The 60,948-nt window shown below is 44.3% G+C and overlaps 1 protein-coding gene across 1 annotated transcript; it reads left to right on the top strand.

Moving 5' to 3' along the window:
- The first annotated feature begins 10,614 nt into the window (after positions 1–10,614).
- On the top strand, positions 10,615–40,664 carry PIWIL3 (piwi like RNA-mediated gene silencing 3). The gene is made up of 21 exons (XM_064577695.1): positions 10,615–10,664; positions 11,728–11,836; positions 12,246–12,267; positions 15,934–16,062; positions 23,014–23,228; positions 24,061–24,179; positions 24,825–24,905; positions 25,223–25,423; positions 27,340–27,451; positions 30,858–30,984; positions 31,193–31,310; positions 31,683–31,797; positions 32,337–32,524; positions 33,074–33,146; positions 35,245–35,445; positions 35,595–35,698; positions 37,549–37,619; positions 37,985–38,123; positions 38,814–38,939; positions 40,231–40,378; positions 40,528–40,664. The coding sequence occupies exons 1-21, from the start codon at positions 10,615–10,617 to the stop codon at positions 40,642–40,644; spliced, it is 2,565 nt and encodes an 854-aa protein (XP_064433765.1). The 3' UTR covers positions 40,645–40,664.
- Positions 40,665–60,948: the final 20,284 nt, after the last annotated feature.

The following is a 60,948-nucleotide window of genomic DNA, read 5'->3' as shown; positions in this document are numbered from 1 at the left end:
ATCATGACCTGGGGCAAAGGCCGATGCTTAACCAACTGAGCCACCCAGGTGTCCCCAGATTAAGTCTTCAATGAGATTTATTAAGGAAAAAAGAAATCACAAAAAATTATATTAAGAATTAAAAAGAAGACGTAACTATAGATAGAGCAGAGATAGAAAAGATAACAAATGGATCTTATGAACAAATTTATGTAATACATTTGAAAAATGTGTACCAAATGTATAAAATCCTAGAAAAACATAACTTTCCAAGACTGATTTGTGGAGAAATGTAAACTCTAGTTTTATAGCCATTGAATAAATTTAATCATAGTTTAAAAGCTTCCCTCTGTCTCTGTCCATCCGTCCATCCATCTGTCTGTCTGTCTGTCTGTCTCTCTCTCTCTCTCTCTCACACACACACACACACACATACAACAGGTCCTATTGGTATTACTGGCTAAATACCAAAATTTCAATGGAGATATCATTCCAATCTTATTGAAGTATTTCCATGAAATAGTAAAAGGGGCTACTTTCCAATCCATTCTATGAGAACTCTGTGATCTTAATACCAAAATCAGATAAAGACTAAGTAGAAGAAAGGAGAACTATAGGCCAGTCTTACTGTGGATTGCTGATATAAAAAATCAAAAGGAGAAGGCATTGACCTTGTCTTCAAGTCAAAGAACCCAACCCACCCAAACCAAATCAGTTAGTGTGCAGTTCAAGACAACATGTCCTGAAGTGCTAAATGTTGTGCATGGCGTTTAAAATATTAGAGAAACAAAGACTAAGGTGGGAGGTGGCTGCTGGAGAAATTGTCATGAAGGAAGTGAGCTAGGAAATAAATGTTTTAGAAATAAATCTTTTTTTTAAAGATTTTTATTTATTTATTTGAGAGAGAGATAGTGTGAGAGAGAACACAAAGGGAGAGTGAGAAGGAGAAGCAGACTCCCCACTAAGCAGAGAGCCCGATGTAGGGCTCGATCCCAGGACCCTGAGATCATGACCTGAGCCAAAGGCAGATGCTTAACCCAACTGAGCCACCCAGGGACTGCAGAAATAAGTCTTTAAAAGCAATCTTTTTTTCTGTCCACAAGGAGGTAGAAATAGGGTACAGTATATGTGGGGAGCTTGGTATATGTGGGTAAAAGTGAAGGAATCTGCCTACTGGGAACAGAAGATATATTTGGGGAAAATAGAAATAAGATAGGGGGAGAAGGTAGGATTGCTTAATCACAATCAATCCAGACTGACTTGTTGAACACAGTCGTGGCTAGGGAAGGGACATCTGGAACTCTCACCTCAGCAGCTGACACACAGATCCATGGATGGTTGATGGATGGACAGACAAATAGACACACAGATGAAAGGATGGATTTCACATGTAACAACTCATCCAGGCTGTTGGGAAGGTAAAATTTTAAAGTTTCAGTTAGGGGCACCTGGGTGGCTCAGTCGGTTAAGCGGCTGCCTTCAGCTCAGGTCATGATCCCAGAGTCCCTGGATTGAGTTCCACATCGGGCTCCCTGCTCGGCAGGGAGTCTGCTTCTCCCTCTGACGCCCTCCCCCACCTTTGTGCTCTCTCACACTCTCTTTCTCAAATAAATGAATAAAATCTTTAAAAAAAAAAATAAAGTTTCAGCCATAAATCTAACAGATTTGTCAGAAGCTAGATTTAGTGACATTAAAAGACATAAACCCACACCAGGCACACAGAATCCCTACATGAAGACCAAATGGGAACCAAATATTCTTTCCTTCAAGGCCATCATCAGCTTCTTCCTGTATTTTCCCTTACATTTCTAAATTGATTTGTTCCTCTGAACTGTCCTAAAGAGCCCACCCAGCACAGGCAATACAGTTACCCAGAGACCACACTCAAGTCCATGGATAATGGGCAAATTTTCACCTTTCTACCACGTAACCTTTTAAAAGTCAATCTGAAATTTCCCAATGAGTGTCAGTGAGGTAATATGCGTGATAAAAACCCTGCCATTCCCTTCCCCCCCAAAAGAACATATCCTGGCCTGCAACAATCTTTTCTTCTTACCCCACCCTCCTCCTTATAAAAACTTGCCATTTTGTACAACTCCTTGGAGCATTTCTCTACTTGCTAGGTAGGATGCTGCCCGATTTGTGGACCACTTAATATGGCCACTTAGATCTTCCAATTCACTCGACTGAAATTTGTTTTATTATTTTTTAAAATTGAAGTATAGTCAACATACAATGTTGCATTAGTTTCACATATACAACATAGTAATTCAACACTTCCATACATTACACAATGTTCACCATGAATTTTGTCTTTGGATATCACCAATCAAGTTACCTAAAGAGCCAGGGTCTGTGGTCACATGACCTCACGGGAAGGAGGCTCTCAGGTTCTTATGGTGTTCATGCAGAGTGCAGCTGATTGGAGATGAAGGACACCCCTCAGGAGACATGTTTTCTCCCAGCATGAGACAGAATTGGATTCTGAGACTGTGGGAAGTCAATGCCATGAGGCGGGGTGGCCTAGACAAATACATTGCAATTTGGTTCTGTTCCATGAGCCATGGTGTAACTTCTGTAGCCACATCATGAAAGCCTGAATTCAAATGGGAAGAATAGAATGCTAACAAAGAGTCACAAAACTGGAAGAAGAGAAGGTAATTATGACTCATAATTCTATCTTTCATTCAATCAACAGATGTTACTGGGTATCTAGAACATTGTTGGTACAGGGAATGCCCAAATGAGTGAGTCCCAAACATGAGAAATGCATAATGTCATTTTTTGAAGAATGTCATAAATCCTTTGGGATCAAATTTATCTGATTCCCACTGGCCTGAAACTGGTGCCTGGGTCCTTCCCTTTGGGGTAAGCACTCCTATCTTCAGGCTTTTACTTCAAAGAGTAGAAGTCCAGTGGTCATGGACCCTAAGTTGTGAGAATCACCACGAGATGCTTTTAGGTTGGCTCACTGCTTGTCAAAGCCTCTGACCCAGCCCCACCCACAGCCCTGCTTGTGGAGCCAAAGGAGATATACAAACAGCCAATAGCGTATGAAAAGATGCTTAACATCTCCATTAGGGAAAATTGCAAATCAAATCCACATTGAAATACCAACTCAGAACCATTAGGATGGGCACATTGTATGTATACACTACATTGTTTTATCCATTCATCTGTTGATAGACATGCACTTTGCTTCCATCTTTTGACTGTTGGAATAATAATGCTGCAATGAACATGGTGTGCAGATACCTCTTCTTTGAGATCCTGGTTTCGATTCTTTCTGGATATATACCCAGAAGTAGGATTGCTAGATCCTATGGTAGTTCTATTTTCAAATTCTTGAACAACCTCCGTACTGTTTTCCACAGCTGGTGTACCACTTCACATCCCCATCAAGAGTGCACAAGGGTTCTGATTTCTCCACATCCTGAGCCAATACTTATGGTCCCAAGGGTAGACTCCTTCCTCCTTAGAGGTCTTAGGACTTGGATCACACTCTGCCCATTCATCTCACTCAAGTGGCCACCTCCAGGGGCTGAGCAAAGGCACACACTTTGGCATCCCAGCCTTAGGCAGGTAGATTATTCTGGCGGGCAATTTCGTGGCCCACATTCATTGTGTTTCAGAAGCCTCATGGGGTTTTCAAATGGAATTCCCAACATTATACCAGCGTGTTTATCATGAGCTTGTTTGACCATATGGTATGGTCATTATTTATGCCTGAGGAATCTTTCAATACTCAAATGCTACTCTTTGGAGGAGAACCATGCTCTTCCTGTACTACCATATGTCTTGTTCTTCACCTATCCCATTGCAAACACTTATCTTTATGTTCATCAACTAGTCTCACCATCCACAGAACAAATAGCAGTGAGCTTTGATATGAAGTCTTGCCATATGACAACTCCCTCAGAGAGCTAAGCATCTTTAATTCCGTGGGGGAAAGATCCAGAACATTTGGCTCTACAATGGAGGTAGGTCCTCAGGTTGTTTTACTACCAGTCCTAGAGGCAGAGACTTGATCTGCTTGCATGCTCCCAGAAATACCCCCACTCTTAGCATATGTCATTTTATAGAGTAATTTTGTTGCACACATCTTTCTAGAGTGACTTTTCAATACCACTCAAGACCTAATAGTTTCTTTATGCTTACATATAATCTGAGGTCCTTCATGCCAATAGCATGCATGCCTAAGAGGTCACATCCAGCCCTGGAGTCAGGAAGTATTCTAATCTAAAATCCAGCTGTGGTCTTAGGAAGCTGCACAGAATTCTCTCAGAACCTCCAGCCTGGGTGTGTTTTAGTTGCCAACACATCCATAGCATTTGAATCAGAGCTTGGGTTTTCCGCCATCCTCTTGGAATACAGAACTCTTTAATATTTACTACACAGGTGGGTTCCGGCAATCCAAAGAACTCCCACTTATCATGGGCAAGCTCAACTGCACAGAGGATGGGCTTGACAGTATTCAGCTATGAGCTGGTGGTAACAAGTTCTCCATTTACGAATCATGGGCATTTTATTTACACTTTTAGGTACAGGTGATCCACCAATTCATATCCCTCCTTCTTACTTTCCTCCTCGGAGTTTTACTGGGACCTTGGTGCTTTTAACATAACATTGACCTAAGCCCAAGGTTCACTTCTGGGCTCTTAATATTACCTTCTTCGATATATGACATTGTAAAAGGTGAAATGAAATAGTCACTTATGTCAAGGGGTTTTAAAATGGAGCCAGAGGCCAGTAAGGAGATGGGCCTTATGCACATCTTCATCTGTAGGAGAACCGTGAATGTCTGAGTTGGGCCAAACTGCAAATATTCCAGGCACCCAGCCCAAACACCTGGAACTTTCTATAGTAAGAGACTTTGCTTAGGGATAGCCTTCAAAACCAGTTATGTTCAGCCGAGATCAGTTTTCTGCTACCAACACCAATCCTTGTAATCTGAATTCTTTGTAAATAACGTATACAAGCTTTCCCTTTTGTCTTTAAAAAACCTTTTACTTTTGGGGTGCCTGGGTGGCTCAATCGATTAAGAGTGTCTTCAGTTCAGGTCATGATCCCAGGGTCCTGGGATGGCGAGCCCCACGTGAGGCTCTTTGCTCAGCAGGGAGTCTGCTTCTCCCTCTCCCTTTGCCCTTCCCCCTAATTATCCTCTCCCTCTCAAATAAATAAATAAAATCTTAAAAACAAAACAAAAACCTTTTACTTTTGTTCCTGGGTGGGGGGGGGGGACACTGATGTAAATGATGTGATTTGAAGTTTTGGGTTCGTGAGTTCACGAAAGAATTCTTGAGACATTTTTGTGCAAAAGGGTGATTTAATTATAGCACAGGGACAGGACCTGTTGGTAGAAAGAGCTGTAGCTACAGGTGTGGGGGGTGGCTGATATTTTAAGTTTTGTGGAGGGAGGGATGGTAGAGATAACATAGGTTTCTAAGGAATTTCTGTATGCGGAAAGCAGGCTCTTACAGGACCTTGAAGATTTAGCTATTGTCAAGACAAGGTTACTTTTAGTCTCTAATGAAATATAAACAGGAAGGCATTGAGGTGGTCATGAACTCCTTGAGGAATGTCACGTTCTGCCTATTTCAGGTATCTATCAGTGGACTGCCAGCTGTAAGGAGATTTAATTTAAACTACATTTTTCTTGCCTTTTGTTGTCCTCATCAACATTTTTTGGGCTGCTGCCCAAATCTGTGCTTCGGGAGCTGCAATTCTGAGACCCCAAATAAATACTTCTGTTTTTATTCGATGCAATATATATATATCTATATATAGATATAGATATAGATATAAGCTTTACTCACCACCTCTAAGCCCTTTAAACATTTTAAGTAACTTAATTTTGATACAATCTGAAACTTGCAGGGAAAATTCAAGCACAGCAAAAGTATCCTGTTACATTCTTCACTGAAATGCATTAACTTTATATTCTCTTTCTCTCTCTCCCTTTTTACAACAAATTGCACACATTTACTGTATACATCTTGATGAATTTGGTCATATGCATACACACCTGTGATACCATCACATTAACCAAGGTATTAAATGTATCCATCACCTCCAGAAATGATCTTGTGTTCTTTTGTGGTTATTTACTTACTGGCTGGGGTAGGAATATCTAGCATGAGATCTACCCTCCTGGAAGCAGAGACCTGGGGGCAAGTTGGGGGAGGGGAACATGAAGCCAGGAGAGAGAGAGAGTGATCAAGGTGAATTTACTCAGGGTGGTGTAGAATACCATTCCTTTTACCCAGGTTTCTCTATTAATTTGCAGAGGCATGCTAATTATTCTCTTATCATCCCTTCTCCCTCTCTGCGATCACTTCTTCATTCTCTTTTCAAAGGTTCTCAGTGCTTTCTTTTTGTCTTAATTAGGGTGCATAGTGGTTTGGCTACTCTCTTGGTTTCTTAAAGAACCACCTCTTTATTTATTCTATGTATATTTTTCACCTCCCGATTCATCCTCCTCTTCCATTGGCTGGTTTTCGTTAGGTTTATTTTGGTGTATGATTGTGTTTTCTCCATGCAGGTGTAAATACATACATACATAAATGTATGTGTAGATCCAAGATACTTACAAAGTATTTTTCCAAATTGCATTTAGTTATCTATCGCTTTTTTGCCTGTGTATCCCCGATTTTCCAGCTTAAATACCACCTTCTCTCCCACTGCCCTCCCCTCTCTTTTTAAAAAAAGATTTATTTACTTATTTTAAAGAGAGAGCCAGCAAGCAGAGGGAGGGGCAGAGGGAGAGGGAATCTCAAGCAGACTCCATGCTGAGCACAGAGCTTGACCCTGGGCTCGGTCCGGTCCCACGATCCCGAGATCAGGACCTCAGCGGAAACCAAGAGTTGGATGCTTAACTGACTGAGCCACCCAGGCACCCCTCCCCTCCTTTTTTTGCCCAGAAAGAACACTGGCAGATTCCTGCAAGTCATCAAGAACCTAATGATAATCACATCAACTCTCTGGCACTTGGGGTTGTTTCTAAGAGTTATAAATCAGTCAGATTTCCTATTGGATTCATCATTAAATTGAATCATTCATACATCCATCTATTCTCTTTTGACATGTGAATTGAACACATAGTCTTGGCCAGGCACTATTATATCTACTGGAGAAGGAGCAGGGAAAGAAAAGACCAAGTCCCTTCCCTCGAGGCCCTTACATTCTGCTGGTGAAAGACCAACCATGAGTGATGATGTAGACTCCGTGGCACTCAGGAACAAATCCAGTGCATGACCTGTAGCACAAGTGGGCAGAAAGTGGTACAATGTCTTTGAAAGGCATGAAAGAAGACCTACTGGAAAGAGTCCCATGTGCCACGAAGAGGTAGGTACTTACTGAAAGATGCATTTCAGGTGTGCTTCATGCAGGTTCAGGAAATATTTACTAAGAGTCTGCTATATCTGAGGACTGGGCTGGACTCAGGGCAGGGCACACACTGAGTCCACAAGTGATGTCTGGAAGTGTCTCATCCGATTCAATGTTCCAGAATTTTCTCCTCTGATTCCCTTCTCTTCTCCCTATACCCTCTCACCCGGGTTGCTCTCCTCCAGACAAACCAGACTCTTTTTTTTTTTTTTTAGATTTTATTTATTTATTTGACACAGAGAGAGACAGCGAGAGAGGGAACATAGCAGGGGGAGTGGGAGAGGGAGAAGCAGGCTCCCTGCGGAGCAGGGAGCCCGATGCGGGGCTCGATCCCAGGACCCTGGGACCATGGCCTGAGCCGAAGGCAGACGCTTAACGACTGAGCCACCCAGGCGCCCCAAACCAGACTCTTAAATAAACCAGAACACGCACTAGGCATGGCCACTCTCTAGAAGGCACCTGGGCCAGTTTCTATGGTGCCATCTACACAGCAGCCTGGACACCCACAGACGTCTTCCTTGGTATCATTTATGAACATAAGGATTTTCCGGGAAAATCTCAGTGAGGGCTCTGCAACTCAGAAGTAAATCAATGTCTAAATTCAATCCAACCTCAAATTAACAGGACATTGGAATCTATTATGTTCTGGAACTTAATGCAATGACTATAATTCATTTGAAAAATAGCTAGGGATTTTCAAGTGTTTCGCCAATTTAGGCTTTTCTAGTCTTTAGAATATTTTCAAGATATTGCAAACAAGACACTGGATAACTGGCACACCAGACAGTGCAGAATTGAGTTTGGAACGAGAGCTAAGGGAACACATAGGTTTCTACAAAATTATGGTGGGACTTCAAAGCAGTGGGTAAGGTTAGGATTATTCAAGAAAAAGTGTCAAGAAAAAGTCTTTTAATTAAAATAGGTATCCAGTACTACTGGGTATTTACCCCCAAGATACAAAAGTAGGGATCCGAAGGAGTATGTGCACCCCGATGTTTATAGCAGCAATACCCACAATAGCCAAACTGTGGAAAGAGCCCAGATGTCCATCGACAGATGAATGGATAAAGAAGATGTGGTATATATATACAATGGAATATTATGCAGCCATCAAAAGGAATGAGATCTTGCCATTTGCAACGACGTGGATGGAACTGGAGGGTATTATGCTGAGCGAAATAAGTCAAACAGAGAAAGACATGTATCATATGACCTCACTGATATGAGGAATTCTTAATCGCAGGAAACAAACTGAGGGTTGCTGGAGTGGGGGGTGGGGTGGGAGGGATGGGGTGACTGGGTGATGGACACTGGGGAGGGTATGTGCTCTGGTAAGCGCTGTGAATTGTGCAAGACTGTTGAATCTCAGATCTGTACCTCTGAAACAAATAATGCAATATATGTTAAGGAAAAAAAAAAAGAAGAAGAAGAAGGTAGCGGGAGGGGAAGAATAAAGCGGGGGGAAATCGGAGGGGTAGACGAACCATGAGAGACGATGGACTCTGAAAAACAAACTGAGGGTTCTAGAGGGGAGGGGGGTGGGAGGATGGGTTAGCCTGGTGGTGGGTATTGAGGAGGGCACGTTCTGCATGGAGCACTGGGTGTTATACAAAAAAAAAAAATAGGTGTCCAGTGGAAACTAATATAACACTGTATGCTATTTATTTTAATGAAAATTAAAAAATTAAAAATAAAATGGGTACACAGTGTGTGCATCAAGGATTTAATGCAAAACAATGCAATTATAAAAATTAAAGAATTGCTGATTAAAAATTTTTTTAAAGATCTTATTTATTTATTTGACAGAGAGAGAGAGCACAAGCAGGGGGAGTGGCAGAGAGAGAGGGAGAAGCAGTCTGTCCGCTGGAGCAGGGAGCCCAATGAGGGGCTCAATCCCAGGACCCCGGGATTAAAACCTGAGCCGAAGGCAGACCCTCAATCAAATGAATGACCCAGGCACCCCTAAAAATGTTTCAAGTAGCAAAATCACAGAATGCCAGAAACATGGAGACAATCAACAAAAAAACCCTGACACAACAAACACCATTTTAAAAAAATGACTCCCCATACTTAGAAACTGACACATCACTGCAAATCCGCTTGTAGGGATCTAGGCCAAGGAGACGATGATGGAGGAGCCTAGGTTTGGGTCCAAGGATAGTCACAGTGATTGCAATTTAGTTGTATTGGCAACAGCAGGGAGTTGGTTAAAATATTAAGTGGTAAGGGCCTAAGTTTCTGGAACTCCCAAGTGCACATGTTTCCTAAAGTCACCTGGCAGGTTAATCCAGGGATGGTTGATGGGTGAGGTAAGGTGGGCAAGAGAGCAGGCAGAATCGCCCACTTCCATCCCACTGAAATTCAGACCACCTGTAAACCTGCCAGGTGAACATCAAGGTTGGCCTCATTTGGGGCAGGATGGAGGTGGTGCCGGAAGGGGTTGGGCCAGCAGGGTTGAAATTGAAATGAGGGTGGGTACTGGGCAGGCATCAGTCTTGCTGATTGCAGGAGCATCCTGCAAGGCAGCTAAGCTAGTCCTACATCCACTTGGTGACCACAGCAGGGTACAGAGCCAGTCCTGGAAAAGGCTAACGCTTTCGGAGAGAAAAGGCTTTAGCCCCTCTGACCCCACGATTTCAGTACTCAGACGCTGTGGGGCTGGAGGAGAGGAACCCCCGGCCACAGGGAGTGGGTACATCACCCACAGAGGAGCCTAATTCTTGAGGAGGAAGGTGAGTTGTGTCAGCAGAGTCCGGAAGACCCGTTCGGGTTGCAGTAGCTCCAGGGTGTGTGTGCCTGTGTGTGTGTGGTGGGGCGAGTGTCCAGGGGACACCTGGGCTCCTCACTGTGCCATGGGGATACATCGTAGGTGAGAATTCTGTGCACACCTGAATTCTACAAGCAAGCACCATAACCCATGGTGTCCTGTCACTTTGTGTGGGGAAAAGAATCCTAGTCAACAGTTTTTCTTAAGTTTTTAAGAATATTTTACCAGGTTCCTGTCTTTTACTCCAGGACACTTCTCTGACAACTTCAGAGTTATCAGTCTTGTTGGTGTGAGCGGAAAACCTGCGTATTTAGTACCTGACGCTTTCTTTAAAGCCCTCGTTTGTAGAAAGTTACCAGGCAACTAGTTACACAAAGATGTCTAACAGAACCGTGCTCTTCCAGGGCTTGTCCCCTTCAGGGTCCTCACCTTCAGGACAGCAATGTCAGGCCGAGCCAGGACCCGAGCCCGAGGCAGAGCCCATGGATGGGCGCCCTGCCAGCCCGTGCCACCTGGAGTCGCCGCGCCACCGGTGAGCTCAGTCCTGTTCAGTCTCCTTTATGCCGGATGCTTTGTTTTCCTCTACTGCTTGCCTCTCACGTGTTTTCACATATGCAACCATTTGCATATGTGAACCTGAGTGGATGCAAATGTTTCTGAATATCTTGGCCCTAGCCAGTGACTCCTCTTTGGGAGTGACTTCAAAACAAGCAGCTGACGGCCCACAGATATCTCCATTCCTGATGTGCTCTCCCAGACATGTCCCACTCACTTCATTGGAAGAAGCCCCATTCTTCCAGTTGCTGGGGCCAAGTCTTTGGATCCATCTTGGACTCCTCTCAAACCTTTCACATAAACAACCAGGGAATGCTGTTGTCTCCCAATTAAAAAAAAAAAAATCTGGTATCGGACAATGTCTCACCACCTCTGTTACCACTCTTTGGTCCAAACCACGAGCATCCCTTGCTGGACACGGCAAATGGCCTCCTAACTGGTCTTCTTGCTTTTGTCTTGGTCTTTCCCTCATGTTTCCCAGCACAGAGCCCAATAAATCGGCCAGTGCATCTCCTCCGCCCAACACCCTCCCCTCTACGGGTTCCTGTTTTCTTAGTCAGAGGCACATTGTTCAAAATGGCTTCCCTCCCACAACCTCTCTGACTTCTCTTGCTTCTCTTCCCTTGCTCCAGCCACAGTGGCCATCTTGTCCTTCCTTGGATATTTCTGCCTTAGAAATGTTGCTCTTTTTTTCCTCTACCTGTGGCTTGTGTAACCTTGTGACTCTCCTTCAAGTCTTCGATTCAGTCTCAACTTGCTGAGGCTCTGCTTCATCCTCCATTAACTTAACCAGCCCCCTTCACACCCCACCTTCCCAATTACACCCAATTTTCTATACTTCTATTTTTCTTCATTTCCCTGGCAATTAACATGTGAAAGCTAAATAAGTCATTTTTTTTTCTATTACTGGCATGTGAGCCTTTACAAGGGAATATGCTTCATGCCCTGATAGTGCCTAGCACATGGCAGGCAAGTAATTTTTGGGTGATGAATAAACACCATTAACACCACTCTTTGTGACTATTCCCCAAAACATGCAGACCCAGCAAACTGGCCAAATTCCGCCTAGCTCCCAGCCACTGCAAGGGAAAAGCCAAGTGGTTCAGCCTGCACAACGAAGAAGACCAAGAAGAGCACCTCAGCCTCCAGGTATAAAAAGAGAGGGATATGGTGAGGGGCAGGGGAGGTTTAATCCGTGAGGGTGCACCACAGTGATAACACTCAGGCAGAGAACCTCAGGATTCCCATAGGGTTCAGCAGGATGGGAAGAGTATACAGCCCGCAACTATTTTTCTTTTCTGCAACGAACTGACTCGGTCAGCATTTTATTTCCCCTATATTTTAAGGCTTATGGAAAAGAAATGGAGGTTGATGACAGTCAGTCTAGACAATTGTTTGATATAATTGCTTTTCAGATTTAGACAGTGTGTTTGTATATAGTAACTCCAAGTTAACTAGGAATTCTAGGAACATGATTGGGTTTGTAAATCACTGCACTGGGAGGTTGAGCAGCTCCTTGAGCACCTCAGCATTCCCCTGCATTGTATTATCCTCATAGGTGGAAGGCTATCATTTTACAGGTGAGCACGAAGTCTCCTATATTAGCCAAGGATTTGGCTAATACAATTAGACCTCAGATCTGATTCTCTGATTTGCTCCTATTTATATAATTTTTAAGAGCATAAATGAGTGGAGGGGGAGAAGGAGAGAGAGAATCTTAAGCAGGCTCCACGCTGAGCATGGAGACTGATGTGGGGCTCAATCTCACAACGAGGAGATCCTGACCTGAGCCAAAATCAAGAATCAAACACTCAATGGACTGAGCCACCCAGGTGCCCCATTAAGTTTTAAATTTTTATCAATTATGGTGAGAATAGAGAACATGAGATCTATCCTTTAACATAGTTCTAAGTGTACGATACAGTTCGTATAGCAGATCTCTAGAACTTATCTTGCATAATGGAGACTTTACACCTGTTGATTAGCAACTCCTCATCCCTCCTTCAGCTCACCCCTGAGCACCACCATTCTACTCTCTGCTTCTAGGAGTTTGACTATTTTAGATGTCTCCTATCAGCAGAATTATGCAGTATTTGTCCTTCTAGGATTGGCTTATTTCACTTAGCATGGTGTCCTCAAGGTCCTGTTGTTGCATATTGCAGGATTTCCCTCTTTTTTTTTTTTTAAGGCTAAATAATATTCTATTGTGTGGATATACCACATTAACTTGACCCATTCATTCATTGGTGGGCATTTAGGTTGTTTACAGGGCTTGGCTATTTTTAATACTGCTGCAGTGAACATGGGAGTGCTAATACCGCTTCGAGATTCTGATTTCAATTCTTCTGAAAGAATCCCCTGGAAGTGGGATTGCTGGATTATACGGTGGTTCTATTTTTTTTTTTAAAAGATTTTATTTATTTGTGAGAGAGAGAATGAGAGACAGAGAGCACGAGAGGGAGGAGGGTCAGAGGGAGAAGCAGATTCCCCACCGAGCAGGGAGCCCCATGCGGGACTCGATCCCAGGACCCTGGGATCATGACCTGAGCTGAAGGCAGACGCTTAACCGACTGAGCCACCCAGGCGTCCCTATTTTTTTTTTTTAAGATTTTATTTATTTATTTGAGAGAGAGCGTACATGAGAGGGGGGAGGGTTAGAGGGAGAAGCAGACTCTCCGCTGAGCAGGGAGCCTGATGCAGGACTCGATCCCGGGACTCCAGGATCATGACCTGAGCTGAAGGCAGTCGCTTAACCGACTCAGCCACCCAGGTGCCCCGACAGGAAAGGTCTTTTTTTTTTTTTTTAAGATTTTATTTATTTATTTGAGAGAGAGAGAGCTCATGAGAGGGGGGAGGATCAGAGGGAGAAGCAGAGTCCCCGCCGAGCAGGGAGCCCGATGTGGGACTCGATCCCGGGACTCCAGGATCATGACCTGAGCCAAAGGCAGTCGCTTAACCAACTGAGCCACCCAGGCGCCCGGTGGTTCTACTTTTAAGTGTTTTGAGGAATCTCCATACTGTTTTCCATAGCAGCTGTGGCCTTTTTGCATTCTCAAAGGTTTAAATTTCTCCACATCTTCATCAGCACTTGCTGTCTTTTTGTCTTGTTTTTGGATTTTTTTCTTTTCATATATATATAACAACCATACTTACAGATGGGAAGTGATAACTCATTGTGGTTTTGATTTGCAATTTCCTGATGATTTCCTGATGACTTTGAGCATCGTTTCATATACCTGTTGGCCATTTAGGTCTTTGGAGAAATGTCCACTCAGATCCTTTCTCAATTAATTTTATATATTTTTCAATTTAATTTCATTATGTTATGTTAGTCACCATACAATACATCATTAAGTTTTTGTTTGTTTGTTTTTTAAAGATTTTATTTATTTGACAGAGAGAGACACAGCGAGAGAGGGAACACAAGCAGGGGGAGTGGGAGAGGGAGAAGCAGGCTTCCCGCTGAGCAGGGAGCCTGATGCAGGGCTCGATCCCAGGACCCTGGGATCATGACCTGAGCCGAAGGCAGACGCTTAACGACTGAGCCACCCAGGCGCCCCATCATTAAGTTTTGATGTAGTGTTCCATGATTCATTGTTTTTGTATAGTGGGAGGGGGAGACAAACCATGAGAGACTATGGACTCTGAGAAACAAACTAAGGATTTTAGAGGGGAGGGGGTGCGGGGATGGGTTAGTCTGGTGATGGGTATTAAGGACGGCATGTATTGCATGGAGAACTGGGTGTTATCCTTTCTCAATTAAAAAAAAATGGGATATTAGGTTTTTTTCACTCTTGAGTTGCAGGAGTTCCTTTATGTATTTTGTAAATTAACCCCTTATGAGATAATATGGTTTGCAAATATCTTCTCCCATTCCGTAAGTGCTTTCATTCTGTTGACTAATTCATTTGTTGTACAGAAACTTTTTAGTTTGAATTCCCACTTGTCCATTTTTGCTTCTGTTGTCTCTGCTTTTGGTGTCTTATGTTGTAGATATTTTTATAATAAACTGATAGAAAATCCAGACTCCATGAAATGAATTTATAAATATGAATACACAATAGTAAAATACCTATTTTTATCATCTATATCCTGTCTGAAGAGTTATGATTAATGCTTCACGTAAAGTACATTATGTGTAGCAAGTACTAATGAATGATGCCAACTGTTTTCTTTCACTGAAATTTGAATGTGGTAAGTTTGATTGCTGGCTGTGTCTGGAATTAGTTGAATTTGATAAAAAGCATTTTAAAAATTTACAGGGCGCCTGGGTGGCTCAGTTGGTTAAGCGACTGCCTTCGGCTCAGGTCATGATCCTGGAGTCCCTGGATCGAGTCCCGCATCGGGCTCCCTGCTCGGCAGGGAGTCTGCTTCTCCCTCTGACCCTCCCCCCTCTCATGTGCTCTCTCTCTCTCATTCTCTCTCTTTCAAATAAATAAATAAAATCTTTAAAAAAAAAGCATTTTAAAAATTTACATAAAATTAGTTTTTCTATCCTAGAAATTCAGACTTTGGTATCTTCTAAGATCTTCATAAACTAGGAATGATAGCTTCCAGAAGTAACATTTTGAAGAGAACCAGTTTTTGCCACCCAGAGCATGGACTGTATTAGCCATTTTCAGGGGTATAGGGTTTATGGATAATATAGGTTTTTTTCACAGTATTTGAAAGACTGCTTTGCACTGTCCTCCAAATATCGACCTCTCAAATATTTAAACCTGTATGCATATTACAATGTGATAAAAATAGAGCTTTTCTCAGTTGCTGTTAATAAAAAGAATAGATCAGTTGTTTTGTATCAAGAGCATTTCATAGATTTTTTTTTTTTTTTAACAGCCTGTTCAGTCAGTCAGCATTTTCTGATGCCTACGAGAGGGCAGTGTGGTACCAGGTGATTGGCCGATAAAGCCGGTAGAGAAGGGACAAGGTTTCTGCTTTGAAGCTTGCACCCTGGACAAGTGCCTGATGAGGGCAAATGCCAGAGCACCGATGAATGTGGGGGCTCGGCCAGCCACTGATGGGGAGTGGGGTCTTGTTGGGAGAGGCTTCTGGGTCACAGTCCCCCTTCCTGGTGACCCGTGACTGAAATACTGTTGTTTGGATCCTTTGACAATCCTCTTTCGTACCTCCAGTGACCTTGACTTAGTTTTCCTTAATAGCTGGGATTTAATGTTGTCCTTTCTGTTTTACTTTTCCCCCTTTTTTATCCGATAAAACTCATGGCTTTCACATTTGTTTCCATGTAGAGGAAGCTCACCTAGTGGCTACACTGCAGGCAGCGTCGGTGAAGGAGAGAAACCGTTTGGGGGGCATTTTTCGAGACCATGTGGTGGATACCCGACAGTACTTGGACCATGTGAGAGAGTCCACGGCAGGTATGCTGGCCATGAACGACCCAGTGTTAGGGAATTGTTCTCATTAAACGTGTGCTGAGGTGCTGGTTTGGGTTTTTTTAATTTAATTTGATTTTTTTTATTATGTTATGTTAGTCACCATCCAATACATCATTGGTTTTTGATGTGGTGATCCACGATCCATTGTTTTCGTATAACACCCAGTGCTCCATGCAGTACATGCCCTCCTTAATACCCATCACCGGGCTAACCCATCCCCCCTCCCCTCTAAAACCCTGTTTCTCGGAGTCCATAGTCTCTCATGGTTCATCTCTCCCTCTGATTCCCCCCTTCATTTTTCCCTTCCTTCTCCTAATGTCCTCCATGCTATTCCTTATGTTCCACAAATAAGTGAAACCATATGATAATTGACTTTCTCTGCTTGACATATTTCACTTAGCATAATCTCCTCCAGTTCCATCCATGTAGATGCAAATGGTGGGTATTCATCCTTTCTGATGGCTGAGTAATATTCCATTGTATATATGGACCACATTTTCTTTATCCATTCATCTGCTGAAGGGCATGTCAGCTCTTTCCACAGTTTGGCTATTGCGGACATTGCTGCTATGAACATTGGGGTGCATATGGCCCTTCTTTTCACTACATCTGTGTCTTTGGGGTAAATACCCACAGTGCAACTGCTGGGTCATAGGGTAGCTCTATTTTTAATTTTCTGAGGCATCTCCACACTGTTTTCCAAAGTGGCTGTACCAGCTTGCATTCCCACCAACAGTGTAAGAGGGTTGCCCTTTCTCCACAACCTCTGCAACATTTGTTGTTTCTTTCCCTGTCCATTTTTGCCATTCTAACTGGTGTAAGGTGGTATCTCAATGTGGTTTTGATTTGAATTACCCTGATGGCTAATGATGAACATTTTTTCATGTATCTGTTAGCCATTTGTATGTCTTCTTCAGAGAAGTGTCTTTTCATGTCTTCTGCCCATTTTTTGACTTGATTGTTTTTTGGGTGTTGAGTTTGAGAAGTTTTTTTGTTTTTTGTTTTTTTAAAGATTCCATTTATTTGACAGAGACACAGCGAGAGAGGGAACACAAGCAGGGGGAGTGGGAGAGGGAGAAGCAGGCCTCCCCATGGAGCGGGGAGCCTGATGCGGGGCTCGATCCCAGGACCCTGAGCCGAAGGCAGACGACTAATGACTGAGCCACCCAGGCGCCCCTGAGAAGAAGATCTTTACAGATCTTGGATACCAGCCCTTTATCTGTAGTATCATTTGCAAATATCTTCTCCCATTTTGTGAGTTGCCTCTTTGTTTTGTTGATTATTTCCTTTGCTGTGCAGAAGCTTTTTATCTTGATGAAGTCCCAAAAGTTCATTTTTGCTTTTGTTTCACTAGCTTTTGGAGATGTATTCTGAAAGAAGTTGCTGTGGCCGATGTCAACGAGGTTACTGCCTATGTTCTCTAGGATTTTGATGGATGCCTGTCTCACATTGAGGTCTTTCATCCATTTTGAGTTTATCTTTGTGTATGGTGTTAGAGAATGATTGAGTTTCATTCTTCTGCATGTGGCTGTTCAATTTTCCCAGCACCATTTATTGAAGAGACTGTCTTTTTTCCATTGCATATTTTTTCCTGCTTTGTCAAAGATTATTTGACCATAGAGTTGAGGGTCCATATCTGGGTTCTCTATTCTGTTCCATTGGTCTATATGTCTGTTTTTGTGCCAGTACCATGCTGTCTTGGTGATCACTGCTTTGTAATATAGCTTAAAATCGGGCAATGTGATGCCCCCAGCTTTGTTTTTCTTTTTCAACATTTCCTTGGCAATTCGGGGTCTTTTCTGATTCCATACAAATTTTAGGACTGTTAGTTCTAGCACTTTGAAAAATGTCATTGGAATTTTGATCGGGGTGGCATTGAAGGTATAGATTGCTCTGGGTAGCATAGACATTTTAATAATGTCTATTCTTCCGACCCATGAGCATGGAATATTTTCCCATCTTTTTGTGTCTTCTTCAATTTCTTTCATGAGTGTTCTATAGTTCCTAGAGTATAGAGCCTTTACTTCTTTGGTTAGGTTTATTCTGAGGTAGCTTATGGTTTTTGGTGCTCTTGTAAGTGGAATCATTTCTCTAATTTCTCTTTCTACAGTTGCATTGTTAGTGTATAAGAAAGCAACTGATTTCTGTGCATTACATTGATTTTTGTATCCTGCCACATTACAGAATTGCTGTTTGAGTTCTAGTAATTTGGGGGTGGAGTCTTTGGGTTTTCCACATAAAGTATCATGTCATCTGCAAAAAGAGAGTTTGACTTCTTTGGCAATTTGAATACATTTTATTTCTTTTTGTTGTCTGATTGCTGTTGCTAGGACTTCTAGTACTATGTTGAACAATAGTGGTGAGAGTGGGCATCCTTGACGTGTTCCTGATCTGAAGGGAAAGGCTCTCAGCTTTTCCCCATTGAGGATGATATTTGCTGTGGGTTTTTCATAGATGGATTTTATGAACTTGAGGAATAGAGGATTCCCTCTATCCCTATACTTTGAAGAGTTTTAATTAGGAAGGGATGCTGTATTTTGTCAAATGCTTTTTCTGCATCAATTGAGAGGACAATATGGTTCTTCTCTCTCCTCTTTATTAATGTGTTCTACCACACTGATTTGCAAATGTTGAACCACTCTTGCATCCCAGGGATAAATCCCACTTGGTCATGGTTGATGATCCTTTTAATGTATTGTTGGATCCTATTAGCTAGGATTTTGTTGAGGATTTTGGAATCCATATTCATCAGGGATGTTGGTCTGAAATTCTCCTTTTTGATGGGGTCTTTGCCTGGTTTGGGGATTAAGGTAATGCTGGCCTCATAGAATGAGTTTGGAAGTTTTCCTTCTGTTTCTATTTTTTTGAAACAGCTTCAGTAGAATAGGTATTATTTCTTCTTTGAATGTTTGGTAGAATTCCCCAGGGAATCCATCAGGCCCTGGACTCTTGTTTTTTGGGAGGTTTTTGATCACTGCTTCAATCTTGTTACTGGTTATTGGCCTATTCAGGTTGTCAATTTCTTTCTGTTTCAGTCTTGGCAGCTTATAGGTTTCCAGGAAGTCCTCCATTTCATCCAGATTGCTCAGTTTATTGGCATATAGTTGTTGATAATAATTTCTAATAATTGTTTCTATTTCCTTGGTGTTAGTTGTGATCTCTCCCCTTTCATTCCTAATTTTATTAATTTGGGTCCTTTCTCTTTTCTTTTGGATAAGTCTGGCCAGTGGTTTATCGATCTTATTAATTCTTTGAGAGAACCAACTTCTAGTTTCATTGATCTGATGTACTGTGTTTCTGGTTTCTAATTCATTGATTTCTGCTCTAATTTTAATTATTTCTCTTCTAATGCATGGCTTAGGCATCGTTTGTTGCTTTTTCTCTAGTTCTTTAAGGTGTAGAGTTAGTTGGTGAATGTGGGATTTTTCTATTTTATTTGAGTGAGGCTTGGATGGCTATGTATTTCCCCCCTTAGGACCGCCTTTGCAGTATCCCATAGGTTTTGGACCTATGTGTTTTCGTTCTCATTGGTTTCCATGAATTGTTTAAGTTCTTCTTTGATTTCCTGGTTGACTCAAACATTCTTGAGTAGAGTGGTCTTTAGCTTCCAAGTGTTTGAATTTCTGCCAATTTTTTTCTTGTGATTGAGTTCCAGTTTTAAAGCATTGTGATCTGAGAATATGCAGGGAATAATCTCAATCTTTTGGTATCGGTTGAGACCTGATTTGTGACCCAGTACGTGGTCTATTCTGGAGAAAGTTCCACGTGTGCTCAAAGAATGAGTATTCTGTTTTAGGGTGGAATGTTGTGTATATATCTATGAGGTCCATCTGTGTGTCATTCAAAGCTCTTGTTTCTTTGTTGATTTTCTGCTTAGATGATCTGTCTGTTGCTGAGAGTAGAGTATTGAGGTCTCCTACAATTAATGTATTGTTATCAATATGACTCTTTATTTTGGTTAACAGTTGGCTTATGTAGATGGCTGCTCCCTTGTTGGGGGCATAGGTATTTACAATTGTTAGATCTTCTTGTTGGATAGACCCTTTAAGAATGATATAGTGTCAGCGTGCCTGAGTGGCTCAGTTGTTTAAGCATCTGCCTTCAGCTCAGGTCATGATCCCAGTGTCCTGGGATCAAGCTCTGCATCAGGCTCCCTGCTCAGCGGGGAGCCTGCTTCTCCCTCGCCCTCTGCCATTCCCCCTGCTTAATCTCCAGGCCTGTCTGTCAAATGAATAAATAAAATCTTTAAAAAAAAATGATATAGTGTCCTTCTGTGTCTCTAACTACAGTCTCTAGTTTAAAATCTAATTTGTCTGATATAAGAATTGCTACCCCAGCTTTTGAGGTCCGTTGGCATGGAAGATGGATCTCCATCCCTTCACTTTCAGTCTGGATGTATCTTTAGGTTCAAAATGAGTCACTTGTAGACAGCATATGGATGGGTCCTGTCTTTTTATCCAGTCTGCAACCCTGTGCCGTTTTATGGGAGTGTTTAGGCCCTTCACGTTGAGAGTGATTATTGAAAGATATGAATTAATTGTCATGTTGCCTGTGAAGACCTTGTTTTTATAGCTTGTCCCTGTAAATTTCTGTTGTAAATCACTCTTGGGGTCTTTCTCCTTTTATAGAAACCACCCCCCCCTTAATATTTCTTGCAAGGTCGGCTTAGTGGTCACATATTCTTTCAGTTTCTGCCAGTCTTGGAAGCTCTGCATCTCTCCATCCATTCTAAATGAGAGCCTTGCCGGATAAAGTATTCTTGGCTGCATGTTCTTCTCTTTTAGTACCCTGAATATGTCTGGCCAGGCCTTTCTGGCTTGCCAGGTCTCTGTGGATAGGTCTGACGTTATTCTGATGTTCCTCCCTCTGTACGTAAGGAATCTCTTCCCCGTAACTGCCCTTAAGGTGGTTTCCTTGGTTCTAAGATTTGCGAGTTTTACTATTACATGCCGGGGCATTGGCCTGTTTTCCTTGATCTTGGGACGGGTCCTCTCTGCCTCTTGGACACGAATGTTTGTTTCATTCCCCAGATTAGGGAAGTTCTCAGCTACGATTTGCTCAAATATATCTTCTAGTCCTCTCTCTCTCTCCACTCCCTCCGGGATTCCAATTATTCTGACATTGGAACACTTCATGGTGTCACTTATTTCTCTGATTCTGTTTTCATGGATTCTGAGTTGTTTTTCCCTGGCCTCCTCTTTTCCCTTTTTATCTATTAAATTGTCTTCCAGGTCACTAATTCATTCTTCTGCCTCACTTACCCTAGCTGTTAGATTATCTAGATTAGATTGGATCTCATTGATAGCATTTTTAAGTTCTGCCAGTTCAGCTTTCATTTCTGCCCTTAGAGACTCTGTGTTGCCATTAATTGATTTCTCCATTCTAGCCATTGCCTTCACAATTGCTAGCCTGAATTCCATCTCCGACATCTTGGTTATATCTGCATCCATTTGTAAATCTGCGGCATAAATCATAATCTCTGAGTCTTTCCTATTTTGGGGGTTCCTCTTCCTAGTCATTCTGTTGATGGGTGGTTGAGGGAATGTATAGAGTCCAAATTATTGACCACACCCAAGGAAGATGCACCTGTTTTATAGGGATTTAAGGTTGTCAGCCTCTTGTTCTCCCAGACTGTCTTCTGGGGGAGGGGCCTGCCGTGCTGTTACTCAGGCAACCCTGTTTGGGCAGAGTTGCCCTGCCCCCCCCATGGCGGGTGATGGGCTCAGTGGGAACCGTTTTTTGGGGGCTTTTGTTCTCTGGCGGCTTTCCTTGATGGCTTTCCACGTCTCTTCCGAGAGTCAGAGCAGAAGAGACCATTTCTAACCGTCTGCCTCAGAGCAGAGAGATCTCAGTCTGTTCTTCAGTGAGCTCTCCAGACCACACTATCTCCATTTCTGTCTGTGCTGCTATAAACTGCAGCGTCCTGGGTTGTGCGCCCCTCAGCAGCGCTCCCAGTCCTTCCTCCAGGTCAGGGCACATCCCTGCCCTTTGTGCTTCTAAAACCGCCAGCCACTTCCAGTTCGCCTGTGTGACCCTGCTGCACCGGGTTTCCATCCCGGGGGCTGCCCTAAAGTCCTTGCCCCGCTGCTACCGATCTGCGAGTCTGTGCCCCATCCCCAGCGCAGGAGGCTGTCGCTCACTGGCGGTGTAGGATCCCCTGCTGCTGTTTATCCTCTGATATCTGCCCACAGAATCATGGCTCCCTGCTTTGTACCTCAAAACCAATCGTCTGCGTAGATATTCTCTGTGTAGAGATCCGGATCTTCTTACATCTCAGGCTGATTTCGTGGGTGTTCAGAGTGGTCTGGTAGATATCCAGCTCAATTCCGGGGACCAGTTGGAATAGGGTCCCCTACTCCTCCGCCATTTTTTCCCCTCCTTGATCTGGTTTGTGTTTAAGAGTGGGTCTGAGGCTTCATCCTATCACTGTGAGGGGAGGTACCCTCCTATCTGTTCTGGTTGTTGTGGTAGCACCCACTTTTGCAGAAACAAAGACCTATTTTAGAGTCCAGATGGACTCTTCATTTTTCTCTTTTCCTTTTAGAGCCACTAAAATAGAATGACCCAGCTCTTTGGGCCCACTGAGATTTTTTTTTTTTTTTTAACTAAACATTATTACAGTGTTTACATTATTACATTATGGCTCCCCACTCACCCTTCCCCCCGCCCCGAAGCCTTGTGTTAGAGATTTTGCTTTTGATCTCGTTATTGTTAAACATTTTAATCTTCTATTTTAACTCTCAATGTATGCTTACGTAGGACCCATCTAAATGGATGGTACGCAGTCTGGACACCAGGTGTATATAAATGTTTGTTTGGTAGTTAATGTTCTGGTTTGGCCTAACTTTGGCTCTCAGTATCGGGATGTCCATGTTGTTTTGGGTGTGGTTGGTCAGCTTGTTTCATTATTAACATGTGACTCCATTTTTGCAGGCATGCAGGGTAGACCCGTAAAGCTATTCACAAACCATTTCCGAGTGACATCTCGCCCCCAGCAGGTCACATATAAGTACAACATTGACTACATGCCGGACATTGAGGATGGAAAAGTTCGTACAGAACTGCTTTTGCAGCATAAAGCATTAATTGGAAAGTGTCATATATTTGATGGAAGCTCTTTATTATTACCTCACAAACTACTATCACCAGTTAAGTACTGTTATTGGACATTTTCTTTTTTTTAAAGATTTTATTTATTTGAGGGGGGTGAGAGAAAGAGAGAGTGAGTGAGCAGGCGTGTGGAGCAGAGGGAGAGGGAGAAGCAGACTCCCCGCTGAGCAGTGAGCCCAGTGGGGCTAGATCCCAGGACCCTGAGATCATGTCCTGAGCCAAAGGTGGACACTTAACCGACTGAGCCATCCAGGCACCCTGGATACTTTCTTGACGTTTGTTCTTTCTCTCATATTTTCACTGTAGTAGAGCAAATATACCATTTTTGTACGATGGTTTGAGGAGACCGCCTGAAGATCTTTTGCCCATAGGCCTTGTAACAAAACCCATATGCCATATGTCGTTATCACTGATGTTCCTTCATGCCTCATTTCAGTGCTTACAATGAATTTGAGAGCAATATATACATGTAACTTTTTTTTACCTTTTCAATGGCAAATATGGCTCAAATGCTGAAGTACTGAATAATTTAGTCTTTATCTCTTGCTCTCTCTAAAACTTCAGCAAAAGAAAATTTTAGAACTTAATATTTTCTTCAGTAAACTTCTATATTTACCAAATGAATAATTTACAGGAGCTTGTTTAAGTAAAAAAAAAAAAAAAAAAAGTAACTGTAAATGTTTAATTCTGACTCTTTACTTTGGTCTCATAAATCCTATCTTCTCCCTGCATGTGTCTCTGGGGGCAAGATGGCTCCTGCCGTGCTCATGTGTTGGATACCCAAGTGACCTGTTGATTTGTGGTCCAATAATGAGCTTACTATCCTTGGAAGGACTACTAGACCTTTTTGTTTGTTTTTCTTTATCTCAGAAAATGGAACTGGTCAGCCTGTTGAAAAAACAGGTTGTGAAGGTGACCATTGAATTCACCAGTGAACTCATGCCCACCTCGCCGGACTGTTTACGCTATTACAACATTCTCTTTAGAAGGTGTGTTCGTAAGATTTCATTTCCTTGAGATTTAGTTGTGTGTTGGTGTGTCAGTGGTACTTAACATAGACGTTTGCTCCTAGAATTTTGTGTTCTTCACACCTCCTTGTTCTGGGAAAGCAAAGGATCTTGGAGATGAAGTGGCACTTGAACCTCACCTAGACATGTTTAAGTTCTGTGGCTTCTCCCCAGTGTTGTTCTCCCTGCCTACCTCCACATCCCATGCCTGGTTCCTGTCTAGAAGGAGGAACAGACATCAACTATGCACATCTATGCATATTTCTCCCTGGAGCAAATTCACTTGTTTTCTACGTTCACAGCGATGGACAGATACTCAGAAGTAAAATTGGAGGCACATACTCTGCAAAAGCTGTTTTGGTTCATTTCTAGGAATGGAGGACATTCTAATGGCCTTTCCATGACAGTTTGTTGTATGTTATGGAAAGTAGGAGAAAACAGAGGTTAAATGAACCTTAATATCTACCTCACAATGTAATTTACTTGTACCAGGCACTTCCTGTTAATTATTTGTAAGACAAGGTCGCTGGCATATAATTTTTCCCCCTAATGTATCTTCATGTGTGTTACTAAATGCTTAACAATATTTATGGTACTTTCAACAAAATCTATTTTTCCAATTTCTAGAATTTTGAAGATGATGGAACTGGAGCAAGTTGGTCGCAACTATTATAACAAGCGTGAGGCCACTGAGTTCAGCGATCATAAGTTGGTATAAAGTAGAAAGTTTCACATAATGTTTATAATTTATACACCTACATCCTATAGATTCTCACAGGTATACATACAGATATATATATATGTATGTGTATAAATGTGTGTGATCCTGTGGGTGGTAATAAAAAAGGTTTAACAAAGATAATAAAACTAACACATCAGGTAAGTATCTATTGGAAAGGGTGTTCAAAAGAGCATTCTTACTTGACTTCTAAGCACCAGTTTTAGACCCTGACTGCCAGCCCTGTGGCACTTCTTTGTTCAGAGCTTGGAGTTTGATACTCACTTCTAATGTGTTCTATTTGCAGCCTGGTAATCTGGCCTGGATATGTTACTTCTATTCTTGAGTATGAAACCAGCATTACCCTCTGTGCTGATGTGAACCATAAACTGGTTCGAATGCAAACAGCTTATGATTTAATATCGGTTCTTCGTGATGACTTCCCTGCAAAGCAAGATCTTCGGGAGCAAGTTTCTAAACAATTAGTTGGATCAATTGTTTCTACAATGTAAGTCTGCTTTAAAAAAAAAAAAAAAAAAAACCTATCCCATCACTTTGATATCTTCTCCCCACCCCCCACCCCCCAATAAGAGGTGTTCCCATAGACTTCAAATCACTCTGTGTTAAAGTTCAGAAGCAGACCTAGCACGGCAATGGCCAGAACCAGTCCGTGCTTTTCTCATCTGGTTCTATAGCACGAGAGAGGGATACAGTTTGGTTGTAGACTTCACTGTTCTTGAATTCCTAATGCTGATCCAGTCATCTGCTCTGAACCCTCTCTTGCAGTAACAGAATATGTTCCTTCCAAATTTCTTTCGCTTTGTGTCTATTTTTTAAAAAATCAGGGCTTAATTATAATCCATGAGCAAATTTCCCCTTGAAAGAAGTTTTCTATTGTTACTCTCCCTTTAGACCAGATATTTTAAGTTGAGAAGAGTGTGGACTTAAAGTTGCTTAGCCAACATCATAAGAGTAAAGTTGAGGACTCCTGCTTCCCAATTTCAAAACTTACTATAAAGCTCTAGTAATCAAGACAGTGGCATGAGGACAGACATAAAAATTGATGGAATAGAATTGAGAATCAGAGTTAACCCTCACGTTTATAGTCAGTTGATTTTCAACAAGAGTGTCAAGACAGTTTAATTAGGGAGGGAATACTCTTTTCAGCAAATGTTGCTGGGACCACTGGATATCCACCTGGGCCTTCCTGACACAATATACAAAATTAACTCCAATTTAACTCCAAAATTAACTAGAAATAGACCTAAAGGTGTAAGAGTTAAAAGTATAAAATTCTTAGAAGAAATTATAGGAGTAAATCTCGACTTTGGGTGAGGCAAAATCTTATAAGACACCAACAGAGAAGGGATGAAAAAATATAAATTGGACGTCATCAAATTAAAAATGTTCATACTTCAAAGTCAGAAGTGAAAAACAATAGATTGAGAGAAAACATTTGCAAATCACCTATCTCATAAGCAACTTGCATCTATATATGTAGAGAACACGTGCAAGTCAAAAGACAACCCAGCTTTTAAAAAATGGGCAAAGGATCTGAATAGACATTTCTCTGAAGAAAATATGCAAATGACCAATAATCACATGAAACGATACTAACATTATTAGCTATCAGGGAAGTGCAAAGTAAAACCACAGTGAAATAACACTTCATACCCCCCTAGGATGGCTAAAATAAAAAAGGTGGATATTAAGTGTTGACAAGGATGTGGAAAAAAATCGGAACCAACCCTCAAACCCTGCTGGTATAAATGTGAAATGGTATGGTCTCTTTGGAAAACAGTATGGCACTTTCTCAACATGCTAAACATAGTGTGACCATAAGATCCAGCAATTCTCTTCCTGGTTATATACCTAAAAGAAATGAAAACCTATGTCTGCCAAAATTGGTACATGAATGTCCATAACATCCTTATTCATAATAGCTCAAAAGTGTAAACAACTTGAATGTTCATCAACTGATAGATGGATAAATAAATGTACTATATCTATAAAATGTATTATTGGGCAATAAAAATTAAGTGACAGAACATGCTACAGCAGGGATGAACCTTGAAAGACATTAGGCTAAGTGCAAGAGGGCAGTCAGGAAGGGCCATGTATTGTATGATTCAATTCATGTGAAATAGGATGGGTAGGCAAATGTGTAGGGATGGACACTAAACTGGTGGTTGCCTAAGGACTGGGGGAGTTTAGTGGAAATGAGAAGTGACTGCTCGTGGTTGTGGTATTACTTTGGGTTGTGTTGAAAGGTGAATATACGAAGAATAATAAATATAGGCTATACATATAATAAAGCAGATAGATCCTGTAATTACTTGTAGGATTTAAAGCCTCTTGTTTCTTGCATGATCCCATGCAATGAATACGTTAGGAATAATACCATATGTTGTGACTATTCCACAGATTTAACAACAAAACCTATAGGGTGGATGATATTGATTGGGAGGAGACTCCCAGAACTACATTTAAAACATCAGATGGGGCTGAAATCACCTTCGTAGAGTATTACAAGACGGTAAGAAATCTTTCAGTGTATCTAAATCTTTTTTTTTCTTATTCAAATATGTCTCGTAATAATATATGCATGACTTATATTCATGTGTTACAGAATGAGTCCTAATCTTGTATATAATAAGTACATATATTATAAAATTTCTCTTTGAGGTTATTATAACTTGACTTGTACCTGTTTTCCATGTATTAGAGCGCCTTGTCTAGAGGGTAATGTCATATAATTAGAATGGCTCCAATATGACCTCTCCAGTAAGTCTTAGAAGTGGCTATGGTAGTTTTATAATGCTGGATTATTGGCTAGAAAATAAAATGTCAAGACTTCAGATACGAACACTTTGCCTTACGTAGAAGTTTCAGCCCTATAGAACGTGGTTCAAAAAGAAGAAAAAGACCAATTACCATCTGAATTGATGTCACTTCTGTGCTAAATCTCCTAACTCCTGAATTCCTCAATCTTGGTTCACAAAGAAATAAGTAAACTTAGCTTAGTGAACAAAGATACACAAATTGATGAGGTTGGTTTTCTAGCTTTGGCAGATAACAGAAAGAATTCAAGGAATTACAGGTATTTGCTGCAAATGGAAAGCGCTTATAATTAAAAAGAACAGCTTGTATTTTTCTCTTAGGAATGCAAAATCTAGTTACTTGGAAGCACTGAGGCTACACACAGCCCTGTGACATCCCTCCAAGGGATGTGCTTGTGCTCCATACTAGGTGCTTGTTCGTTCAATCCCAAGAGCATGTAATGAGGGCCATGCCACATCTTGGGTATACGTTGGTAAGACCACTGCGTTCTCTGTTCTTAAGGAACTTGCATCCTTGTGGCAGGAAGAGAGCTGGCAGACAAGAAGAAAACCTATATTGAGGGATATATGCAGATAATTAAGAGGTATTGTGGAGAATGTCTGGTGGCTCAGACTGCTGGTCCTAGAAGTCTCTGAGGAGCTGGTGTGTGAATGTCAGAAAGGAGCAAGCTGTGCGCAGATTGGGGAGGAGAGAAGAGACCCCACTTCCAGGATGGGGCTGCCATGCCCAGATCCCAAATGAGGCTAGAGTGTTCTGTCAAGAAGTAAACATGGTTATGGACGGGACGTGTATGGGTTGTAGGATATGAAGTCAGAGGATGAGGTGGGGGCCACGTTGTATAAAGTCCTGTCTACCTGGACAAATTGGATTTTATTGTTAGATATACAGATGGATGAAGTGATGTATCTTATTTTACAGATGTGTGTTTAATGTACAGGGAATGGGCTGTCTGTGGGTAAAAAGGGAGGCAGGGACACCAGTAGGGAGGTGGTTAAGTCCGTTTAGGTCCGTGATCATGGTAACCTGGATTAGAGTGGGAGAGGGTAGGTGCAAATGGGCAGGACTTACCGATAGCTCAGATGTAGTGAGAGACAGTAAGAGTAGACTCTGGCTTTATCTGAGGAAGTGAGTGGAGGCTGGCGTCATTTACTGCAAGGGGAGAGTCTGTGTGAGGAGCTGGTTTGGGGATTGCTGGGTTGACAGTAGGCTCTGATGGAGTTGCAGACAGGGATATCAGGCTGATGTTTGTTCATTCTCCACATTTCACCTCAAAGGTCATTGACTGAGAAGAGCCATGTTGGGTATCCCAACATCATCTGCACCCCCCAGCCTCCTCACACCAGCCTTCAGCCTCAAGGCCTTTGTGGCCACCTCCCCTCATTCTGTTGTGCCCCTTGCATTTCAGAGCATCCATCCAAATTTGTAATTCTGTATTTGAGTGATTATGAGTCTCTCCCATTGCCAGTAGATGGAGTTCCCCCGGGGCAGGACAATGTTGGTTTTGTTCCTTATCGTATCTCTTACATCTTACACCATGACTAGTACATAAAAGTTCATCTATATGTTGTATATTAGTTATATATAATATATATTTATATAATATATAATAGTTCATATATCATATATGTAATATATAATAGTTCACACATGCTGGCATCACAGAGCAGTAGATTTGGGAATGATTTGAAAGAGCATTTACATGAAAGCAAACTACCTTCTTGGCATGTGTTGATAGGAGGAGCCTTGGATGTAAAAGAAATATAAGGCCATGATTTCAGCAGGTTTACTTGAGCAAAACTGATGAGCTGAAATAATTGAAATGACTTGGGTAGTCTCGGGAGGCCCTGGTGAGAACCCAGTCTAATAATAGATGGCAACGTAGTTGTGTTGTCATGAGACCTAGAAGAGTCCCAGGATCCATAGATGAGCCCTTAGAAGGAACGTACAATCCTGGCTTTCAAAGAAGTTTTCGTAATAATGCAAAGTGGGACAACAGAACTCCTATTTAGATGCAGAAGTTAATGCTGCGGGAGAGCATTCTAGGATGTCACAGGACAGTGTGAGAAATAAGTAGCGTGCTTCCCGAAGTTCTCAACAGGAAGAATAGCTCGTACAAAGGCTTTGCTAGACTGGGTGGGAGGAGTGGTGGTTGAGGCCCTAAAATGACACTATGATTCTGCACACATGTATATACATCTACCCGTACAAGCTTCTGCCTTCAGACTCTAGAACCAGGATAATGGGGGTGAATCCCAGCTGCCTTTCAAATAACTACAGACCACTTTAAGGAAGAAAAATGTACATGGTCTGCAACAAGATCATGAGAATTAAAAAAAAGTAGTAGTTCAGCTCAAGGGGAAAAGAGCCATGAACACTGGATTTGAAGTCTTCTTGTCTCAGGAACTCCTTTGACTTTCTCGAGATGCTTAATAGACAGATCCTACCAGAATTCCTGTGGCTAACTGATTGCCGATGAAGACCTCACTGATCAGCATGAAAGGATCTATGACAAATCATCACTTTGTGTTGGAGAGTAAAGGCACTTTGTCGTACAGGAATTGGAGCCTAGGGATAGGACCTTCTGGATAGGATGTCTTGGCACATGCCTTTTCCAGCTGGAAGAGTTTAGGGGAAATGACAGAGGAGGTGTGTTTGGCATAGCTGTGGTAGGGCAGCTCTAAAAAGTGACTGGGTTTGTTGTCCCCCGTCAGTTTGGGAATCCCCCTGAAAGTTCTCAATTATGAGTTACGAATTTTTAAGACAGTACTGTAGTGAGAAATACATATTCCAAGAGTTGGTCCCACATCTACCCATATGAAGTCAAAGAAGGCTAGTACAGTGAGCCCAATATGTTTGTGGGTCCCGTTCTCCTCGGCCCCATGTGTTATAGGAAAAAAAGAGGCCATTCCCAGGACATCTAAATTAAGAGAACATGAAGAATATCTTTAATGCGTTCTTAAACCTGGGGAAACAGTATCCCCAGCACATCCCCTGGGCCTCTGTTGGTGATCCAAAAATGCACTGTTGTACCTATTTATGTGACTTTACTAGGGCTTGGGTGATAGTCACGCCAGTGTTTCGTTCTTGCTTCTTTTGAGCAGCGATATGATCAAGTGGTCACTGAGCTGAATCAGCCACTCTTGATCAGCAAAGGCAAATGGAAAAAGAGCCAGCAGGACACACCCCGTAAGCCTATACTCCTGGTTCCTCAACTGTGCAACCTGACAGGTACAGCAGATTCATGCATCCTTCACAGAAGACCACCCCCTTCATCCCCAGATGTTATGACGTAGAGGTACACGCTTTCCACGGTACTCCGTGTGACCCAGAGCCGCGTTCTTTCCGTTGGCTCTTCCTCTTCCAGATAAAACCAAGGCCTCTCATGTATAAATCTATTCTTGCTTGTTGAGCAATATCTTTTTAATTTCTTTCAAAGGTCTAACAGATGATCTGCGCAAAAATTACAGGGTGATGAGAGACCTGGCTCTTCATATGAGGTTGGATCCAGAAAAAAGGCAGCATGAATTACAAAAATTTATGAACGCTATACAGACGTAAGTGCTGTTTGTGTGTGTGTGTGTGTCTCCTGAAGTTGAGACCTGTGCAGAACTCTTGGCATCTCAGATACTCCAACTAAAAAACGACAGGTTGGAAGAAAATGACCTCTTGGGGGAACAACTCTATTTGTTCTGTCAGTGCAAAGTTTGGGGAGGTCTGGAGGGGGAGAATGAACTAGAAAGATCCTAAGCGCAGATGTGAGAGCAAAGACGTGGTTTCAGAGTACTAGGGACCTTCTCTGCAACATGTCAGCACAGAGGACCAACAACAAGGCATCTTAGGTTAGAGGGGAATTTTGCAAATGGATCATTACTTTTGCTTATTTCCTTGAAGGAGGTTTGATCCTGTGGAAATATTTTTCCTTTCAGAAATAAGGAGGTACAACAGGAACTTCAACTCTGGGATTTGAAATTTGATGCCAACTTCTTGTCCTTCTCAGGAAGAATCTTGAAAGAAGTAAGAATTTTTCAAGGAGGACGAGCGGTAAGACAGTTTCAAAATGGTCCCATTTTAGTTATTCATTTAGTCATTTGGGGTCAAATGAATAACGTGGAGGAACTGACTCGGGTCAATACCTGTCACTGCTCTCTCTCTTCTGGGGCTACCTGTCCTCCATCTAGGAGAGAGCAAGCAGATGTTCCATTAAAATGCATAGAACATCCTTGGCATAGAGGATCCTTGGCATCTGTATTTTATCTCTGTTAGTGTTGTGGTCCTCTCTCACGGCAAAACAATCTTCCAAATGTTTCCTTAAGAGTCAACTACCTAGAATCAAGACAATCCAGAATAACCCATGATAGAATTCCAGTATTACTCCCCTCTATCTTAAGGAAGAAATAAGTAAATTCAGCCACGATTGAAGTTTAAAATGGTAACCTTTCAATAGGAAGTAGCACAGATTGGCAATGGGAAGGCTCCTCAATATATATATTGATCAGCAAAGGCATAATATATATATATGTATATATATTATATATATATAATACAAATTTTTAAATGAAATCTTATCCTCTCTCTTCCAGTTTGACTCCCACCCACAATTTGCAGATTGGTCAAAAGAGACAAGAAGTGGACCCTTACTCAAGGTGAAGTCACTAGATCATTGGCTAATACTCTATCCCACAGGAAACTACAGAGCAGCCTCCTCTTTTCTGCAGAGTCTACGGAGAGTCACACCCACCATGGGCATCTCTATGAGAGAGGCAAAAATGTGAGTTGAGCCTCAATTACCTCCATTTAAAAACCGGTTGTTAGCTATCTGGAAGTGGAATCAGAAGATACTAAATTAGACGAATTGGTCGCTTTATCAAAACCCTGAAAGTTTGTAAACAAAGTTTAGTCTATTCCAGTAACAGGTAGTAAAATAGGCTTTTGTGATGTATGGTTTGTGGCTATTGAGATACATGCTAAGGAAGCCAAAAATTGAACTTATTTTTGTTTAAAGAACAAACTTTTGGGGTGTCTGGGAGGCCCAGTCGGTTAAGCGTCCGATTCTTGGTTTCTGCTCAGGTCAGGCTCTGGCTCAGTGAGGAGTTCTGCTTAAGATTCTCTCTCTCTCTGCCCCTCCCTCCATGTGCACATGGGCTCGCTCTCTCCCTCTCTTTAATGAATAAGTAAATCTTTAAAAAAAAAGCCTTTCAGCTGAAGTAACTATCTTAACATTGTATTTTGTTTTGTTTTATATCGTGAGTCATTGGCTGCATAAAATGTTTACTGTTCATTACCTTTTGAATATAGATGTTATATACTTACTTTCTAGACTTGAAGTAAGTGATACAGTCCAATCCTATACATCTGCTTTAGAAAATCACGTGTCCTCCAAAACACAGATGGTAAGTGTCTATTTGATAGTGACTTGATATGTCTTGATACATAGTGTTATAAATCACATCTGTTCAGTTTTGAGTGATAGTCACTCAAAATCTATCTCAAGTACCCTGTCCTTGGCAGGGTCTTATCTCCAATTCCTGTCCTTTTCTCTCTCGGAGACCGTCAGTCTGTTCATGGTCTCCAACCTTTCAGACATGTTCAGTGGCGGGGTGGCCAGACCCTTTGGGAGAAAGTGGCCACAATTTCTGAGATCATTTCTCTGGTCCCTACTTCTCTCCTGTCTTAACCCTATAACTTTATGAACTTGTTAGACTGGCTGAGCCCCAAAGAGGCACAGTCTGGTATTTTCATCAGCTTGAACAGCTCTTCCTAGGAGGAGACTGGCCCATGCTATTCCAGAAACTGAATTTGTAGGAGACATTAGCTGACCGCTCTCAGAAAACTCAGAAATCATCACATAGAAATTTAGAATCTAGAAGATGTTGCACTTATATTTAAAAGCTTGACTTACTGACCTACTAAAATATATAAAAAGAGGGAGGGATGGGTGTATGTGTGTGTGTATGTGTATATAATCTGTACCCAAAAGATGAGAGGCTTTTTTTTAAAGCACATCTCTAAGTTAGTTTAGCCCTCATCTTTAAAGGATCTCAACAGGCGTGGAGAAATCCCAAACCAGTAATGAAGGACTGGTATCCTACCTGTCAAACACACACATTGACCACAGTCCGTTACAATTAGAAGTCATTAAACCACATACATTCCAAAACCAAAGAATTACTTGTAAGTAGCAATTGTATTAGAATAATACCGATAGAAATTTTAAAAAGTAATTTAGACCTTATAAGTAGTATGAGTCAAACTCTGTATAAAACAGCAAACTAATAATGACAGGGGACTTCTGGCCCTTGATGAATGCATTAGGAATGAAGTCTGAATCTTAATGCACTAAGTGCAGAGTGAACCAAAATAAAGTAGAACAAAATAAATAACAAAAAGCAGAAACTAAGCAGAACAACTAATCTAAAGCCAAAAGTATTAAAACTTGATGTTGTCAAGAGTACAGAAGAGAGTCCCAAGGAGGCTTGACAACATTAAGAACAAGGAGAGTTCATGATTAAGAGACATGCTGGAGAGTAAAGAAATATTAGGAGAACACCATGGGCCAGGGGTGCCAGTAAGTCTGAAAACTAGAAATCAAGTTTTTAGAAAAAGAAGGAATGAACTGGTTAGTGTGGTGAAATTTTAGGAAAAATAATTGCAGATAAAATGTAAACAAAATGCATATAATGCATTTGATAGAATTCCACATTCCTTCATGTGAAAAGAAAAACTTCATCTAGAATGAGAAAAGAATGTCCCTAATCTGAGGATATCTGCCGCAGAAAGTCTTCCTAGAAGCATCATTGTTAAAAATGTATAAAATGTAAAAATATATAACATATAATATATTATACATATAATAATACATACATGTTAAGAACAATACCTGGAGGATTTTCCCGTCCCAGTCCGAACCCCGCCACGCAGTAACTGCCCTTCCTCACGGCTCCGTGTCCTGCTGGAGGTCCGAGCAAGTGTTGGAAACTTTGCCTGCTGTCTGTACATCAGGCAGTTCCCAGAACTCCTGAGCTTGTTTGCTTGGGGGTAAAATGGGGACAGTATTGATCTCAGTAGCTTATTGAAGAATGAGCTGAGTCGGGTACAGCGCTTGGCAAGTGCCCCTCGCATGGCGTCCAGCCTGTACGTGGTGACTGTCCTGAGAATGGTGCATTTCAGTCTGTGCTTTTTAACCCTCCCATGTTAACTTCATGATAAACTCCCGGAAACAGAATAACCAGGACGTAAGGACTCTGCAAGTTCAAGGGATTCATGCATACTGCCTGTGCCTGGCTCCCAGACTTTCTTCTTCCACGTGGTCACCTTCACAATTATTTAATGGACTGGGATTCCAGACCCTTTGCCCTCATGGACCAGCTATGATTGAATGAATAGACTCTGCTTTATCAGTGCTCCACCTACAGTTTCCTTGACGTGGCGTCCAGTTCTCCTAGCACTGTGGTGGCGTCCTGGACAGTCTCACTTTTGCTTTCTTTCAAGGTCGTTTGTGTGCTGTCCGGTGAAAAGAAAGATCTGTATGATAGCATAAAACAATACCTGTGTGTCAGTTGCCCGATCCCAAGCCAGTGTGTCATCGCGCGGACCTTAGACAAACCCCAGACGCTGATGACCATTGCGACAAAGCTTGCCCAGCAGATGAACTGCAAGATGGGAGGTGCCCTCTGGAAGGTGGACACAGGAGTAGGTTGGATTTCGTTGCCTTCTCTTTATTTCAGTTGTGTTCAGTGGAATTCGTTAAGACTCTGTTTACCTATCTGGAAAACATAATTGCTTGATTTTGCTCCTATTGTGTTCTAACTCCATGTACTATCTTTTTTTACAAATTTCAGTTACAGAATGCGATGTTCATCGGTATCGACTGTTTCCACAATACTGTACATCGGCGGAAGTCGATTGCAGGCTTTGTGTCCAGCATCAATCAAGAATTGACACAGTGAGTGGACTTTGGCCGACGTTGTATAGATCACAGCCAGATGTAGACCCACCAGGAGAGGTGGACCCAACTAGTGTTGGTTGACAAGGTCCACGGACAAGGTGTTCTCCTCCTCTTCTGGCAAAGTTATGCTCCAAAAGCATTTGATGTGGAAGGCTCTGTATCATTTTTCTGTTGCTGCTTACCAGATGATGACAAATATGAAGGCTTAAGAGGACACTCAGGTGTCTGCGCACAGGTCCGGTGGGCAGCCATCTGGCACCATGTGGCTCTCGGGTCGGGCACATGTTGGCCAAGCCACATTCTCCTCTGGAGGCTGGGGGTCCTCTTCCAAGTGCACATACTTGTGGCAGAATCCATTTGTTTTTGTTTGTTTGTTTTTGTAGCCAGAGGACAGAGATCCCCATTTCCTTGCTGGCTGCCAGCTACAGGCCCGTCTCAGCTCCTCGGGTTTCATCCACATTCCTTCTTGAATGCCCTGCTCCCCGAGGTCGCACTGAGTTCTTGTTCTGCTTCAAATCTCTCTTCGTCTTCTGCCATCAGAGAAAACTGTCTGCTTTTCAAGGGGCTCATGAGATTAGATAAGGTCCATCTGGAAAACCTCCTTAGAAAGACAACCATGCCATAGGACAAAATCACAGGGCAATGTGATAGTCACAGGTTCCGAGCATTAGGAGAGCTGGAATTCTGCCCACCAGAGGCTCTGGTGATCAGTGAGTCTCTGCATGGGGACCATGAACACAGCGGGAAGAACTCAGGCCCCACATGGGGAAGACAGACCTAGGAATATAACCAGCAGCCTATAGGTACAGGATTTGGTCTTCATACATCTATATGTAATGGACCTGCCAAAGAAGACATGCTTTCATAGCCCATGTTTCTCTTTTGCTCCAGGCACACTTTTGTTGTCTGTGCTTAGAGTAGAATCTGCCTTCAGATGAGTTTATACACTCTTCAGTTTATAGTTTCTTGAGCATTAGGACATGTATGACCATCACAGATCACTGCTATGCTTACTGATGATCGTGGCCCACGAGGTATAATTCCAGAGTATTCTTTAAGGAGGATCCATCTTTATTATCACAAGTGGCATCATTTTTTTCCCAGTCATCTTCTATTTTGATATAGTAACATTGGTTTGCTTTTTGTTTGGGGGGGGGGAGGTAGAAAAGAATGTTGCAACAATGGGAAGGAAATTAAGCTTTCATTCAGTTCATAGATACTTTTGATCCCTCGCTATATTCAAATGCTGAGAACAGAGCTGTGAAAATGTTGCACCAGAAAGCATGATCTCATCTCATGGAATGCACATTCTGGAAAAGAAGCAGGCAGACCAACACATTACATGTCAGGTTATCGTAATACTTTGGAGTAACTAAAATACAGGGGCTAGAAACTGGAGACAAATATTGCTCAGGTAGCTATCACTGTCCCAAAGCAGATGGCTCCCGCAAAGCAGATTATTATGGATGAGCCATTGTTTAAGACATGAGCCTGGAAGCAGGAATCCCCAGGAACATTGGCTGTTTATTCTGTGGTGTCCACCAGTGGGTGAGACGGCAGTAGTCCTGCACAGTGAAAGTGCGCATAATTTCGAGCAACAGTAACGAATGCTTCCATCCCGAATTCCTGTTTGTGTGCATTCACAATTTTAATAGACGCCTTGGGGTACAGGAGGAGACCAATGCTTCAATCTCTGCAGGGCATCAAAGAATGGATCCTTAACTGGATCCTCGGCTACCCAGAGTGATTTCCCCGCCCCCCCCAGAGGTCCCAGATGAACTCAGAATCAAAATGATGATCTTTTCAGTCTTGTTTCTGAAACCGATGGCTGAGTTTTCTCCCGACAGGTGGTTCTCTCAGTGCCTCTTCCAGGAATCGGGGCAGGAGCTTGTGAATGGGCTGAAAGCCTGCTTGGAAGGTCAGTGTCCCATCAAAGTTGGAGTGCCTGACTCTATACCGGTAGTTGTCCCCCAGGGGACATTTGGCAATGACTAAAGACACTCTCGGTTGTCACAGCTGGGCTGGAGGTGCTACTGGGGTCTAGTTAGCGGCTAGAGACGAGGCATGCTGCAGAACACAGCAACAGCCCTACCACCACCACCATGGAGAATTAGCGGGCTCAAAATTCCAGTAGTGGTGCTGGTGGGAAATGCTGGGCTAGCCTGAAGACTTAAAAGCAGTGACAGCGTCCTGGAGGCTACACGGTTGAAGTTGTTACAAACAGCAGGGGTCAGTTGGTTCTGAGTTATGGCTTATTTACCCAAGTTTCTGGTTTCCTTCCAGCCGCCCTGAAGCTCTGGTGTAAACATAACCTGTTTCTGCCCCAGGCTATCATTGTGTACCGGGACGGAGTGGGGGATGGTCAGCTTCAAGCGTTGCTGGACCATGAAGTACCACAGATCGAGTCCTCCTTAAAATCTGTGTACCCTGAAGACTCTGGGTATATAAATTGTAAAGCGCAGATTTTGTAAACTCTACAGTTCAGTCTTTGAAACGGATCTGTGACAATTATGACACGTGAATTAAGAGAGAGCATGACACAGAGGGCGTCAGTCGCTGGGTGGGGAGAAGACGGGCGACCCTTCATTCTTGGACTTTGTGCCCCACACGCAAGTCAGAGGACAGAGCAGAACTGGAACATTCCAGATTGCATTCTCCCTGTGGAATCCCGAAGAACCCGTCCTTTTCTTCTAATCTCCCTGTAGGGGGTGCTTGTTAACCTCAGCTATTCATTAAAATCAACGAACACAGCCTGGCGGTGGTTTGTGTTTAGGCAGCTCATTTATTCTGGAGTTTTGTAGGTCCCAGGGCTGGGGATCCCTCTCAGCTGCCTCTTCTGGCCTCCTCTGTTTGTTGGTGGAGCCTGGTGCCCAGCATAGATATGAGCTGCCGTGACCTTGTGAGGAAGTTCCTCCCCCTTAGATGTGGGTGGCTGTGAATAGAAACGTCTTTTACTGCTTAAGTCGGGCACAGGGAGCTAGGCCATAAAGTTGGGGTGTGAGGGGAACTGCCTTCTGCAGATTCTTAACGGATCCTGTGTGAGTGGTGGTTCAATACTCTGAATGCCTCTGGGACAAGAGTATAGCTGGTGATGCCAGTCCTTATTTTCAAGGGTCAAACTAACTTTCATCGTGGTGAAGAAACGAATAAACACCAGATTTTTTGTGGAGTCTGAAGGAAGACTGCGAAACCCACTTCCAGGAACAGTTATTGATGTGGAGGTGACCAAGAGGCAATGGTAAGTCCCCCCCCCCCTTTTATTTATTTAAATAAACATTCCCTTTTACTCAAATAGAAATAGAAGGTTTTTTAAAGGTTTGCATGGTTTGGAATAGAATGGGTTGACCTAAAGATGGTTAAAAATTACATGAACAGATACACATGGGATTGTAGAGGTTTGTCTTCCTTTTTCTTCTAGAATTTAAAGTATATACCATAAACATACTGAGATTCTTGGGTTGTTAGGAAGAATCGTAGAACTTCCGGTTAGGCAGAGATTTGTCAATTGGGCAAATGAGAGAATTATGTAGCACCCAGGATGGGAAATGAAACAGGACCTTCATACAAGCCGACAGGGAGAAATGAAGGAAAATAAAGGAAAGACAAACATCGATCAGTCTAGTAGAAGGCAGGAAAGGATTAAAGAAAAAAGCAAGTGGGAAAGGATGATCAATGTAAAGCATAACGTAATAGGTATGAGAAGAAAATCCATACCTACAAGAAGCTGATGCACCTTGCCATGTCTATCGTTAGGGGGTTTGAATAGATTTCGGTGATTCTCGGGGAGAGGCCTAAAGCGTCCATCCCTGGAACTCTGAATTGCGTTTCCCTGTTGGACCGTATCCAGCGAGCCAATGTCAGGTTTCTGCCTGGAGGCATCAGGGCAGACGCTTCTGTAGAAATCCCGCGAGCGTAATGACTTGTGTCAGCGGCCACACAGCCCTTTATGGACTTGCTTTCCCAAATCATTGCCCTGCAGTTCGGCGGGCTTCTGAATGTAAAGGAAACTGTACAATGGGTTCTGTCTGTTTGTGTCATGTCAGATACTAGGTTTGCTAAGTTCTTTTTTTTTTTAAAAGATTTTATTTATTCATTTGACACAGAGAGACACAGCGAGAGCAGGAGCGCAAGCAGGGGGAGTGGGAGAGGGAGAAGCAGGCTTCCCGCCGAGCAGGGAGCCCGATACGGGGCTCGATCCCAGGACCCTGGGATCATGACATGAGCTGAAGGCAGACGCTTAACAACTGAGCCACCCAGGCGCCCCTTTATTTATTTATTTTTAAGATTTTATTTATTTATTAGAGAGAGAGAGACAGTGAGAGAGGGAACACAAGCAGGGGGAGTGGGAGAGGGAGAAGCAGGCTTCCCGTGGAGCAGGGAGCCCGATGCAGGGCTCGATCCCAGGACCCCGGGATCATGACCTGAGCTGAAGGCAGACGCTTAACAACTGAGCCACCCAGGCGCCCCGCGAAGTTCTTTATCTTCTGAAAATAAGCTGTAGTCTACAGTTGTGTGTTCTGCAATTCCAGGTATGATTTCTTTATCGTGAGTCAGTCCGTGAAAGATGGTACTGTCACTCCCACCCATTATAATGTCATCCACGACACGGTTCGCTTCACTCCAGATAGGATCCAGTGTCTCACCTACAGACTATGCCACATGTATTATAATCTGCCAGTAAGTATTTTTTATATGCATTTTCCTTTAGATCTGTACGATTGTCCAAAATCGAAGCTATACTTTTTGAACCTTCTGAAATGGTACCTCTGAAAGGTTAAATTTAGATAGAAAGTTTAGAAAAATTGTTGTTCTTCTTTCTGCTAAAGGGTGTCATTCGAGTTCCTGCTCCTTGTCACTATGCCCACAAACTGGCTTACCTTGTGGGCCAGAGTATTCACCAGGAACCACATCATTCCCTGGCAAACCGTCTCTTCTACCTGTGACTGGCAGAAGACAGCCTGACGACGTGTTGAAAACCAGCATTTGTAAATTTATTTTTTTTCTTTTTAAGCTGCACTTCTGAAATACTCTTAGATGCGTAGTTCGAAGACACAGATATATATATTTGGGGGGAGAGAGAGAGAGAGAGAATGAGCTGGGAGGGGCAGAGAGGTGAGGGGGAGAGAGAATCCCAAGCAGGCTCCACTCTCAGCACGGAGCCCGATATGGGCTCATGACCCCGTGATTCTGACCTGAGCCTAAATCAAATGTTGGACACTCAACTGACTGAGCCACCCAGGTGCCCCAAGATGCATAGTTTTAAACTCTAATCATTCTGGACAGGACATGGAGGTTCCAAGTGGTGTGCCCTTTTGTCGGGACGACCACTGACTGAACATGCTGCTTCTGTTTTCCAGGCAGGAGAACAGACCATGAGGTTTGTGTCTTGCAACTCACCTTTGAAGTGCATTAATGACTTTATGATTGGCCACGCCTGAACACTTGGTACTTCTGAGCAGGCGACACTACGCATCATCGAGATTGGGCATTAGTCTCATGAACAAGTAGACTCTGCTTGGAAAATGATATCTTTTTGAAACCTTTTATTTTTTAAAGGACAGCAAAGCTCTCAAAATGTCAAAATTAAATGGAATTTCTTTGTGTTATTTCAAGTTTTATAGGAAAGAACCTATGGAGTTGGCAGCTCTTGGAACATTGAAGTTGTTGTGTCCCTTTTTCCACAAAGAAGGAAAACACAGAGCTCGATGAGCGCTGCCTTTTCATGTGTTCTCTTGTGCGTATTCCAAGGGGGAGGACACTGTGAGCAGGGCCGTAATCAGCAAAGTCTTAAGTAATTGGTTAAAATGAAGCTATTATGTTTCTCCTGAAAACGGTGTTTTCTCTCCCCCTTGAAACTATCTTGAAATAGATTCAGGAAACAAGACGTAACACTTTCTGTTTTCTTATACTCCTAAATAAAATAGTATTTTGGCCGATGGTAGGGAGTAGATTAGCTTCAGGCATACCAAAAAGGGTATGGTTAAAACAATAGAATTGCTTTGGTTCTAAGTTAATCAGTTTAGGTTTACAACTTGAACCAGTCTTACAAGAAATAAAATTAAAACAAGTCACTTAAAAATGCCTTGTACTCCAGGTAACATCTTACCTAGCAGGACTGCCCATAATGATGAGTAGAATACAGAGGATGGGTCCATCATTAAAGATAAATTAAGGCAACATGTTCTTTTCTGATGCTAGAATTTGACTTATGATAATACATTTCTAGACATCTATTTAAAAAAAAAAAGCAGGAAGGAACAAATCCAAAGTAGTAATTAAAACTTTCTGAACATCTCCCATATGTACAATCAAAATCATTTATAACACTATAGAAAAACTTCTAGACTTATAAATTTAAAATGATGTGGCCCAATAAAGAGATGCATATTAAAATCATTGAATCAGGTCTTGTTATTTTAGAAACATACTCTGGTCTTAAGTTTCTTAATTTACCGGCTAGAAAAAAATTGTTGGTTTTCTAAGATACATGGCAATGTTTTCGTGACTCAGGCACTATCTGAATTTATTAGCCTACCTGTGCTTCATAAGTTCCACGAAGGAGGCTGGTAGTCAACATTTCCAGGAGAAAGCCTTACCTTCCCAAAGGCTTGTAAACCACATTTCTACAAAGTATCACAGTGCCTAGTTTCACATTGCTGAGTAGGCGCTGAGGGACTAGTTAAAGGTCTTTCAGGAATGGATTTGGCCTAACTAGCAATGAAATATGTAAGAAAAATGAACTTCCCGACTCTGGGAATAGTGAGTATGTGTATCAGAGAGCAGGGCGGAAGGTCAGAAGAGGATACTGAGCAGCACTGAAGATGCGGCGAGGCCCAGAGGAACATAGCACGGTATGCCGCAGAAGGAAATCTAGAGAGATTGCTCTGTTAGGATCGGTACCAACTGCCGTTGGACATCATCTTGTCTTCCATCACTGTTAGGTTAACTGTAGATTCTTTGTAAGTGTCCTTCATCGTTGAAGTGACGGTGATCCTTCTTCAGGCTGACGATGTGGGGGTTCCTGGATCCGTTCCCTATTGCTGCTGTAGCTGATTACCACAAACCTAGAGCCTTCAGGCCCCACAAATGCAGTATCGTCGTTTTGTAGGTTAGAGGTCTGGCATGGGCTAAAACAGGTCAGCAGCGTGTTCCTTTCTGCGGGTGCTGCCAGAGAAGGCGTCTCCTTGCGTTTTCCGGCTTCCAGAGGTTGGCTGTGTTCCTTGCCCCATGGCCCCTTTCTCCTTCAAAGCCAGCAATGGCTGATTAATTCCTTCTCCTATCCTTTCTAACGCTGGCCCTTCTTTGCCCACTTCTACTAGTAATGACCCTTGTGATGATACTGGGACCACTTGGATAATCCAGGATCATCTCCCTATTTCATTAGGGGATTGGCAAACGTAGTTCCCTCTGCAATTTTTTTTTTTTCTTTTCCTCTTTTAGTCTTCCCTTTTTTAAATTTTTATTTTTTTATTATGTTCAATTAGCCAACATATAAGACATCATTAGTTTTTGATGTAGTGTTCAACGATTCATTAATCTTCTCTTTCCTTCTCTATTCCTTTTTATTTTTTATTTTTTCAAGGTTTTATTTATTTATTTGACAGAGACACAGCGAGAGAGGGAACACAAGTAGGGGAGTGGGAGAGGGAGAAGCAGGCTTCCCGCCGAGCAGGGAGCCCGATGCGGGACTCGATCCCAGGACCCTGGGGTCATGACCTGAGCTGAAGGCAGACGCTTTTGACCGAGCCACCCGGGCGCCCCTCCTCTTCTCTTTTAATCTTCTCTTTTAATCTTCTCTTCTCTTCTAGAAAGGCAGACTGCCACGTGAAGTGCCTTATTTGGCTGTGTCTGGAGCCTTGGAAGTTTGTCCTGTGTTCTCCTACAAAGGGACCTTGAGATCTAGTTTGGAGATCCTAGCAGGGGAGCGCAGCTGCTCATGTACCCTTGACCTAAAAAAGCTCCTCCTCTATGGGGGAAGGTCGTCCTCTTCCACCGAGCACTCAGGGTCAGGAGGGACCCACATGGAGCAGGGAGGGAGGAGGGGGACACCTGCCCAGCCCACTAGATCAGTGGAATCAACCCTGCTGATCAGTGGGGTGACAGACGTCGCAGCCACATTGCTCACATCCCCATCTGCCCCTTTAATGACCCTTCCCCATATAAGGCAACATCTGGGCAGATGCCAAGGATTCGAACATGATCATCTTTGTGGGGGCTGAGGGAGGCATTATTCTGCCACAGAGACCTTGCCCAGGAGTGTCAGGGATCAAGGACAGATTTAAATGGAGAAACCCCTCCCTCCATAGGTCCTTAGGGAGAGAATAAGCACGACCCCGGAGAGCCCTTGCTGGAGTCTCAGAGGACAGAACTCAAGCACCCGCACTGTGTCCCGTGTGCCTCTCCCCATCGTCCTCCTTACTCTGTGCGCTGCTGACACCTGACCTGCCCGGGGTGGAAGATCCGTGGGGGACCCCTCAGCTCCCCTCAGCTCCCCTCCCTCACTCACCCGGCTCTTAGTGCTCCCTGTCCCGCCCCTGCCACGGTCTTTGTCCCCCGGCAGGGCTGCCTCAGCCTCCCCCGGTGTCCAAGAGCCTAGGACAGATGGCCACCATCGCCTGCCCTGAAAACAGCAGCCGTGTTGGCAACCAGGGAGCAGCTTGGCTGCAGCAAGCCCCGGGCCGTGTTCCCGAACTCCTGACCCACAGAACTACACAGACTCCTGGGGATCTCAGAGGGATTCCCGGGCTCCAGGTCAGGCAGCCTGGGCTGTCCCTCCCTGGGCTCTAGTCTGGAGATGAGGCTGATGGTGACCTCTCATTGTGGAACATCTGCTTGGTGCCTGTGTTGTGTGCAAAGCCCGCAGGGAAGTGGGAGAAAAGTCTGCGGACGGCCCGTGCCTACTCCCTGCCCACAGCCTTTCTCATCCCTGTTGCTCGGTGGGCAAGCGGCTGCTGCTGAGTCCCGGGGAAGCGTCCTGGGGGTTTACGCACGGCCGTCCTTTCTCTCCTGGTCCTGCACCCCATTTTCTATGGTCCTGAGTATGGTCTGCTGACTCAGCCGTCCTCACCATCTGGGGCTCCCGCTCAGAAGATGACTCTGTCCAGCACTGGAAGCATCGGTGTGGATTATTATGTTAGTTCCTGGAACCAGCTTCCCCCCGGGAAAAGCCTCAGGGCCCCCCTGCCCCCAAAACTCTTGCTCACCCCCCAGTCTCCAGATTCTAGATGTGCACCTCCAAACTATAGGCTCGCTCAGCCCGTGGGTCCAAGCTTAGGCTGAAGGTAACTGGCTTGTTCCAAGGAGGGCTCGGGTCCACCAGGGTGGAACACCCACGAGACGTGCTGAGTGCTCGCTCGCTGTCCCTGGGGACCTCCATGTGCTGTCTCCCCACCCCCCCCCCGCCCCAATCAGGGCTGACAGAGAGGGAGGAACCACAGGGTGAGGTGAAGGCCCACCCTCACCACTGCCACAGCGGGAAGCAGGTTGGTTTGGCAGGGCTGTCCCTGGCCTTTGTCTTTCTGATGTTCTGAATCTGGAACAAGTGCTCTCTGAGCTCGGGTTGCCCCTGGGTCCCTCTACAGGGATCCACGTGGAGGAAGCAGCTGTCCCATGGAGGCCACGTCCCTGGGCTCAGGGCTTCGCTGTGGAACAGGCTGCAGCCTGAAGGGGAGGCTCGGGGGGGCATAACGAGCACCCTGTCTGTGAGGAGGGAGTGTGGGGTGCAGTTGTCTCTCTCCAGGGTCCCCTTCCTTTAAGTGCCCCTGGTCCTCAGGCAGCAGGGGGCGCTGTGGGCCTGCCCTGCTGACACCCCTGGGGCGCAGCTGCGGCTCATTCTCAGCCCTGGGCAGAGAGCACTGTCAGAGCTCAGGTGTGGGAAGACATGGATCTGCAGGACTCCCCCGCTCTCCCACGGAGTGGAGCAAGTAGGAAGCAGAGCTCCGGGGGGCGTGTCCATCACAGCCTAGACCCCTCCCCTCCCCCTCGTCCCTCTCTGCCCTGGCCATTTCCTTCTTATCTGAGGGGCATAACATGACAATGACTTCAGACTCACCATTCCTGTGTCTCTCCTTTTATTTCAGGGCCCTGGGCACAGTCAGCACTGTCTCGGGAATCTCAGTGTCGGGGTATCCTGGACAGAGAGTTACCTGCCTTGCACTGGGCAGGGCAGCATGTTTGGACCTGAGGTGCAGGCTGGTATCCACAGCTCCCTGGTGCTGCCCCCCAAACTGTGATGCCTGGAAGTTCTTGGCGCTCACCTCATTCCGACACTATGGTCCTGCTTGCTACTTCAATCCGTTTTGGAGTGAACCATCTTATTTTCAGTGGAAAACTTTGAGCCTATGTAGAATGATCTGTTCGTTGAATGGTGTAAGAAGTGACCTCCTAGGGTTCCTGTGTGAGTTCTATTCCTCGGGAAGTGGTCTTGATGACTCATCCCATGTCTTCAGTGACTATAGGATTAGCCATGCTTTTCTGCCTGGCTTTGGACAAGCAACTTAATCTGTCTGCAAGCTCGCAGAGGAGACTAAGCTCCCTTTACAAGTTTGGACTAAGTGGGCAAAGGCCAGTTAAGTGCTTGGGACGCGTGGGGGAGCGTGGAGGGTGGGGGGTCTTTGGAAGGACCTGAGAGACTGTACAGTGAACTGAACAACGTGCCAGGAGGGAAGTGACATGGCAGCGCCCCTGTGTCTCGCACATCCCCTAGATCCTGCTGGAGACATTGAGCCCCTAGACCTCTGTGATGTAAGAAATAATGGCAGGCACACAACATAGAACCGAGAAAGGAATGCCCACAACTGAGGTTGACTGGGGTCGGCTGTGACGATGGGGGCAGCAGCTGTGATGACAGTGGCCACAGCAAGGACCTCAGAGCTGCACGGAGGCTCGTGCTTGCTGAGTGAGGAGGTTTGCACAGAGGACGTGACCCGGTGATGTGGGGCCAGGCCACCAGCAGGCCGCCACGCAATGATTAGTGACAGGTAAAATGACAAACACATTCCAAGGACCTTCTGTGAATAATACTTCTCTCTGGCCTCACAAAGTGCCCCTTGAGGATGGTACTGGAATTCCTGTCACTCCTGTTTCAGACACGAGGAAAGGGGCTCCTAGAGAGGTTCCTTGATCGGGCCTGGGTCACGTGGCACGAAGGGCAGGACTGGGCATGGAGTAGACTGTGCAGATTCAGATCCCCAGTGTGGAGTGTTGTTCTTGTCCTGTCTCCAGAGAATCTCCGTCCTGCTCACCAAGTGCAACGGGGGGGTGAGCAGTTCGCTCTGGTGAGTAAGAACCTCACATCCTCTGTCTCCATGGATCCTAATTATTCTGCGGAAGATACACATAAAATAACGACATAATAAATTCTCCCCTAATAGGAGATCCCTGAAACAGATCACCTGGGCACACTCTGGTCGGGAAGTTCTTGGAGGCTCAACTGTAGGAGACTGCCAGTATTAGCCAGAGCCTCCGGGTCATATTATTCATTATACTGTTTCAAGAAAATTCCTTTTAGGGGCACCTGGGTGGCTCAGCTGGTTAAGCATTCTGCCCTCAGCTCAGGTCATGATCCCGGGGTCCTGAGATCCAGCCCCGCATCGGGCTCCCTGCAATGGAGAGCCTGCTTCCCCCTCTCCCTCTGCCCCTCCCCTCTGCTCATGCTCTCTCTCTCTCTAATAAATATATAAAAAATCTTTATAAATAAATAAAATCTTTTTTTAAAAAAGAAAGTTCCTTCAAAAATGAGACGAACTTCTGTGTTTAAGTTTATTTTTACGTTTTTGACCTAACAGTACGCACATGACTGCAAGACAAGTTTTCACCTGAGATGCAGTTTACGTTGAACTGTGTGTGTTATAAATGCCCGAGGATAACCTGTCATGCACTGTGGCCTGAGGATATTCAAAAGGATATGATCTGGCGAATCACTGCAGTGGAGATGGCCGCTGACAGACCCCAAGTTTCTCCCCTCCAAAAAAGCAATGAAAAACTGTCGCAAATTGCCACCATCAACCTTTTCAGAATTCTGGAGATGAACGGAAGCTTGCAGCAACAGAGGGAATGTGGATTGCAGGAAAACAGCAGCTGAATCTCGCTCAGAACCATGAGTTTTGTGCTGTTCTCACCTGCCTTGTCCCACGCCCTGCTCTGCGTTTCCACAGCGGTGCAGAAAGCTGAGAGCCCACATTCACGGTGAAGGTCGGCAGTGCGGCAACTGGCCACCAGGGGGAGCACGGGGGGCGGGAGCCTCCTCACAGCTTCACTCCTAGGACAGAATCACTACCGGACCTACCTGGTGGGTCTCTGTCAGACCGCACTCGTTCAGCAGGCTGTCTTTGACCTGACTTGGAGCTTGTCCAGAACAAAGAGCCTTTTCCCTGGCATCACTGTCAAAATGAAACAAACAAACATATAGGCAATTGTTTAACTTGGGTTTGCTTAACGTGATGGATAATAGTTGGAGCCAAAAGTAGGCTAACAAAAAGCTTAAAAACTGAGAAAGAGTATTTCCATAGGGGCTTTGAAAAGCCCTGACTTAGTCCTAGAATGTGTGCAAGTGTAAAGTTGTATGCATGCTCAGGAAAGACTTGACAAGCCCCCATGTGGTCCCCTCGGGCTGACCTTGATGTTCTGCGCAAGCAGGAAGCGAAGGTCACAGCCGTTCTCAGTTGCCAGCTGAGTTTTGAAGACACGATTCAACAGGCCCACAGGGCCCCTCGGCAAAGACGGAGCGACTTCTCAGTTCAGGCTGTTACTGAAATCTCTAGCCAGTCAATGGCTGGACCACCAAGTAGCCTAGCAGGGACTACAGTGGTCCCACATGACAAAGCGTACAGACTTTGGAGAATGAGTTCAGAAACGTCACTCACAAGAAAACAGCAATAACAACAACAACAAAAAGAGCAAAAATATGCAATCCTGGGGAGGGGCCAGATCTGATTCCCAGAGTTGCCATATCATTTTAAATGTCCAGTTGATGCCCCCCCACCCTCAATAACAGTCATAATAAGAGACCTACAAGGAAATTAGAAAGTCGGGCTCTGTGCAGAAAAGAACTGGCCATAGCAGGGATGAGACTGCTTTCCTTAGAAAGGTCTGCTTCCTAGGTTGGCCGTTGGCTAAAGTCTGGGACAATGGAATCAGGAGTGTCCCCACCATCCTCTGCTAAGAGTGGCTTGCTGTGCCCAAACTGTTTGTGTGAACACTGGTTTATGCTGAGAATCTCTTACCTGCTAGAACCCTGGCATTCAGGTTATGTGCTAAATGACCGGTCCCCACTAAAAAGCTCTGGGCACCCAACTCTCTAATGAGCTTCCCTGGAAGACCACATTTCACACATGTTGTCACAAGTTATTGCTGGAAGAATGAGATGCACCCGAGCGTCTCCACGGCAACGGGATTCTTGAAAGCCCGTGCTTGGTTTTCTCTGGACCTCCTCCCATGTGCCTTTCTCCTTTGCTTCTTTTGCTTAGTGTGCTTTCATGGTAATAAGTCATAGCCGTCAGCATGCCTACATGCTGAGTTCAGCGAGTCTTCCCAGAGAGTCACAGATGGGGGGGTGCTCTTGGGCTGTCCCCCAACCCCCCAATACACAAGAAGAAAAGCAACCAAAGAAGCTGGCCCTGAAAGAAGTCCGGACACTGGACAAATACTTTCTTTTTTAAGATTTTATTTATTTATTTATTTATTTATTTATTTATTTATTTGAGAGCAAAAGAGAGAGAGAGAAAGAACAAGCCGGGGGGGTGGGGAGCGGGGGGAGCAGGGGGGGGGGAAGCGGGCTCTGGGCTGAGCTTGGAACCCCACACAAGGCTCCATCCCAGGATCCTGAAATGATGAACTGAGCCCAAATCAAGAGTCAGTCACTCAACTGACTGAGACACCCAGGCGCCCCTGGACAAATACTTTGTATCAGCTATTTTAAGTCCATTCAAAGACTTAACGGAGCTCCTAGTTTAAGAACTAAACCTTAGGACAAGAATTATGTCTCTCCAAGTACAGAATACCCATGAAAAAGATATACAAGAGAACCAAATAGAACTTGCGCAGTTGAAAAGCCTAGTCACGGCTGAAAATGTCACCAGACGGGCTTGTATTGGTTTCCTGGGGCTGCTGTAAGAAATGACAACACGCTACATGGCTTCAGACAATGGAAGTTTCCTGTGATGTGCTTCCGTGGGAAAAGCTGGAAGTCTGAGGTCAAGCTGTAGCCTAAGAAAGGGGCGGGGAATGATGCCTCCTCGCCTCTTTCTCGCCTTCAGTATTCTTCTGGACGCCCACGGCCTTCCTTGGCTTGCAGCTGGAGGTACCCCCACCTCCGCCTCTGCCATCACATGGCCTTTGGCCCTGTGTCTGTGTGTCCAAACCTCCTCCTCTTGTAAGGACAACAGCCTTTGCATTAGGGCCCGCCCTAATCCAGGGTAACCTTATTCTAACTTGATTATACCTGACAAGACCTTACTTCTGAAAAAGGACACTTTCACAGGTACTGGGGGTTAGAGCTTGAATATATATATGACTGAGGGGGAGAGGGACACAGTTAAACCTACGACAGGGCTGAACAGCAGATTGGAGTGGAAGGAAGACAGAACCAGCATATTTAAGGATAGAAAAATTGAGATCTGGTCTGATGGACAGTAAATTAAAAAATAAGGGTGGGAAGAAAAGATGAACAGAGCCCCAAAGACCACATCATACTATCAAGCATACCAATATATGCCGCTGAGAGAGTCCCAGAGAGACCTAAAAGAGAAAGGGAACAGGGAGAATATATGAAGGACTAAGAGCCAAGCTCTCACCAAATTTGATGAAAAACAGTAACCAAAATATTCAATAACATCAAGCGGGATCAACTCACATCACATTCCAATAGTTGAAGGCCAAAGACAAAGGATTGTGAGAACAACAGAGAAGTGACTAATTGTGTACAAAGTCTCCTCAGTAAGTTTAACAGCAAATTTTCCTCAGAAACCCTGGAGGCCAGAAGGCAGTGGGATGAAATACTTAAAGTGCTAGAAGACACAAACCTGCCACCCGAGAATTCTGTATCTAGCAGGGATGTCCTTCAGGAATATAGGAGACATGAAGACATTCCCAGATAAACAAAATCTGAGAGCATCCATTGCTATCACCAGTCTTGCAAGAAATAGTCCTCACCAGTCAGAATGGCTAAAATTAACAAGTCAGGAAAAGATAGATGTTGGCGAGGATGCGGAGAAAAGGGACCCCTCCTACACTGTTGGTGGGAATGCAGGCTGGTGCAGCCACTCTGGAAAACAGTATGGAGGTTCCTCAAAAAGTTGAAAATAGAGCTACCATACGACCCAGCAATTGCACTACTGGGTATTTACCCCAAAGATACAAATGTAGGGATCCGAAGGGGTACGTGCACCCCAATGTTTATAGCAGCAATGTCCACAATAGCCAAACTGTGGAAAGAGCCAAGATGTCCATTCACAGATGAATGGATAAAGGAGATATCGTATATAAACACAATAGAATATTATGCAGCCATCAAAAAATCCCCAAAATCTTGCCCTTTGCAATGACGTGGATGGAACTAGAGGGTATTATGCTAAGCGAAATAAGTCAATCAGAGAAAGACAAGTATCATATGATCTCACTGATATGAGGAATTTGAGAAACAAGACAGGATCCTAGGGGAAGGGAGGGAAAAATGAAACAAGATGAAACCAGAGAGGGAGACAAACCATAAGAGACTCTTAATCTCAGGAAACAAACTGAGGGTTGCTGGAGGGGAGGGGAGTGGAAGGAATGGGGTGGCTGGGTGATGGACACTGGGGAGGGTATGTACAATGGTGAACGCTGTGAACTGTGTAAGACTGATGAATCACAGACCTGTACCCCTGAAACAAATAATACATTGTGTATAAAAAAGAAGAAGAAGAAGACAGTAGGAAGGGAAAAATGAAGGGGGGCGGAATCGGAGGGGGAGACGAACCATGAGAGACTATGGACTCTGAGAAACAAACTGAGGGTTCTAGAGGGGAGGGGGATGGGGGGATGGGTTAGCCTGGTGATGGGTATTAAGGAGGGCACGTTCTGCATGGAGCACTGGGTGTTATGCACAAACAATGAATCATGGAACACTACATCAAAAACTAATGATGTAATGTATGGTGGTTAACATAACATAAAATAAAATTTAAAAAAAGATGATGGCAGCTAAACTCTTGGATATATTAAAAAGAAAAAAAAAAAAGCACATTTGTCCATGCTTTCCAGCAAATGATCCTGGGTCAATTTTCTGGATGGAAATCTTTAAGCCAACCTCAAAATCCTATCCAAAAATCAGTTTCAGCTTGATTGTGGAGCTAATCATATAAGGTAGACCAATAAACTTTTAGAATAAAACAAAAGAGAGTGTTTTCATGACTTTGGGGGTTGGCACAGATTATGTAACTGGCGTACAACAGTGCTAATCATGAGGGAAGAAATAGCTATTTTAAAAGGAAGAGCTTCTGCTCATCAATAGATACCATAAAATGATAAGCCACGGAGTGGAAATGCTTTCTGCATACACATATCCAATAAAGGACTTGTGTTGACAGAGAGAGAGAAAACAGAAAAAAGATGTGAATATGCACTTCACCAAAGAGAATGTCCATTGCTAAAACTCAAACGAAAATATGCTCAATCTTATCAGTTTTCAGTGAAATGCATTTTGACACCCCATGTGATACACACACACCAGAATGTCTAAGTGAAAGTTGTCAATATTCGGGGCTGCTGAGGATTTGCAGGAACTGGGAACTGCCCACCAATTCCATGGAATAAGGTATGGTAGAGGCTTACGGGGGGGATACCACACAGCATTAAAAATGAACAAACGACCAGTACCTGCAACAATGTGGATGAATCTCACAAACATAGAGCGGAGGAAGTCAGACACCCGAGTATCTACTGTTCGCCGGGTTATGTGCGAGGCTAGTTACACACATTGTCTCATTCAGTCCCAATCACAAGACCTTTAGTTACTATAATTGTCCTATTTTGCAAACAAGGAGACTAAGGCTCAGAGTGTTTAAGTGTCTTGTCTACACTCAGAGCCAGTATGTAGCAGATGATGGACTGAAGTGCGGAGCTCTGGGACTCGGAACCAGAGTGCCCAGCCCGCACTGAGGTCCGAGGCCAGGGCTGGGAGGCATCTCCAACCTCTAGGCGGTGCCCACGTCCTTTCTCCCTGGGTTCAGAGCATAATGGATCGTCTATGGGAAAGGACACAGATGTGTGTCTTGGGCAGAAGAACAGCATTATTTCCAACAACCAGGAGAGAAAATTCTATTCTCCGTGATGTCGTATCTCCTGATTTCTCTTTGCTTTTAGCATTCTAGTAATCAAAACTTGGACCTGGAGTGGTACAATATCTGATGGAAGGCATCTTCTCGTTCAGAAAGGTAAGATGTGACTGAGTGGAATGTGAGTACCAGAGGCTGTGTGGTCTCAGAAGAGCATTTCAGGGGCGATGGTGCATCTCTCCTTCTTCCTTTATTATCCTGTCCTTTGGCCCTCAAACCTCTAGCTGAACACTGTTCAACAGACAAAGAATGCAACCCACAAATGGAAAGCACATACATAACTCTAAAAAATTTGGTAGCCATATTAAAAAAAACAGGAAAATTAATGTTAATAAAGAGATTTTACCTTGTCTGATATATTCAGAATGTTATTGTTTCAATATGCAATTAACATACAAGTTAGCAAGGAGAGATTTTACATTCTCTCTTCTTAAGAAATCTCCAAGGAATATTTTACCTTATAGCACATCTCAATTCACCCCCTCCCCAGAGCTGGGCTAAATAAATAGGAATTTGATTTGATGCCTGAGGCATCAGAAGGCGGCATAACCTATCTTAACCTGGATGCAGGGTCTGGCTCTAATTCAGTGTATCCAGGGTCCCTCCCAGAGGAGCCACAGGTTCTACTAATAGAAAAAGGCAGTTTTCAAAGCCTCCTATAAAAAAACAACAACACTTTAGACTTTAAATGCTCACTAACCTCATATGGCTGATGGCTAATGGACAGGGCAGCTTGGGTACAATCAATTCCACACAATTCTCTCTTCAAAGTTCCTTGACTCATACCTAACAGTAACATTTATTGAGTGCTTAGTGTATGCCTGGCATGGTGCCCAGCGCTTTACATGCCTCCTCTCAGCGTTAACCCTAAGAGGTAGATATAATTGCTGTTTTACATACGAGAAAAACAAGACACAGAAATGCTAAGTGACAAGCCCAAGGTCAAGAGACTTATAAACGACAGAGGTAGATTTTGAACCCCATGCAGCCTGGCGTTCCAGCTCAAGCATGTAATCGCAAGGCTTTGCTGAGTACTTAAAAAAAAAAAAGTGCATTTTTATTGTAGGATAATACTTTAACACATAGGATTCCTTTACAAACATGATATAAATATTAATCAAAACATTTGGCTAATCCAAACAGTCTACACCCACTTTACAGAAACGCCTATTGCCTCTCACACTAAGCACCTTGCTTGTAAGACTACTTATCCCAGTCATTACACAGAGCATGTAGTTTTAAGAAATGCTACAGGCGGGCGCCTGGGTGGCTCAGTTGGTTAAGCGACTGCCTTCGGCTCAGGTCATGATCCTGGAGGCCGGAGATCGAGTCCCGCATCGGGCTCCCTGTTCAGCAGGGAGTCTGCTTCTCCCTCTGATCCTCCCCCCTCTCATGTGCTCTCTCTCTCTCATTCTCTCTCTCAAATAAATAAATAAAATCTTTAAAAAAAAAAAAAAAAAGAAATGCTAAAGGCACAGGAAAGGCAAAATCTCAGGTTCGGCTCATTCGTGTTACACAATTTGAGTAAATGCCACACCGAGCCAGGGACGCGCATACCCTGACCGACCCAACAAACCTGGCCCCCGTTTGCCCCGAGCAGGAAGGAGGGGAGGAGTGTTCCCTGCTTGGGACTTTCGGGACCAACGTCCTGGGCAAATTAGACAGCAAGTTGATCTTTCTGCTGAAAAAGTACAGGCTGGTCAGACCCTTGCAAATGGGAAGGTAGTTGCCCACCAGCCCACCCGATACCCGCACATTAAGAACGGACTCTTTTCCATTGCAGGTGATCTACCTCTTGTCAGGTCGTTGCCCACCAGCTCACCCAATACCTGCACGTTAAGAACGGACTCTTTTCCATTCCAGGTGATCTACCTCTTGTCAGGATCCTGAATAATTTGACCTTTGGTTCCAGTGTTGGTCCTAGTCAAGGTTACCGTCTGGTTGGCACCATCCAGTGGGCTCCTCACCTGTCTCCCCCCAACCACCGCAGTCCGTCTGGCCTCTTTTTTTTTTTTTTTTTTAAAGATTTTATTTATTTATTTGAGAGAGAGAGAATGAGAGAGAGCACATGAGAGGGGGGAGGGTCAGAGGGAGAAGCAGACTTCCCGCCGACCAGGGAGCCTGATGCGGGACTCGAGCCCAGGACTCCAGGATCATGACCTGAGCCGAAGGCAGTCGCTTAACCAACTGAGCCACCCAGGCGCCCCCGTCCGGCCTCTTACCCACACTACAGCCCAGGGGCGAATCTTTAAAATGCAGATATGATGTCAAGCCTCTCCTCCGGTGCCAGGGACTGAAAACCTTTCACCGATCTCCCCCACCTCCCCGTGTTCCATCTATGGGTCCATTGGGAAGGGCTGTGGTTTATTTTTTTCCCCAAGTTACGTCCTTCCTACTCTTTATGTGTTAAGATGGTCTTCCTTTTTATGAAATGATAGAGACAGTGACTGTGTGTCTGTTCATTGGTTTTCTTGTCCTTAATAACCAAAACAGAAAACACATTTGCTTGGGGGGGTGACAGTTGGTAATTTCTGCCGCTGGTTTTCGGATTTGAGTCTTGTGTCCATTACCTCCTAGCTGTGTGACCTTGGGTAAGCAAGCTGGCCTCTGCGCCTCCCTGCCTCCTTCCAGGGGAGGTTGGGAGGATGAAGCGATCTAACCCCACGGAAAGCCCCCCGCTCACCCGGCTCCAGGAGCTCCAGCGGCTGGGAGAGCGATCTTCGTTACTCACGAGGCAACAGCGCCACCCAGTGGCTCTTCATCCCGCCTGCAGACAAGCCGCCTCCGCGCAGCAATAGGGACGCTCAGAGGGCCGGCCGTGGGCGCGCACCTTGTACTGCAGCCAAGGCTGAGCCCGCAGCAGGGAGAAAAGCCATAAATATTCATGGGATCATATAAAGCTCAGCCTGTCTGTCTCCCTGAGAATAGAGTTTGTTCCTTGGAAGCTACTGTCCGAGCTGTCAGCTCTAGAAGAGGAGAGAAAAGGAAATCTCTCTCCCTGGCCACCCCTCACCCCCCAAGTTCCCAGGGGCTGCTTTCTTTGGCGGGGGTGGGGGGGGTGGGGGGGGCGACAGGGGGGCAAGCTGTCTCTTCGAGGGGGCTGACAGGGAAGTGGGGCCCGGGCTGGGTGTCAGGTCACCTGCAGCCACAGGCTCTCCTTGCCTCTGGCTTTTCTGGGAGGTCTGAAGAAGGAAAAAGGACAGTCAGCTGAACGTGGGAGCCCTTTATGTGACAGTCACACAACAGGGACAAATGTAAGCTCTGTGCTCCCTCCGGGAAGGGTCTTGCACGCCGACAGAGCCGTTCGCCCCTTTGTCCTCAGACGAGGAGTTGCAGGAGAGTCTGTGAGACCCGGGAACCACAGGAGCACCGTGTCTTTTCACCATCCTGCCTCCGGGTGAGAGACTGACGCCGATTTCCCTTTCCGCTCTGAGCTCCGAGGCTTCCATCTAGCCTGTGAGCCTGGGAAGGAAGCTCCACAAGGGACAAAGAAGGCTGGCTCTGGGAGTGAGTGGGCTTGCGTTCAAATCCCAGCTCTGGCACTTGCTGACTGTGTAACCTTGGGCAAGTCACTGTCTCCTTGACCTTGTTTCAGCATCTGTAAACTGGGGGTGACAAGAGTACAGCTCTCAAGGATTGGATGTGGGGACTGCGACAAACCAGGAGCACAAACCCCACGTGATGGGCGCAGCTGCTGCTGGTCAGCATTATTTGATCCAGAGCACTCAAGGCCTTTGACCCAGGGTTTCCAGACAACCTCAAAATCCTCAAATTTGGGTGTTGCTGGTTTGTTTTTGCACAAGAGTCTGTAGATGGGCTTTGGCACTCTGGGGCTTAGCTGACCTGGTAGAATGGATTTAGTTAGTAGGGAAGTGTGGTAGAAAGAAACATGACCTCAGTGCTGCCAGTTTTTCTCCAATGTTCAAGAGAAACAGGAAATCAGCTGCATTTTTCAATGCTGGCAATTAAACAGCATTTTAAAAACAATGCACCGGGCTGCAGACAAAAATCCTGTTAGCTGTGTGACCTCGGGAAAGTCTCTTAACATCTCTGAGCTTCTGTTTCTTCATGAATAATGACTGTAAGACTCCACCTTGCTCCTGATCTTAGCAATTGTTATAAATTACTTATTTAAACTTTCCCTCAATATGATGAGCCATGTATCGCTTCTATCCCTCAGTTTACAGCTGAGGAAACAGAGGCACAGAGAAGCTAAGTAACTGGCCTGGAATCCCGCAACCAGTAAGCGACAGGGCTGCTCTGGAGGCTTCAGGATGAGAGAGTGCATGCAAACTGTCAGTGACTATTAGCTACTGTTATTTTATCATTGTCATTATTACTACAATTATTAATAACAGAAATGGCTCAAGGTCACTTCTCATATTTAATTTGATGACCAAAGCAAGCCAGGAAACTTCAATCTGCCAGACAAAGACCGGGGCCAGCTCTAAATTATGCGGTATGTATTCTTGCAGGTTGCTCTTGACCATCTTAAGCGTTCCTTTCTCCATAGGCACCAGGCTACCCTGCCAACGGGTTTCCCGGGACGATAATTAGATTTAGACCCCTGGTGCCGTGGACGGATTTTCGTTTCAGGGTGACCAAGCCAATCATGACCTGTAATTTACAGCCTGAGTTGTTCTGAAATCAATATGGATTTGCTCTTCACCGAGGAGACTATAAAACATGGGTGACAAGAGGCCCCGAAAAACAGTTGACATGGGAGCAGAGAGCTTGCTGGGGCCTGGAAAGAGGCCAGGCTACTTGAGAGACAAAGCAGAGGGTGTGAGAGACCCACCTTTGTCCAGCAGGCTGTGGTCAGAGCCGCCCAGAGTTCCCACTGGGGTCCACATGGGACACAGTGTGGCTGAGAGAGTAGATCTGTTTGGAAGTGAAGCACGGCGGAAAGAGAACAAGTTTTAGAGTTGGATAGAACTGGATTTGTAAGTCAACCTTGCAATTTTCTACCTGTGGTTCTCTGGGGGCATTGGGCGCCATTCCCTGGCACTCAGTCTTCTCATCTGTACAATGGGCAACTCACTGAACATATTGCAGAGATGAAGATGAGATGAGTCAGCGTTTGCAACACATTTTTTTTTTTTGTACTGCACTGTGAGGCTACCAGCACAGTGGTGGAGAGGCCGTGGAGTCAGGAGGACCCGGGGTTGAATCTTTCCCCCTTCGCCTTTAGGCACAATCACCTCGGTTAGGTCACTCCACCACTTTGAGCCTAAGTATTCTTATCTGGGGATAATAATAGAAGCCCCTACCTAGGGTGGTTGTAATCATTATATCAGATAATGCACACGAGATGCGTGCACAGAACACAGCGTGAGCTTAGCAAGAAGAACGCATTATTTTTGCCAGTCTGATTCTTACCCATTATAAGCCAGGCACAGGGGAGGCTCCCAGTGAAGACGGGCTCAATTACATGACGGATCGATGTCTTCTTCAGGAAATAGATGGCATCCTCAAACTGGGCAATTTGAGGAGGGTTTAATTTTAAAAATTAATGACACTGAAAACATTCAAATAATAAAATAGTCATTAACATTATACATACATGCACTATTTGCAAATATGTGCATGGGGCATCAGACAGCCAACATGGGATAACACTGAATGACAGGGCTACACCAGGGGATATCACGCTCTCCACCCATTTAGCAAACATGGAGTAATCACACTATATGCCCAGGCTTGTGATGCAGACCTGGGACACATATGACCAAGACATGGCCCAAGAACCTCTAGATCCAGTGGGCAAGAAATAGACTCTCAAATTAAAAGAAGACACAATCAAGCTCAACCAATTTTTAATAAGACGTGGCCAGCAGGAGGCAACATCTTATACTGGTTATGCACTTGGGCTTGGAAGCCAGACCAGCCTGGCTTTGATGGGGCCGCTTGCACAATGCTGGATGGAAGTCCCTGTACCAATCATGGGACCGTGTCAAGCCTCAGTTTCCTCATCAGCGAAGTGGGAATCATGATTGCATGTGCTTCAGAGGATCACTGTGAACACAAAACACGGTAATTTAAGTAAGTCACCTCCACCCTCCAGCAAGGAGCTCATTGATACCTTGAATGCCGTGTGTGGGACCCTGAAGAGAAGACCCCACTGAGCCGTGCCTGGACTCGTGACTCGTGGAAACCACAAGATATTGTGTGTTATTTTAAGTTGCCACATTTGAAGTCATTTGTTATGTGGAAACAGATCACTAAGACATTAGGTAACTTGCCCAAGGCTACATAGCTCGGTGGTGATAAGAGCCAGGATTCAGAACAAGAGGGAACCACCATACTTAGTCAAAGGTAACAGCCAGAGGGGTTAAAATGCAAAAGATTTTCCGATTAGCACTCGGTTAACTGGAAAATTCAATTAATCAGAATCTCTAATTCCTGGACCTTATGATTAGTCAGGGATTTTCTGGGTTAGAAATCAAGTTTTCCATGGCAATTGGGACCTATGCTGCAGATGCCCCGGAGAAAGGCAGAGAGCCTGAAGCTGGGAGAAGGTTCTCCGTTGCATGTCACGCAAAGTTCTGACTCAGACCAGCCACGTTTCCATCTTGAAAATGCAGTGCTTTGCTTACTGAGCCCCAGCCATCGACTCTGGGCTTCTGTTGTGTTCCTCCCCATCAGATCCCAGGGGCTGAAAAAATGACATCTTGGGACATATGACATTCCTTTTAAAGACAGAGTATGGGGCCGCCTGGGTGGCTCAATCAGTTAAGCGTCTGACTCTTGATTTGGGCTCAGGTTATGATCTCAGGGTTGTGGGATCGAGCCCCGCATTGGGCTCCGTGGTCAGCGAGGAGTCTGCTTGAGATTCTCTCTCCCTCTTACCCTGCCCCTCTACCCCCACCCCTCTCCCTCGCACTCTCTCTCTCTCAAAATAAATATATATTTAAAAAGAGCATGACTCCAGTGGAAGGGGGTGTCCACCAACCAAATAGCCACCCCCCATCAGTGTAACAATAGTAGCTTACAGTCATCCAGACGCTCCTGAGCCGGACCCGGAGCCTCCCTGAGACTGCAGTTTCCCCAGACAGACTCACCACTGGCATCTCTTCTGTCATCATTCTTGAATATCTATTCACCGTCTATTTATTGGGAGTCAGGGAAACTGCGTTTCTCCTAAGAAAATGGCAGGCTTTTTGCAAACCCAGAATGTGGACTCACTCAGATACAGCAGGAATGGAGAAAGAGATGTTTACTCATTCGTTCCCTGGGGCCAGCACGGATCAACGGCCTGAAAGCACTGGGCAAAATGTTCCACCCTCTTCTCTATTCCATTTTCTCACTTCGCTTTTAGTCTCCAGGTTCTTGAGAGACACATTAAAGGCATCAACATTTGGATCAAGAAATAAGCCTCACTTCTGGGATTGAGCTCTATGCCCCGCACAAGTGCACAAATCCTCAACAGACCAGAGCTGATGCAGGTGGCCAGAGTTTTTCAAATTTTCGCCAGTGAATTCTCTCTGCCTCCAAGTGCAACTTGCCAGCTACGTTCAAGCACGTGCAAACCTGAGGGAACTGGCCCCACACTCCCAATCTGGTCTTGGGCTGCTTTGGCACCTCCTGCCTGAATGGCTTGCCCCTTGACCTTGTCAGTCTCTGCAGAGCACTTGGAATAGAACATCTCATCTTTTCCTTCCTATCACCTTGTGAGGCAGGTACTATACCTCAGACTTGGTCCAGACGCCTTTGTTTTCATATTTCCAATTCGATCCATTCATTATTTGAGATGTATTGAGAACCCACAATGACAAATACTGAGTGGTGGATTAGACTAAGCCCCTGCTCTCATGGAACTTGAATTTTAATATAAAGATAAAAGAGATAAGCAAGAAAAGCCAGAAATAGATTTTAAAAGGTACTAAGATGTGAAGGAAGCACAAGAGGATCTTCTTAATGAAACCAGAGAAGACC

This window comes from Mirounga angustirostris, unplaced genomic scaffold (assembly GCF_029215605.1).
Source record: "Mirounga angustirostris isolate CCGP_5_RB_7025 unplaced genomic scaffold, mMirAng1.0.hap1 SCAF_14, whole genome shotgun sequence".
Lineage (NCBI taxonomy): Eukaryota > Metazoa > Chordata > Mammalia > Carnivora > Phocidae > Mirounga > Mirounga angustirostris.
The sequence above is the reverse complement of the archived record's forward strand: the minus strand, read 5'-3'. Positions and strand labels throughout refer to the sequence as shown.

What these genes read in the sequence shown, in the direction of transcription:
- PIWIL3 (XM_064577695.1), top strand. Translation starts at nt 10,615, where the DNA reads ATGGATGGGCGCCCTGCCAGCCCGTGCCACCTGGAGTCGCCGCGCCAC. An exon ending in GGAAGGCTATCATTTTACAG is followed by an intron (nt 12,268 to 15,933) that starts GTGAGCACGAAG and finishes GTTTCCATGTAG; the next exon opens with AGGAAGCTCACCTAGTGGCT. An exon ending in TCTATGAGAGAGGCAAAAAT is followed by an intron (nt 32,525 to 33,073) that starts GTGAGTTGAGCC and finishes CTTACTTTCTAG; the next exon opens with ACTTGAAGTAAGTGATACAG.